This window comes from Periplaneta americana, chromosome 8 (genome assembly GCF_040183065.1).
Source record: "Periplaneta americana isolate PAMFEO1 chromosome 8, P.americana_PAMFEO1_priV1, whole genome shotgun sequence".
NCBI classification, from domain to species: Eukaryota; Metazoa; Arthropoda; class Insecta; order Blattodea; family Blattidae; genus Periplaneta; species Periplaneta americana.
Window position 1 is genome coordinate 19,776,676 of NC_091124.1, and position 72,089 is coordinate 19,848,764.

The 72,089-nt window shown below is 35.9% G+C and overlaps 3 protein-coding genes across 6 annotated transcripts in view; 1 reads left to right on the forward strand and 2 right to left on the reverse strand.

Moving 5' to 3' along the window:
* Window positions 1–16,195, reverse strand: part of LOC138704529 (carbonyl reductase [NADPH] 3-like) — a 19,663-nt gene extending 3,468 nt beyond the window's left edge. Inside the window, exons 1-6 of one of the 4 annotated variants that reach the window (XM_069832510.1) lie at window positions 15,963–16,193; window positions 14,175–14,303; window positions 9,020–9,151; window positions 7,925–8,163; window positions 3,657–3,871; window positions 67–1,277 (exon numbers count right to left, since the gene is read on the reverse strand). In XM_069832510.1, coding sequence (XP_069688611.1) covers window positions 1,270–1,277; window positions 3,657–3,871; window positions 7,925–8,163; window positions 9,020–9,151; window positions 14,175–14,303; window positions 15,963–15,995 — 756 coding nt within the window. In that variant the 5' untranslated portion in view covers window positions 15,996–16,193 and the 3' untranslated portion in view covers window positions 67–1,269. Of the gene's footprint in view, window positions 1–66; window positions 1,278–2,998; window positions 3,512–3,656; window positions 3,872–7,924; window positions 8,164–9,019; window positions 9,152–14,174; window positions 14,304–15,742 lie in introns of those variants that run through there. The other 3 variants (XM_069832509.1, XM_069832507.1, XM_069832508.1) reach the window with 3 other exon arrangements.
* A 6,627-nt stretch (window positions 16,196–22,822) lies between these two features.
* On the reverse strand, window positions 22,823–41,039 carry LOC138704530 (carbonyl reductase [NADPH] 3-like). Its single transcript, XM_069832511.1, has 6 exons — window positions 40,803–41,039; window positions 40,212–40,340; window positions 32,716–32,847; window positions 31,524–31,762; window positions 28,595–28,800; window positions 22,823–24,107 (listed from the first exon to the last, which is right to left on the reverse strand). The coding sequence occupies exons 1-6, from the start codon at window positions 40,815–40,817 to the stop codon at window positions 23,983–23,985; spliced, it is 846 nt and encodes a 281-aa protein (XP_069688612.1). The 5' UTR covers window positions 40,818–41,039; the 3' UTR covers window positions 22,823–23,982.
* A 116-nt stretch (window positions 41,040–41,155) lies between these two features.
* On the forward strand, window positions 41,156–49,811 carry LOC138704531 (splicing regulator SDE2). Its single transcript, XM_069832513.1, has 6 exons — window positions 41,156–41,410; window positions 41,909–42,023; window positions 42,488–42,599; window positions 43,845–44,014; window positions 45,950–46,052; window positions 49,478–49,811. The coding sequence occupies exons 1-6, from the start codon at window positions 41,315–41,317 to the stop codon at window positions 49,722–49,724; spliced, it is 843 nt and encodes a 280-aa protein (XP_069688614.1). The 5' UTR covers window positions 41,156–41,314; the 3' UTR covers window positions 49,725–49,811.
* Window positions 49,812–72,089: the final 22,278 nt, after the last annotated feature.

Genomic DNA, 72,089 nt, shown 5'->3' on the forward strand with positions numbered 1-72,089 from the left:
CATTTTCTTCTAGATCAGCATTAAATGTAAATGCTGAAATAGTACAGCAAAGTAATACTAATACTAAAATAATAATAATAATCACCACCACTATCGCCATCAGGCTGGGTCCAGTCTAGTGAAGCACATTTTGAAACTTTTCTAGTAATCTTTTTCTTGGAATTCATGAATTTCTGTTTCCCACAGGTTCGTAATTATCAATTTAGACATACATTTTTATTTTATCTGTTAATTTAAAGATTTCTTTATCTCTTCCTACTATCTTTGCTTTTCTTTCTGTCTTTCAACGTGTTGCTCACAACATGTAAAAATCTCATTCCTGTGACTGACTTCAATTCTTTGTAAGGTTTGTCAGAGTCCAGAATTCAAATACATATAATAATAGCAAGGGAGCTTCAACAACAGCCAAGACGAAAACCATGCTACTTCCAGAATTGATTTTCTTGCTGTGTGGAGAAATGATCTGTACATTTTGCCTCATCTCTTTTATTCTGGGACAGGATTCTCTGTGTATCACAGGCTTCTTAGTTTGCTTCTGTGGAAATTCATTCACACATGACAATGGGGTTTAGGACTAGAGACTAAAATCCTTTAAGAGAGATCCTTACTCACCTGTGTAGTTTCTCATGCCAAGAGTAACATAAATATCTCTCTCTCTCTGATGTGATTTGAACTAGAATGTCAATTGTATTCCATTTCAAACAGAGGGACTGGTTTCTGATACTCTGGTTCATAGATGCTGAATATTAATAAAATGTCCCCAACAGTTAAAACAAAACTGCTGTCGACATGTTTCATGTCTATATTTTATCTGTGTTCTGGTCAATTCAAATATAACTTGTTACAATAAAGTTTTCGTTCTTAAAAATAGGGGAACGCAGGAAAAATTCTATGAAGCATTATATACAGTATATAAAATCTCATTAATATCACATCATCTATAGCTAAAACTTATGAATGATCGTTTGCGTTTGTAAATTTACTAATCTGATTGGCTATGTATTGTATACTTTTAGTAGAGCCATCGATGTAGCTCAGCAGACTCGCTGGGCTGCTGATCCGGAGCTGCGTTCGGGCTTGGGTTGGATCCCCCTTTGGTCTTTGGTTTCTTCCGAGGTTTTCCCCAGCCGTGGGACTGAAGCCGGATGGTCTATGGCGAGTCCTTGGCATCAACCCCTTTGATTTGATTACCTGGTTGGGTTTTTCCGAGGTTTCCCCCACCAAAAGGCAAATGTCGGGTAATATTTTGGCGAATCCTCGGACCTCATCTCATCTCACTACATCTCGCCAAAATGTAAAAAAAAAAAGAAAAAAAATGTAAAAAATTGCACAAAATTGTAAAAATTGTAGAAAATTACTAAATTGTAAAACTATAAAAATTTGTAAAAATTGTAATTGTAATATTGTAAAATGTTGACTTGTTCCACATCTTAAAGCTTCATTGCTCATGTAAGATCTATGGAATAAAATAAATGAATGAATGAATGAATGAATGAATGAATCAAACTATATACAAGGTAGGGCATTTTCAGTGAACTATTTTTAAATTGTGACAAAACTTTATGAAACGAAAGAAATATATATTTAAATAATCTAATAGTTTATTTATGTAGCAGGATAATATTAAAATGGATTTGAGGGAGGTGGGATATGATGCTAGGGACTGGATTAATCTTGCCCAGGATAGGAACAGATGGCAGGCTTATGTGGGGGTGGCAATGAACTTCCGGGTTCTCTAAAAGCCATTTGTAAGTAAGTAATAGGGTATTTATACTTTTGAATTTTGTTCATTTACACGATTGAAGTTACTTTTTAGAAAAAACATCCTTCAAGTGACATTCTTCGCTTGTAATGCACTGTTTAAATCCTTCCTAGAAACTTTTCATGACATAAACAAGTATACTCCTGACCAATGTGTTCAATTTCAAGCCGAATCTTACGATGAAAGAGTAATAGAACGGAGAAAAATTCTCTCCGGCGCCGGGATTTGAACCCAGGTTTTTAGCTCTACGTGCTGATGCTTTATCCACTAAGCCACACCGGATACCCACCCCGGCATCGGACAGAATAGTCTCAGTTTAAGTTCCAACTCTTGGGTTCCCTCTAGTGGCAGCCCTCTGCACTACGTCATAGATGTCTATGAACGTAGGACTGAAGTCAACACATGTGCTGAGGTGCACTCGTTATGAGTGACTAGTTGACTCTTTCATCATACGATGACGCAGAATATCTGCATGGGAATATTATATGTACTTCGGTACATTAAAATAATATATATGATATGCTTAAATCACTACATGATTTAAGACAGCGCTTATTCCGTCGGATCCTGGCCAACTAGTCACTCATAACGAGTGCACCTCAGCACATGTGTGGACTTCGGTCCTACGTTCATAGACATCTATGACGTAGTGCAGAGGGCGGCCACTAGAGGGAACCCAAGAGTTGGAACTTAAACTGAGACGATTCTGTCCGACGCCGGGGTGGGTATCGGGTGTGGCTTAGTGGATAAAGCATCAGCACGTAGAACTGAAAACCCGGGTTCAAATCCCGGCACTGGAGAGAATTTTTCTCCATTCCATTACTCTTTCGTCGTATGATGACGCAGAATATCTGCATGGAAATATCATATGTACTTCGGTACATTAAAATAATATATATGATATGCTTAAATCACTACATGATTTAAGACAGCGCTTATTCCGTCGGATCCTGGCCAACTAGTCACTCATAACGAGTGCACCTCAGCACATGTGTGGACTTCAGTCCTACGTTCATAGACATCTATGACGTAGTGCAGAGGGCGGCCACTAGAGGGAACCCAAGAGTTGGAACTTAAACTGAGACGATTCTGTCCGACGCCGGGGTGGGTATCGGGTGTGGCTTAGTGGATAAAGCATCAGCACGTAGAACTGAAAACCCGGGTTCAAATCCCGGCACTGGAGAGAATTTTTCTCCATTCCATTACTCTTTCGTCGTATGATGACGCAGAATATCTGCATGGAAATATCATATGTACATTAAAATAATATAAGCTGAATCTTGTTCTTCAGTTCTTGATTATTGTATAACCTAAGGGAAAACACTCTCTGAAAGAAAAAATCTGGATTTGTCAAATTTGGTGACACTGAAGAGTGTGTCATCTTGCTGAACAGCAAGCACTATCAACCTTATCTTTTCCATATTTCCTGCGGTCCTCACTGTCTTGTATGAGGATGAGGTTTGTTTTAATTCTTCCATCTTTGCACCTGTAACTTGCCCACTCATTCACAGTTTTGCTTGAAGAAGCTGGACCTGGCCATCCTGGTCACCAAATTCTCTTCGAAAAGCACACCGAACTTGTATGATGGATTCTGTTTTTATAAACTGCCTCACACAGAAATGCTGATCAACGTTCCATTGAAAACTAAACAGTAGTGTGTTGTGAACCACTTTTGGGTAAGCAACTGCCTGTCCAGATGTTGTATGGATACAGAAGGTGCTTATCTAAACGTGATGTCACCACAGACCACTGAAAGTAAATCCAAAATTATGAACCAAATTGTTGCTACCTTCATTTTTTCTCCTTGGCCTTGGTTAATTAGTAATACCAAATTAAACCTAGTTCGCCAAACATGTCCCACCCTTACGATGAACATTATTTCAAAGAGTATTACCTTGTTCTATTGTCAATGGTCCCATATGACTTGTCATATCAGTGTCCACATAACCAGGATGAACAGCATTCACTACAATGTCTTCTCTAGAGTCAGCATCGAATGCTCGTTGCTGGATGAAGGTCAAGGCACTGACTCCAACCTTAGAGACAGCATATGCAGCATATGCAAAATTCGGCCAACCCTTCTGCTGGTGCTTATTTTCCATTGCGCTCCTACACACAGAAAATTCAGAATCATATCTGATGTCTAGTAAATTGTAATTATGAATGGATATAGGGAGAAGGAGGGACAGGAAAGCATCTTGTGAACAAAATTAGATATGTGACTACACATCCAGAATACAGTTCAATATTAGTTTTTAAGAAAGATAAAGACATCCCCTTTATATGCCATTAAGGTGTATGGGGAACATACATATAAGTGTTTAAATCAAATATGAACTTCTGACTATTGTGACAGAGCTGGGATACGATCTCACGACCGGCAGAAGGAGAGCAAGGTCGGCCGTAGTTCAACGCGGAAGTTGCGCACGCATCTGCTTCCTGGAACATGTGCTGTGGCATTGAGAGGAGAGAGAGCGACTGCGGCAGAGAGGGGAGAAATCCAGAAAATTCGAGAGTGCCTTCTCTGGACATCCGTGGAAATTTCTAGCATTGTACATTCTCGTAGCTATGGTTTGGTTATAAATTACGACACGAGAGTGAACTTGAGCAGTCGTTGTTGTAATCATTGGACAGCAAGCCAGCCAGTCTTGTGTAACAGTGAAGCCAGCTTTGAGACCGGAGTTCGACTTGAGTGTGTCTGCAGCTGTGCAAGCATCCGAAGTCCTGAGTTTGAGTGCAGTGGACCGCAGTTGGGGGACCTGAGTTCGAAGTTCAGTGGACTGTCTCTGAAGGTCTTGGGTTCGAGATACTATGAACTTGAGTGACCGAGCTAGAAGAACTAGCTAAGGCAACGAACTGTGAACTGAGAACTGACAGTTCTGTTTTGTAAATAGTGCTTTGTGAACATTAGTTAAGATTAACAGTTCATTGTTGTTCTCAATAATCCAAGTAAATTGTCATTGTCGTCTGTGGAGTGCAATAACGAATACTGTGTTACTGTGTGGGGTGGAAATCCCATTGTTGACGGAAGAGTTTAAACTAAATTATTGGAAGTGACTGTTGTTGAAACAATAAAATTACATTATTGTTTTGTATAAAAAGTTACACTATTTAAAAAATATATAAGTGTACAAGAATGAATCCTGAGGCCTTTTTCATGAAAGTTCTATTTTTATAGTCGTGACGCTGTTATTCCCGGCGTGACTCCTCCTCTTTACTTACGTCTTATGAAGTCAAGGCTCTATAAAGTCTAGGTAGGTAGTATTGTTCGCCATTTTTGTTATTCGTTGCCGAGCTACCAGACGACAGATCTATTTGCCACACCGTTAAACATTATCATGTCGTAGCTGCTATGGTAATAAATCAAACGCACTGTAATTCAGAAAATTATTGAGCGGCAAATAACGTCCTCGTGAGCTTTCTGCGAACGCCAACGAAAGAGCCAAAATGGCGGGCGATTATATATTAAGTATTTATCCAGCCTTAGGAAATGCTTAACATCTTCATCAGCGAATCACAAGACGCACACATTTAAATGCAGCTGACCTGCAACGTGATTGGCTGCCGGAAATTAGAGTGACAGGACTATAGCAGTTACTTATTAGGAGTGTAAAAATTAATAGTTAGCAGTGTGGAAAGTTCTGTTTCATGAAGAAAGCTCTACATTCCTAAATTTCCTACACTGATTTTAGCAGACAGTAGTGTGGCCTCATTCATAAAGTATGTGACATACATACAAATAATTATTCTTTCTATTGCATTTCACAGCCTGCTCTATGCACAGAATTTATAATTATTCATCTTAATTACACAAATTTTAAAGCTTTATCACTATATATGCAGAACACATCACAAACGTCAACAACACCTATAGCAACATAGCCAAAGATATGGAAATACTACATACCCAACCGAAAAACCAGAAACTAAACACATTAGAACAATACGAAATATACATATACACAAAAACACACCCACAACAAATCCTCAACATACAATTGAATTTCAGAACACACACACTATTTGACTCCACACTACACAACACAAACGCACCCTCACCGGGGGTGAAGACACGCAGTTCTAAAGATGGTTCCCAAGCCGAAACTAGTCAAATATAATATTCATTTTCCGGGCTGAGAGGCCGTGGTCTATTAGTTGGTTTTATACCAGACGTTTCGTCTGCAACTGCGGCAGACATCTTCAGTGGAGTGGTATCCGAGGTCGCAAGACTCTTCTCGGCGTACCTGAGGCAACTGATCCTGTGTCTGGTTGTGCGGGCGTATTTATAGTGCGGCTTGCGGGCCGAGGCCTGTTGTCGCTGCGGTCCGCGCCGCTTTGTTCGCTGCTCCCGTTCTGGGTTCCGTCCTTTTGTTGTAGTGGCTTCTTATCTGTTCTGTTTAGGACCGGGTACCAACACTTGTTTAGCTTTACGCCTTCTTCCTTGCGATTAAAGTTGTTGTTATGTTTATGTATTTCGATCGCTTCTCTATGTAGACGGGGGAAGAAGTGCGTCGTCGTGCTCAAGATGTCCGTGTCCTTGAATCTTATGTTGTGATCGCCCTCTTGATAGGCATGTGCTGCCACTGCCGATTTGTCGATCTGTCCTAGGCGGCAATTCCTATTATGTTCTGTCAGTCTCGTCCTGATGCTTCGCTGTGTAGTACCGATGTACCGAATTGCCGCCTAGGACAGATCGACAAATCGGCAGTGGCAGCACATGCCTATCAAGAGGGCGATCACAACATAAGATTCAAGGACACGGACATCTTGAGCACGACGACGCACTTCTTCCCCCGTCTACATAGAGAAGCGATCGAAATACATAAACATAACAACAACTTTAATCGCAAGGAAGAAGGCGTAAAGCTAAACAAGTGTTGGTACCCGGTCCTAAACAGAACAGATAAGAAGCCACTACAACAAAAGGACGGAACCCAGAACGGGAGCAGCGAACAAAGCGGCGCGGACCGCAGCGACAACAGGCCTCGGCCCGCGAGCCGCACTATAAATACGCCCGCACAACCAGACACAGGATCAGTTGCCTCAGGTACGCCGAGAAGAGTCTTGCGACCTCGGATACCACTCCACTGAAGATGTCTGCCGCAGTTGCAGACGAAACGTCTGGTATAAAACCAACTAATAGACCACGGCCTCTCAGCCCGGAAAATGAATCTACATCTATAGACTCCGGCCGTGAAAGCCTACACTGCAAAATATAATATTTTTAAACTTAGTTTAAATTAACACGTGAAAGTAATACATATACATTTTTTATAATAATTATTACAATATAGTAACTCAGTTGTAGTGTTTTTTAACATGTCAAAATAAAAGAACAGAAAGGACAGTTTCTGAGAATAAAGAATCTATTAATGGCAGTCCACCAAGTTCACTAATATTACTACCAACTTCAGCTACATCTTTCGGCCATCATAGAAGTTTCTTAATGAATACTTAATATTTTATATTGTTCACCACATTTTTTATTATTCTGCATAGTTGCTTTAGACACACCAGGAGCAATGTTGTGATATTGTGCTCCAATGCCTAACTAATATACAGCAATTGTAATTGTTGTTTTGACGTTATGGTCCTATTCCTTTAAGTATTACGCTTTAAAAATTGTTCAGTGGAAATGAACAGTTGATTGAATTTATTAGAGGTTAGGCGGGACATTTCATTATGTTCATAGGTCTCTGCCATAAAACCATAATCTATCCAAGATCTGAACATTCTTGGACGTTTCACAAAAATATTTTTTTTTCATTAGGGATGAGGAATGCATTTCTAAAAAGTTATTTTCAAAAACGAAATATACCTTATTACTCATAAATCTATTTTTCTATTTACTTTTATCATTCTCGATTAGCTAACTGATAAAATGAACTATTGATTATTAGAAGTGTAAATTAGCGGAACTCATATGTTATGAAACAGCATTGTTACGACACTGCTAAATGAGTCCTACAGTGCTGTTATTTTACACTGCTATTTATATGAAACAGCTACTAGTTTTAGTAGTCTAAATTATGAGTCTACACTGCTTATTAGTAGACTGTTAGTTTTATGAAATAGGCTCCTGGACACTGGAAGACGACAGTCGTTAAAGAACAGAATATATATAGAAAAAAAATAAAGTTACTAGTAGTATGTAATACTAACTGTATGAAGTCTTTCATAAGTTCAGATAGTTGTCCTATAGTCAGAGTTGGACTGGCCAATTTTTTCTTGAGTTCATCTCCAGGTATTCGGCTAAGGTGGCCAGCAGAACTTGACAGATTCACAACTCTTGCATGTGGACACAGAAGTGGAAACAATGTGTCACATGTTTTGAGCAACGAGAAGTAATTAACATACAAAGTTTTCTCCGCTTTTTCACCAAAAGGCTCAGTGGCATTGATCTGTAACAAATCCAAAGACACTCTGATTATTTATCATGTGCAATGTTTGTGACCAGTAAAATGATCTTTAGACTTACTTACAAATGCCGTTTGTGGAATCTGAAGGTTCATTGTTGCCCTCACATAAGCCTGCCATCGGTCCCTATCCTGAGCAAGATTAATCCAGTCCCTACCATCATATTTCACCTACCTCAAATCCATGTTAATATTATCCTTCCTTGTACATTTTCGTCTCCCCAAAGGTCTTTTCCCCTCAGGTCTTCCAACTAACACTCTATATGCATTTCTGGATTCACCCATACATGCTACATGCCCTGAATTCTGACTTGCATTACACGACAGAGAGTATGATTCAGTGTACTTGGGGAAAAATCGAGTTGTTGTGATGTGTCCCAGAGCTATGAAAGTGTTCACACTGAGAATTTAGTAGGCAGCAAACAAACCCTGGAAAGTTTCTACATATTTTAAAAGAAAATGTCATTTATTTTGCTTCTCAATTTACTAATTACTTGATCATGAAATTCCAGATATCTTAGTTGATGACGCAGTATGGTACTTTATAATTCCGAAATTTTATAAAACATTACTCCACTAAATATTATAATATAATCTACCCTTTGAAGAGCCACGTGATTTCATGATAGCATTATTTTTTATTGACCTAACTGCAAGGAAATATTGTATGATTTATTTGAAAAGCCGAGCTACTGCTGCAATATATTCTACATGTACCTATAAGCAATTAAGACATAAGCTAATCTGTACGTAAGGACGAACATTCTGTTGTACATACAAAAGTAGTATATGACTATATATTTATTCCCTATAAACTAAAATATGTTACTAGAATTCTCACCTTATATGCCATAGCAGCATTATTAACCAAAATATCTATTCCACCATGCTCCTTCTTTATGAAGTCACGAAATGAATCCAAACTTTCTTGATCAGTGATGTCTAATTGATGAAATTTCGGCTCCAAACCCAACTGGAAGAAAGAAAAATCAGTTTAACTCTCGATAAATAAACAATAAAGTAATATAGCATCCATATATCATTTTGAAATTGTTTAGAAGTTTTTAGTATTTGTCACAGACGAAGTGCAGATATTTTCTTGAAGGCACAGGTATTGTTTTAGAATTAATAACTCTATATAACAAAACATAACTGTCATACTTTCCTGATCATAGCGATGGCTCTATGATCAGATTACTATGGCCATCATAGTAGTTCATCTAAACATTCTAAAAGTCTTCAAGTCAATGTCATCAAAATAGAAAACAAATAACGAAAATAGATTCTTTTTATTTATTACATATTCCTTTACTAACTTAATTATATTTTTAAATCCCAAACCATTTTATAAATTATCATTTTATTTAACAATGGACGAACATCTGTGCCCTTGAAGATTTTCAAGTCCATGGCGGCATTTACCCTCTATTACGACATACAGAGAGAAAAGTTGTTCTCTATGTCCTAACAGAGGGTTGTAAATGACATAGAGGAGGAGAAGCAGCAAATAAAACACGTATAATTACCTAATTCGTTAAAAAATGGGGTCAATGTTGAAACAACACATCTTTTTGGAAAAGGAATATGCATATAAATACTATATTTCTTCATCAATTGAGCTAAAAATGGAGTCAATATTAAGACATAACATCTTCTGGAGAAGGAATATGCATAATTACTTTATTTCTTCATCAATTGGGAAAAAAAATGGAGTCAATATTACAAGAACAAAGCTAAGTTTATCTCTTTAAAAAATACGAATCCAATAACCCTTTTTCAGGACTGATAACGCACCATATTCCGATATTTTCAATATGTTCTGCAGGTTTTCTGTACTCCAATAACGGTTATTTTGGAGAATTAACGTGACTACTAAGATAAAAGCATGTTTCATCACTGAAAATATTACAGTGGAATTTACAGGACTGCTGAAACCAGCTACGAAAATTAATTCTTGTGACACTTTCTCCATAAAGACTGTTTAAAACTTTCTCACAATTATAATTTCGATGATCCATTGATTAAAGTTCTCGTTAACACTTTGTTAAAAACATAAAATTTACTCTGTCACACGTTAAAAGTGTTAAAATTGTTAAAAAGGTATTTACCTTCGACAGACGACCCGTTTCGACGCTATTTGTCGTCATCTTCAGTGTCTCTTGAACCACGGCTGATTTTGGCTCTGCGATGTGCAGTTGTCGATGGTAGGGGTGGGGGTTGGTTGTCTGTATGCTATGACGTACTATTACGTCAAACAACGTGTGCGTATTGAACTGTTAAACAGTTCACAGTTAAACATCCTAGAACAATACGAAATATATAAGAATACAATAGCACACCCACAATATATACTTAATACGCAACTACAGTTCAATACGCACACATTGTTTGACGTCATAGTACGTCATAGCATACAGACAACTAACCCCCACCATAGGAGCAACACACCCCCACCCCTACCATCGACAACTGCACATCGCAGAGCCAAAATCAGCAGTGGTTCAAGAGACACTGAAGACGACGACAAATAGCGTCGAAACGGGCCGTCTGTCGAAGGTAAATACCTTTTTAACAATTTTAATACTTTTAATGTGTGACAGAGTAAATTTTATGTTTATAATTTCGATGTCCAAGATTACACCTCGTTTTAACAATATGATTAATTGTAAGCAAGAACGCACTTGTTTATTCATTCTGGCAATCATCACTTCATAGCAATCACACACAGAGAAGCAGGTGATAAATGCAGACCAACAGATTAAGACCTCATCTGCCAGCTAACTTTCCAGTAGGATGTTCGAGGAAGAGGAGGAACAGCAGCAGCAGCAGCAGCAGCAGCAGCAGCAGCAGCGGTGGCAATTGTGGTGATGGTGGTGGTGGTGGTGGTGGCAATGACAGAAATGATAGTAGTAGTAGTAGCCACCAACATAGCTCAGGCAGCAGTACATTTGCCTGCTGATCTGGAGATGCAGTTGGGCATGGGTTATTTTTTTTAACTTGGTTATTTAACGATGCTGTATCAATTACTCGGTTATTTAGCGTCAATGGGATTGGTTATAGTGAGATGGTATTTGGCAATACGAGACCGAGGATTCGCCATAGATTACCTGACATTCGCCTTACAGTTGGGGAAAACCTCGGAAAAAACCCAACCAGGCAATCAGCCCAAGCAGGAATCGAACCCAAGCCCGAACGCAATTCCGGATTGGCAGACAAGCACCTCAGCCAACTGAGCTACGCTGGTGGCATGGGTTCTTTTCCCACTTGGGATGACTACCTAGTTTGGTCTTTTTCGAGGTTTTCCCCTACTGTAAATCATGACGAATCCTCGGCATCATCTCACTATTACCAATTTATTAAACACTAAATAACCTAGTAGTTGAGTGTCGTTAAATAATTGATTACATAGTAGTAGTAGTAGCTGCTGTAGAATATACACCCAATACAAGTGGTGCATATTGACCAAATCACATCAAAATTTTGTAACATGCACTTTGATCTCCTTACAAATCTAATACTTGAGATAAATGAGTACTGGTATCTAATTCTGATGTTCTTTTACGAGACCAGGCGATATCTTATCTGAAAAAAACTAGACTTCAAAGTAATCTCTTAAATGACATGTTTAAACTCTTGTATTTACTTTGCATTATGCACATGATACAGCATTGCCAACTCCCCTTATTTTGTCCTATTTATTTATATCTCCTGTCTCTAGTATTTCACTTGGCTTCACCATGTAGGATAATGATTACTCTAGCCTATATGAGGATTACATATACTCGTACATTAGAAGTCTGTATACTTTCGTTATAGTTTATAATTTTTGGGAATAATTTATCAGTCACATATCCTATAACGAAGAAAATATATGCAGCATAAAATAATTAGATTCAACAACATAATCGACCTGGTTGGCGCAGTTGGTATAGTGCTGGCCTTCTATGCCCGGGGTTGCGGGTTCGATTCCGGGCCAGGTCGATAGCATTTAAGGGGAGGTGGTACACAATATCTCCGCAATGTTAAATTTGCTATCTTTATTTTGGATTTTCTCTAAAACTACCAATCCTAGGGCGATGAAATTTGGTACACTTATATATTGATGGTTTCTGTATTGATTGACATTTTTGTAAATGGATCAGTACACATACACATTATATTTTAACCTGCCATGGTGTACCATCTCCCCTTAAGTGTGCTTAAATTCGACAGGCTCATGTCTGTAGATTTACTGGCATGTAAAAGAACTCCTATGGAACAAAATTCCGGCACACCAGCGACGCTGATATAACCTCGGCAGTTGCGAACGTCATCAAATAAAACATAATATTTTTTTTTTCAACAACATATACAGTACTATTAGCAAAATACTTTGTAATAAAAGTAGGAAAGACATTATAGATTACGGTGAGTAAATTAATGGGAGTACTAGCAGGCCTATAATGGAAGTGAGATATGGACTATGATGATGAAAGACAGAAACAGATTGCAAGAAGAAGAAATGCGATTTCTTTGAAGTATAGTCAGAATGTCATTACTAGTTCATATGAGTTACGTAATTAGAAATTGTCTAAGAGTCGAGTGTTCCTGACACTAATAATTTGTGAAAGAGTAGGCCTATATTTTCCTCCTGAACCTCTCTGTTGGTAATTAGTAGATTAATATAATCTGCTATTAAAATGTATTTTGTCTGACAACATGAAATTCATTGCTTTGAGAGTTACAACGTGATTTCTTATGCAGTAGCTAGATGGCAGCATAGTGAAATTGATCGAAGTTGTTGCTGACAAAGCCTATGAGGCTGACCAATCTGTTATAATATGTGATCTGAGCTGGTACACAGTTAGGTGCATGAGACACTATTACAAACTTCGACTTTCATTTAATTATTCTACAACGAATTTTATTACAAATGTAGTATATTACAAGCTTTTCGATTTAATGGAAATTACAAGATTAAATGATTTTTAAATATGGTTTATTTAACGATGCTCGCAACTGCCGAGGTTATATCAGTGTCGCCGGTGTGCCAGAATTTTGTCCTGCAGGAATTCTTTTACATGCCAGTAAATCTACTGACATGAGCTTGTCGCATTTAAACACACTTAAATGTCGTCGACCTGGCTGGGATCGAACCCGCAACCTCGAGCACAGAAGGCCAGCACTATACCGACTACACTACTCAGGCCGACAAGATTCCATTATAATTAGATGTTTGACAGATATTCATCTACTACTATTACTGAATTACATTGTATCCATTGTTTACCTCCACTTCAGTGTGCACATGCAAATGTGGAAAGGGTGCTTATCTTATGAATGCCCACAGATCAGAAGAAAAAGAAAGAAATGAAGAAAGGAAGAAAAAAACAAACAAAGGAAGAAAGAAAAGAAACTATTCACAGATACAATGTGTTTGCTTTAGATACCATGATGTCCACACCTGTGGAGTAATGGTCAGTGCATCTGGCCGCGAAACCAGTTGGCCCGGGTTCGAATCTCGGTAGGGGCAAGTTACCTGGTTGAGGGTTTTTCCGGGTTTTCCCTCAACCCAATATGGGCAAATGCTGGGTAACTTTTGGTGTTGGACCCCGGACTCATTTCACCGGCATTAACACCTTCATTTCATTCAGACGCTAAATAACCTAGATGTTTATACAGAGTCGTAAAATAACCCAATAAAAAAAAAAAAGATACCATGATGATACAGTGTGGGACTCACCTCACCAGCCCTGGCTGAAAAGGAACATCATAGGGGAAGCTGGGAGTGGAGATGTGAGATGAAATGCTGAAAAATCGCGGCATGGTGAAATCACGAGGACCAGAGCAACAAGCAGCAGCCAATGCATCATCATCATAAACTGGTAAAGCGTTTTGACACTATTGCTCTTGCTCACAAATCAATGGAAAGAAGGTAAAGAGAAAAACAAAGTAACAATAAGAGAAGTTTACGATAAATGATCTATCATTATATACAGTACATGACTCAATTTTACCTTTTTCAGTTCTGCTACTGCTGCTTCACCCCTTCCAACATCTCTAGCCGTCAAATAAACAAGTCCTTCATACTTCTCACAAAGTCCCTTGACAATTGCATAACCAATTCCTTTGTTTCCACCAGTAACCTACAAAAACAAATTGAATTAGTAAAGACATCTCCCTTTGGCATTTATTTAAGTTTGGAAAGTACCCACGTATCTCAAAATCTTTATCCATCTGGTTTTGTGTCATAGCTTACCAATACATTTACAATTTTCATACAAGTGTCCACCACTTTCACAAAGCAGGCCTACCATTCATTCAAATCATTGTTCCATTATAATAACAATGTTACATGCTTGAAACTCGAAGGCAATAATTCTCCAGGAGAGCTAGGCTTCCTAAAGCAGTAATTATCTGTAAGTACTGGTTTTTTGTTTTATAAAATTAATATTTTAAAACTTTCTGATTATTATTCCTAATGTGGAAACACTTAGAAAAACTGAGCGGAAAACAATCGTAGTTTAGATTTATTAGACTATTTACGTACTTACGGAAATGGGCTGATTGGATGAGGTAATCAGCCATTTTGTGTTTGATGTTTATAATAGGATAGGAACTGTTTGGCTCTGGCGCATGCGCTGACCTTTCATGCAGTGCCGACGTGATCCTTACGTGAATTTATTTTCGCGTGTACATTCCAGATCAAATCAAGCAGTTCCCTTCCTGCTCTGGTTACACAGCTTGCATATATACGATGGTTAGGTTTGGTATGTTTAGGTTTTCATTAACCAAGTCCGCGCAAGATCCTGTCGCGAGCCGCACGTGTATAAATCGATGTTTGATGACGTCACATTAATTCGATAGGGGCGCGCTTCCATTCAGGGGCAGTGGCATTTCCTCTAAGGTTAGAGCCCTGTTTAGGTGTGTGTTTAAATCGAAAAAAAAGTCATATAAACATGCGTCCTATTCTCAATATTTTCTAGCCTCTAATTTTCGATTAATCGGTGACAGGATTTTTTCTCGTTGCCAAACTTTCAGAACAGCCCCGAGGTTCACTCAGCCTTCTATAAAATTGAGTACCGGGTCTTTCCCGGGGGTAAAAGGCGGTCAGAGCGTGGTGCCGACCACACCACCTCATTCTAGTGCCGAGGTCATGGAAAGCATGGGGCTACCTCCATGCCCTCCGAGTGCCTTCATGGCATGTTACGGGGATACCTTTACCTTTTACACACACACCTAAACTGAGCTCTAACCTTAGAGGAAATGCCACTGCCCCTGTACGGAAGCGCGCCCGGAATGTATTTTTCTGGAAAGGGCAGAACCAATACTTATAAATATTTATCACCTTAACTATCCCAAGCAAAACTAAGCTAACCTAACCTAAGGTAAACTAGCCTAGTAATGTTATGTTAGCTTATGTTAGTTTAGTGTAGCCCTCTTGTGATAGTTAACGGGGTTATTTAAGTGATGGGATGCCAAGGAATTGTCTAGTGTGGGGGGGGGGGGGGAGAGATACCGAAGTTACACCAAAGTTTCCCCACACACTCAACTACTACAGTACCGGTATATACACTTTACTTACCACAGCAACCTTCATTGTATAATAAATGATGAAGGAAAATCTTATTCGTAGTACTAACGTACTAGGTGCACTCGGCTATATAGAAATAAGCATCACCCACTCACAACTTTATCACATAGTAGAATATTACAAGGCCACAGTCCACATCTGCAATTTCACTTCACTTATTTCAAAGCGTTTGAAAACATTTTACTTTTTCAGGATAGTCAACAATACTAACATATTTCCCAGCGCCGTATGTCAGACGTGTCATCTGTTTCTTGTTAAAGACAACTCGTTGATAACCATAGACAAATAACAGATAGCACTCTTTCACGTTTTGATTACCGAGCCGTGCCAAACAAAATACAATCGAAATGGTGGTAGTAAAATTCGCGACTATATTACATAATTCACTCCATTAGTCAAGTGCAAGGTTTATGCAGTACAACGGCGGTGTTTTAAAATTAGATCATACACAGTATACTATGATCGGATCTAGGTTTGAATGCACAAAAAAAAAAAAAAAAAAAAAAAAAAAAAAAAAGCAGATGTAGTACGGTCTGAAAATAGGTTATCACAACGAAATAAAGGGGGGGGGGGAAGGTGTGTTTCAGGGAATATCATTCAAATGAAGGAAAGTAAATTTCCAGTTAATGTTCATTCCATGAAGACATGATCATCTTGGCTGTCTGCGCATGCTTAATGAAAACCTAAACTAACCAATCCTAACCTTCATATAATATGTGAGATGTGTAACCAGAGCAAGAAGCGATCTTCTTGATTTGATCTGGAATGTATACACGAAAATAAATTCAACTCAGTATCACGCTCCATCTACATGAAAGGTCCGCGCATGCGACACAGCAAAACTGTTCCTGTCGTGAGTCCCTCATCTAAGCCACATAATCTACTCGCAATATTTACAAATACATCGGGTATTCTTTGGAGAATTTGCTACAATAGCTTTGAACCGTGACGGTACGGTTACGACCAAATTGAACTACATACACAATGTCGCCAACATAAGGACATGACGTTGGTCTGTGGCGTCGTTGGAATGAGAAATTTGTTTCTTTCTCTACCTCCTTCGTTCTGAACATTACCACTATTAGAGACAAGATGTATTGGATTTGGAGAAACTTTAGACCATTTCCCACTGACATCCGCCATGTTGCCTTCCCTTGCGTTATTTATTCTTTTAAGGAAAACCAACACAGCACACTAAACACAATGGTATATCAACAAAAACAAACTTTTCCCTCGTGTGCAATTGACACTTGACAGCCTTCAACTGTTTTTCAAGTTAGCCAACACAAAAGATTATCCCTCTATATCTCGAAGTTTGCGAAATTCAAACCAGTAAATTACAGAAAAAAAAAGTTACATCATGAAATGAAAGCCCTGAGCGACCTGGGCTTTAAATAGGGAACTCCCACTCACGCACGGCTCTTTTAAATGGCCTCGTTACGCCGTAAATATGCGACAAATTCGAAAAGGAAAGCGTCTAATTAAAATAGAAACTTAATTCATAATAAAATACTGAAAAACTAAAAAACGTTTTTTGTTTTTCATTTTTGACCGAAATTTCGCCGATGCATTACTTTAAGACGTCATGTCTGGACTCATGTTACGGAATTAGTGCTGGTTGGAGTCCTCATGGGAAAAGAATTTTTTCATGAAATTCCAGCCAGTATATGGAACTGGTTTCCACCCAACATCGTGATGAATTTGGGGAACTAGGCTATGATAGGTAATGAAAGTCACTTTCGAAAACCAGCTATAATAGTTGGGGGGGGGGGATCATCATGCTGACCATATGATACCTCCGTACTGGTTGAATGATCGTTCACCTCTGTTGAGACATATGGCCGTGAGATAGGATTGCCAACCCTCCCGTATTTCCCGGGTTCTCTCGTATTTGTCCCTAACTTTTAAAGACTCCCAGCTCTCGTATTTTTCATCTCTTTGAGCATTTTTCTTCCTTACTTTTGCATAATGTAAAAATTGTAATTCTAAACATCTGATTTTGTCGTGAATGATGATTTATACGATTAATTTTGTTGTTCAAGAGATATATTAAAATGTGCAGCCTTTCTAGAACAGCATGAAAAAGTAGCGGGCAGCAGGTTCAGCAGCGCTACTTTTCAGGTTGCACTATTGTTCACACGTCACACTGCGAAAGTAGCGATGTGTGACCATGCCTTAATGCTTGCTGGAAATGAGTTTCAGTGCTCACTCGTTTAATATTATAAATTTGGAAAAACAGACTGATTTTGTTCTAAGCACACCAAATAGTAATGCTCATACAAAGAGGGTGTTTCTCATGAATAATAATTCAACAGATATAGGAGCACAACACATCTAATCAACCAGAAATGCAAACTGCAGTCGACTTCAATTATTACACGAGACAAAATCTGTTTCAAAATACAGTAGAACCCCGATTGTCCGTTTCTCTATTAAGCAATTGACGGATTATCTGACTGTCTTTCTCTCGCGTTTTTTTTTTTTTTTTGCTAGGCCTACAGTAATATATGAAGTACTGTACATCATATTAGCACGTTATTTTTTTAGAGAGGGTTATTACAAGACTGTATTCTTACATAGTATGGTCTACTGTTTTACTTGTCGTACTGTATAACATCTATATAAAATTCTTTCACGGATATCAAAAGAAATCGTGTTATTCTAGGTATAAAAAGTGCAAATAGCTGAGTGGTTTGAGGAACGAGAAACTGTGGCTCTTCTCAGAATACGAGATTGGGGTCACAACTGTGTGCAATTTAATAAAAATCAAGGATAACATGTATAAAGTATGTAAATCTATAACATGAGACGTCCACTGTTCCTATCTTTCCACAGACAGCCATTACAAGGAGTTTCCTTGCCCCTTAAAAACCTGTTGTTAACAACCAGCGAATTTCTGATCCACTACCTAGCGTGTTGAGCACAGGACCATACAGGAAATTACGAAAGTGTAAGTATTATTAATTAAATTTACGAAGTCTTTTATAGTACGGATTATCCAATTTTTTCGATTAACCATTCAGTCATTAACACGGATAATAGAAGTTCCACTGTACTCTTAAGCCTAGCTGCTGAAGTGTAGAATAAAGTTGTTTTTCAGTAACTGGACCGAATAATCTGTCTATTTTATATGTGAAACCCTATATATATATATATATATATATATATATATATATATATATATATATATATATATATATATATATATATATGATCTAGGGTGAAACTTTGTCGATTTCTTAGTCTCCCATATTTTCTTCAAAAAAAGTTGGTAATCCTAACGTGAGACCAGTAGTCATCTGGTCGGCCTTGACCCTTCATGGGTTGTTGCGCTGTGGATTATTTCTTTCTTTGTTTATGTCTTCTTTTCGTTTTTTCCCTTCTTTCCTCTTGTCTCCTTTTTCACATTATATCCTTTTTTCTGTCTCCTTCTTTCTGCATTTCTTTTCAAATATCGTTATATCTAAAATCTCGTTAAGTCCAGTTTTGCAGAATGTTGGAATTATGGAAAATCTGTGTTACAAATGCTGTTATATTTTATAAATAACAAATACATAACAGTTGTTAGCTGGGTTATGAAATGAATAAGAAGTTATATTGCTCTCCTGTACAATTTCTTCAAACTGATTTACGAGATTTTAGAAGTAGGCCAGCTATATGTTATAGTTTTAATTTATTTGAATTGAAGGGCTCAGAGCCAAAGGCGACCAACCCACAATTTTGTAGTATTGTTCATTATTAAGCCTTTTTTTCAAAACTATACATTGTTGTTATAGATTCATGATATTTTTTGTATTTATTCAATGTATACCCATTAAAATAAATTGTGAAACCAATCATTTTTGTCAGGATCCTCTTAATATCAACTCATATTTACTCATTTTGTAATTGTGGGTTAGTCGCCTTTGGCTCTGAGCCCTTCAATTCAATCTTCTTTGTGCATTGACGTAAGATACATAATTCATCATCATCAGTGGCGTAACAACTCATTGCTGAGTTCTGGCCTCATCAAGGAATTTCTTCCGTCTGTTGCAACACATTGCCACCCCCCTTCAATTTATTTGTCCAAAAGTTCCAGCATCACCATTCACCTCATCCATGCAGTACAGTCTTGGTCTTCCTTCTTCCATCAGGTTGTATTATTGATATCTTTTTGGAGATTTCAACATCATCCTTTCTCATTAGATGTCCCACCCATCTTAGTCTGGTCAACGGTAGAGGGCAGCAGTTCTACCAATACTGGGTCAATGCTGAGAAGATACATTGGAAAGACATGATGCAGGATACCTCATGAGCTATGTCGGATCAATGGAATAGTCGGGATGCTGTGATGTGAAAGACCACAGTAAACTATTGATTTATTTTCCCTTGTATAATCAACACAGCTGAGGACAATAAGACGGCCCTCAGCCCCTGGTAAGGCCTTAAATGGCCAGAGGATGCTAAGAATCTCCATGTTAGCCATTAAGATTGCAATATCTAATGCAAGAAGTTTGATATTCTGGCTTAAGAGGACATTGTGCTGAAATTAAGAAAATCTACAATTTTTTGTTTTATTATCATAAATATTTGAGACTTTTCAAAATCATCTAACCATATAATCAGTTAATCTTTTAGTACTTTGATTTTTATTGTATTTGTAAATTTAACATTAATTGTAATTATAATTGTAATTGTATTCTTAATATTGTAGTTGTAATCCCCTGGTAGAGGGGAAGAGAAGGCCTGATGGCCTTATCTCTACCAGGTTAAATAAATAAATAAATAAATAATCAAAAGTGACCAAACATACGTTGCATGAGATATTTGAGAGAAATGTCTTTTTGTTTTTTTAATGCTGGTTTCTCGACTTTAAAATTTTAAACAGTAATAAACTGCTCCTTGCACAACAGTTATTGTCAGATTGGTCTGAAACTTCTCACAGAGGCGCAAATCAAGATTTCTGATGAGAGGCGGGATAGAATCCTAGATAAAGAATACCGCACATAAAATTATTACCTCATTCAATACGGCTCAACACTTGGTCGCACTGAGTTATCTTGCATCTTGATCATGATAATAATTATATTCAGCTTGCTGGTAATGATAATACATCAATATTATTTTCTTTACTTACTTTATACTATATTGTATAAAGTATACTCGTATTAAAAAATTATATTTCGTGAGGGGGATAGAAGTTATCCCTGGCAGGGATGTTAATATGAATTTATGAGAGGGATAATTTTTCAACAGAGGAGAAAATTCCTCCCATCCCCCAGTTAATTCGTACCCTGATTAAATGTTGATAAATAAGATTTAATAAGCATTTGTATGAAATATTAAGTTCATTCGGGGCATATTCATATTGCACTTAGATAAATATCCTATAATGGTAAATACATGAAGCTTAAAAATTTATTTATTGTGACTCTCTACTTAGACTGAACTCAAAAACCTAATTAAATTATATTCCCATGACTATTTTTAAGATTTTGAGCAAATATGAACTAAAAATTTTGAAAACTGATGCAAGGAGCCTTTTTAGTGACAACATAAAATATAATTTCAACACTATTAGCCTAATGACACCAAATTTTGTACAGATGATAGTATCTATGCCTGTTTATGCAGTTTAAATTTAACAAATTTTGGATGAAAATTAGGAAAGTTTTAAAACTCATATGTGTCCAAAACTTGAGACACTGATACAGGATGTGTACAAGGTTGGTGTTTCCTCTCTTATCCTACTTGAGCTCACGAAGCTGAACTTGGTCTCTCAAAACCTGGAATACAGAATTAAGAGCAACAAGCAACTTTTGCCTATTTGAGACTTAGGATCAGGACACATCCCCAGCTCGTCTTATTCTAGGACCACTCAAGTCGTATCTCATGATGAGCTACAATTCGGGCTATTTTATACACACCAAGGATCACATCCTTCATCCCTACACATTCTCAAATTCCGGGATTGGTTGGCAGGGATGGACTCTGTTTCCTGTTTAGTCCAGCATCCAGCACAATGGATGTTTCTGTCAGCTCCACTTTCAACCTATCTCTAAGCCAGGGGCGCATATTCCTTCTCCCCCCCCCTTTTTTTAAAATACCCATCTTTCCCCATATATGCCCTGAGGGTTGATTGGGAAATAATTTATTAGTGTCATCTCAGCCAATTGGCTAGTCTCCTAAATTAGGACAACTCATTCGGGCTATGGTTTTCTTAATTTGCTAATACAGTTATGGCTTTTAAGGAACCTGGAGGTTCACTGCCACCCTCACATAAGCCCACCATCAGTCCCTATCTTGAGCAAGATTAATCCAGTCTCTACAATCATATCCCACCTCCCTCTAATCCATTTTAATATTATCCTCCCATCTACGGTGTGTCAAAAGGCGCTTTATTTTGTGGCAGTGTACTTTATGGTTGGATCTTCAAAGCAAGCAATGGCTGGCAACAATATTTTAAAGACGGGTATGAGATTGCTTTCGTTAAAGTGGTAGGTGGAGAAGAAAAGTCAAATAGCCGGTCGAGTGGTAGTAAATGTTATTTCATAGTAATGTTTAATACTTGAGCCATTGACAGCAGTAGTGGTAATGGGTAATGAGGGTTAAAGTAAACATTCTGTAAAATACAGCGCAAAGTAGCAATTAATATTCAATTTATTTAAACTATTAGTAGTCAGTGGATAGCACAAAGGACATATTAATTGCTACTTTGCGCTGTATTTTACAGAATTTGAACGGCTCACTTATGTCTACTATATTCCATTTCAGAACATAAATTTGGACAAAATTTTATTACACCTCAATACAATAACCCTGATATAACAATACAATTTTTCTAGTCTCCAAAAAATTGTTGTATCGAGGTTCGACTGTATTAACACTCTTTTTAAGTTATTAATAATTTTGGCATAATCTGATAATGTTTCCCTTCTGCTAAGAGAATAAAAGAAGCTACAATTTCTGTTAAGCCAGAAGGCTGAACTTTGTAAAAGCTAGATTTAGCAAGGAAAAAAAGCTAAACTGGAAACATTTCTCACTACGTTGAAAAATGAGACGAGACTGTAAAAAGAAAATAATAAAATCAAAAAGTTTAGAAGTTACTTTAATCAGTTACAGACAATATCCAATACAAGCACAGCATGTACACAACAGTGAACTCTGTTGATTATATGTGGTGTATATTAATACTGATTACAATACTGCAATATGCACCACTATGTGATCAAGTATCATTTTTATTTTTAATACAGATTTCACAATAATTAAAATTCTGAAATAATAAAATGTGAGAAATGACAAAAATGCACAACCTTAAATAAATTCTACAACAGAATTATTTCACATTACATTATCTTTGCAGTAGGCTATCTATAGTTGCTGCCTACAGATATAAGCTGAAGCAAGAAACAAAATACGGGAACCACTACAAAAATCGAGGTTCCAACTTATATTCAAAGATTAACTCCCAGTATGTTGGTTCCCCTCCATATTATTCAACTGTAGAGCTTAAGAAAGTTAAATTTTAGTGCTTATGTATTATGGCACCACTGACATCTACAATGTCAGAAAAATAAACTTTAATACAGATAATACTGACTAAATGATCTGTTTCTTGATAATACTGACTAAATTATCTTTTTTCTTGCAAAATAAAGAACAGGATTTAAATATAAACAGCTCAATACAGTTCAGTGTCTCTGCATTCTACTGCAGAAGCTGTGGACTTCCAAAACAGAGACACAGACATTATGTCTCTTCACTCAGTTGCAAATATATGTCAACATTTATAACCAATCATATTTTGCATTTAACCCCACAATTCAGTATTTAAGAGGTCTGATGCTAGGTGCTGAAACGGTATTTAAATCCCCTAGTAGAATTAAATTTACATGACGTCACTCTTTTGTTCTATTTTCGAAATGGTTAATCATAATGCAATCATATGGCAGTAAAAAATCAAGACTCGAAAAAACTGCATGAAAATATCTCCACTAGATTACGAATTGTGACCAATTTTTCGTAATCCTGCATGATACATACACATGTACGTAAAACCACTACAGAGCTGCATACACGCATACAGAAAACTGGCCTGAGGGGTTAATCACTTAAGGGTAGTAAACAAAAACTATGAAAATACTGATGCTGTAATGATATATAAAAGTACAAACTGGAATTTATAAAACTCTTTCAGCAGACGATGAAAATAATGACTTTAGTATAGGAGAGTAACTGGCAGTCCACTTCTAATATGGACCAGGCATTGGACCGTTAATCCAATCTACGATCTCTCTGTTGCACCAGATGTAGTTTCCACGGGGAGACTTGACGTTGTCTGGGAGAAGTGCCAGATAGAGAGGTGCATCTGCTCCTGGAGATTGAAAAACACGTGTACATGTGAGCATTTCATAACATCAAGATAACTGAATGACATATTGCATAACAGGTAAGTATACTTATTTGAACTTAAACTAAATAGCTATAATGATGATGATGGTGATATTAATAAAGATAGTACATAATGATAATGATAATGATAATAACAATAATAGCAATAATTACCACCTCCATCACCATCAGGCTGGGTTCAGTCTAGCACATCGTATTTTGAAACTTTTACCTGGCATTCATGGATTTGTTTCCCAAAGGCTTATAATTATCAGTTCAGATATACATTTTTATTTTTTCTGTTAATTTAAAGATATCTTTAACCCTTCCTACTAGCTTTGTTTTTCTTTCAGTTTTGCAACGTATAGACCACAACATGTAAAAATCTCATTTCTGTGACTGACTATAATTCTGTGGTGTTCGGGTAAAGGGGTATAAGTCATTTTTTTGTCCAGGTGGAATTTTGTTCCCCAGATGATCACACAAGTTAAATTATATAAGTGGGTGTGCAAAAATCAAAGAATACAAACAGTTGATGTGCTTTATTTGTGTAGAAAATTATTTGTTATAAGGGTTCCAAGTTTAATTTTTGGAATATGTATGATAAGAACTTCAAGGTACGTTAATATTTAACACAAGAGAGTTCTTATCCGAAGTGATACAGAGTTAAAAGTTGTGTAATCAAGATGTATATATGTTTAATTTTCATTTATCTCCGAACTCATTTTTATGACTTATCTCCCTTTACCCAAACATCACAGAATTATTCTTTTTCATTTTTTTCAGAGTTCTGAATTCAGAGGTATACATTAGTAGCAAGGAAGCTTCAAGAACAATGATGTCGACGACAGGAACAACAATATTTCCAGAATTGATTTTTTTTTTTGCTGTGTGAGAAATGATCTGTACATTTTGTCTCATCTCTTTTGATCTAAATGAGGGGTTGGAAAGCAATGGTGGATCGTTAATGTTTAGATGAGGGGTTTGGACTTTTTCCATTGCTGGTTGTCACAATCAAAAATTAAGACACAACGTTTCGAAGGGTGGTTCTCCCTCTGTCTTCAGGTGGAATAATAATAATAATAATAATAATAATAATAATAATAATAATAATAATAATAATAATGATTTATTTTAGCTGGCAGAGTTAAGGCCGTAAGGCCTTCTCTTCCACTCAACCAGCAAAAAGTGTATATACATATGCATGAACTTACAAAGAATTTAACAATTTGATTTAGATGAGAGTTACATGTATACAAGAATTATTTACGAATTAAACAACAAAATACTATGAGCTATTAATTAAACACTGAAATAAACTGTGTAGCAGAATTAAACTAAAATACATAGAATGTTAATATATTTCAAATAATATTAGATAATAGAAAGAGATTATTATGAGACAATAAAAATACAGCAGAATCAGGATGATATCTAAAGAAAAAAGTAACAATGTAGTCAGTGATATTTTAAATCAGTATGATTGGAGTGAAATGCTAATAAGGTTATCTTTTAAGCTGTTCTTAAAGGTGTTTGTTGTCTTGCAGCCCCTAATACTTTGTGACAAGGAATTCCATTGACGCGAGGTGGATATTGTAAAAGATGATGAATAACAAGATGTTCTATGAAGAGGTATACTTAGCGTGCCACAGATAAGTGATCTGGTATTTACGTCGTGGTTAGAGTATAGATAAGAGAAACGAGAAGAAAGGTAATTTGGTGTTGAAGTGTGCAGAATTCGAAAGAGTAAAGACAAAGTGTGTAAAGTTCTACGTTCTTTAAGTCAGAGCCACGAGAGACTTGCGAAGGACGGTGATATGTGATCATATCGTCGGATGTTACACACGTATCTGACGCACATATTCTGAGCTCGCTGTAACTTGACTGACAATTCAGAACTTAGGTCACTTAACAAAACGTCACAATAATCGAAGTGCGGCATTACTAGGGTTTGTACTAGGGTAAGTTTTAGTTGCTGGGGCAAGAAGTTTCTCAAGCAACTCAAACAGTGAATGGAGGAACAGATTTTTTTTTATCGTTTCTTTAACTTGAAAATTCCAACTTAGATTATTATCAAAAAAGAAGCCAAGATTTTTTACGACAGATGAATAAGAGATTAGCGTGTTGTTAAGGGTAACAACTGAAAGACTACTGTTATTAAGGGAGTTAACTAAACGCTTATGTCCAATAATTATGGCTTGAGTCTTACTTGGATTAAGTGCGAGTCCGAAGGAAGGAGAGAAGAGAAAAAACCTACTGTTGGGATCATTATAGCTGTACGTAACGATCCCAACAGTAGGTTTTTTTCTCTTCTCTCCTTCCTTCCACCTGAAGACGAAGGGAGAACGACCCTTCGAAACGTTGTGTCTTAATTTTTGATTGTGACAACCAGCAATGGAAAAAGTCCAAACCCCTCACCTAAACTCATCTCTTTTATTTTGAGACAGAATTCTCTGTGTGTCACAGGCATCTCTCAGCTTGCTTCTGTGAAAATTCATCCACACATAACAAAGGTGTTTAAGACTAGTGACTAAAATCTTTTAAGAGAGATCCTTACCAACCTGTGTAGTTTTCTGTGCCAGGAGTGACATAACAAAAGTATAAATAATTCTGTATATGACAATTTCTCTTAGGAAATTATTTTTCACTCGATACCAAATGCACTGGTTCATTTGTCAGCTTGTATGTAATAAAAAAAACCCGTTAGAATGTCAATTGTGTTCCATTTCAAACAGAGGGACTCGTTTCTGATACTCTGATTCATAGATGCTGAATATTAATAAAATCTCCCCAACAGTTAAAATGAAACTGTTGTTGACATGTTTCATGTCTATATTTTATCCCTGTTCTGGTCAATTACAATATAACTTGTTACAATGAAGTTTTCGTTCTTAAAAATGAGGGGATGGGAGAAAGAAAACTTCTATGATCTACAATCTCAATAATATCACAACGTCAAATTATATACAAGATGGGGCATTTTCAGTGTAACTATTTTTGAAATGTGACGAAACTTTATGAAATGAAAGAAATACGTATTTAAACAATCTAATAGCTTATTTACATGGGAAGATAATACTAAAATAGATTTGAGGGAGGTGGGATATGATGCTAGGGACTGGATTAATCTTGCTCAGGATAGGGACCACTGGTGGGCTTATGTGAGGATAGCAATGAACCTTCAAATTTTCTAAAAGTCATTTGTAAATAAGTGAGTAATAGCTTATTTATGCTTTTAGATTTTGTTCATTTACACAATTGAGGTTATCTTTTAGAAATCACATCCTTCAAGTGACCGCCTTCACTTGTAATGCAATGTTTAAATTCCTTCTAGAAACTTTTCAAGATATGAAAAAGTAATTCCTGATCAATGTGTTCAATTTCATGCCGAATCTTGTTATTCAGTTCTTGATTAACGCATAATCTACGGGAAAACACCCTCTGTTTCAAAGAAAAAATCTGGAGCTGTCAAATTTGGTGACATTGTAGAATGTGTCACCTTACTGAACAGCTAGGGTTATGCTACATTGTCACCCTTATCCTTTCGATATTTCCTGCGGTCTTCACTGTCTTGTATGAGAATGAGGTTTGTTTTAATTCTTCCATCTTTGCACCTGTAACTTGCCCACTCATTCACAGTTTTGCTTCAAGCTGGAACCTGGCCATCCTGGTCACCAAATTCTCTTCGAAAAGAACACTAAACTTGAATTATTGATTCTGTTTTTATAAACTGCCCCCCACAGAAATGCTGACCAACATTTCATTCCAAACTAAACAGTAGCGTGTTGTGAACCGCTTTTGGGTCAGCAACGGCCTGTATATAGGCAGTAAGAGATGAATTACTGTCCAGACATTGCATGGATACAGGTGCTTATCTAAATGTAACATCACCACATGCCACTTAAACTAAATTCAAAATTATGAACCAAATTGTTGCTATAGATTGACAAATCGAACTGAAACCCTGACCGAGTTACTACGCGAGCGCTGGCTGTCTTGGGGAGGAGCAAGTGAGAAAGCACGGGGTGAAGGGAGAGAGCACTATGCACTATGTACTTGCAGGTCCACTTACAGTTTGTCAAACCTGCTAACAAAAGCATTAAAAGGTTGACTAGTTGCCTGCAATGCTAGCATAATGGAACCTTCCTAGCCGACAGTCGAGGCAAAAATGAAGAATCCGTTATTGTGGTAATACTGGAGAGTGGTTCTTCTATTGGTCGCGATGCCCACACACACCCTCTCAGATATTTACATGGTGATTGGTGACTGAATGACGAGGAGCGAGGGAGAGAGAAGAAAGAAAGAGAGAGATTCCAGAAGTTGGCGTGTTTTACGGGGTTTCACTTGAAGTTGTCAAACTATACCTTTATTTTTTTCTTCATGGCCTTGGTTAATTAGTAATACCAAATTAAATCTACTTCGCCAAAAATATCCCACCTTTACGATGAACATTATTTCAAAGAGTATTACCTTGTTCTATTGTCAATGGTCCCTTATGACTTGTCATATCAGTGTCCACATAGCCAGGATGAACAGCATTCACTACAATGTCTTCTCTAGAGTCAGCATCGAATGCTCGTTGCTGGATAAAGCTCAAGGCACTGACTCCAACCTTAGACACAGCGTATGCAGAGTTTGGCCAACCCTCCTGCTGGTGCTTCTCCTCCTTTGCGCACCTATACACAGAAGATTCAGAATCATATCTGATGTCTAGTAAATTGTAATTATGAATAGATATAGGGAGAAGGAGGGACAGGAAAGCATCTTGTGAACAAAATTAGATGCGTGTCACTACACATCCAGCACGCAGATCAATATTAGTTTTTAAGAAAGATAAAGATTTTGAATCTTGCGGACACTACTTTTAACACTTGAATATAATTAATTGATTAACTAGTGGACTTACTCGTGTTAATTATGTAAGATTTGTGCGGCTTACAGCTGTTTCAGTGCTTCACGCACCATCCTCAGAGCCTACTAGATCACGGCGTCATCTCGAACTTCTCTGCCTGTTATGTGGGTGTGTTTGATTGTTGAAAGGTGTTAAAGAGTGTGTGTGTACTGAAATTGATCTGTGTGTTGAGAATTTGAGATCAATTTCAGTACACACACACTATTTGACTCCACTCTTTAACACCTTTCAACAATCAAACACACCCACATAACAGGCAGAGAAGTTCGAGATGACGCCGTGATCTAGTAGGCTCTGAGGATGGTGCGTGAAGCACTGAAACAGCTGTAAGCCGCACAAATCTTCCTTAATTAACACGAGTTAAGTCCACTAGTTAATCAATTAATTAAAGATAAAGACATTCCCTTTATATGGCATTAAAGAGTATGGGAGACATGCCTAAAAGTGTTTAAATCAAACTTCTGGCTTTATAAATAAGTGTACAAAAATTAAATCTGGGGCCTGTTTCATAAAAGTACCATTTTTTAGCAGTTACTTATTAAGAGTGTAAAAATTAGTAGTTAGCAGTGTGGAAAATACTGTTTCATGAACAAGGCTCTGCATTCCTAAATTTTCGACACTACTTTTAGCAGACAGTAGTGTGGTCTCATTCAAAGGGTATATGACAAAGATACAAATAATTATTCTCTCTATTGCATTTCTTAGCCTGCTCTATGCACCAAATTTATAATTATTATTACAATATAGTAACCCAGTTGTAGTGTTTTTTAATATGTCAAAATAAAAGAACAGAAAGGACAGTTTCAGAGAATAAAGAATCTATTAATGGCAGTCCACCAAGTTCACTAATCTTAGTACTAACTTCAGCTACAACTTTTGGCCATCATAAAGTTTCTTAATATTTTATACTCTTCATCACACTTTAATTATTGTGCATAGTTGCTTTTGAAACACCAGAAGCAATGCTGTGATATTGTGCTCCAGTGTCTAACCAATATAAAGCAACTTGTAGTTGCTGTTTTGATGTTAAAGCCCTATTTCTTTAAGTATTAAAGGTAAAAGGTAAAAGGTAAAGGTATCCCCGTAACATACCATGAAGGCACTTGGGGGGCATGGAGGTAGAGCCCCATGCTTTCCATGACCTCGGCACTAGAATGAGGTGGTGTGGTCGGCACCACGCTCTGACCGCCTTTTACCCCCGGGAAAGACCCGGTACTCAATTTTATAGAAGGCTGAGTGAACCTTGGGGCCGTTCTGAAAGTTTGGCAACGAGAAAAAATCCTGTCACCATCTGGGATCGAACCCCGGACCTATTTCTTTAAATATTACTGTTTGAAAATTGTTCAGTGGCAATGACTGCATTTATTAGAGGTTGTGTGGGACATTTCATTATGTTCATAGGTCTCTGCCATAAAACCATAATCTATCCAAGGTCTGAACATTCTTGGACGTTTCACAAAAATAATGTTTTTCATTAGGGCTGGGGAATGCATTTCTACAAAATTATTTTCAAACGAAATATACCTTATTACTCATAAATCTATTCTTCTATTTACTTTTATCATTCTCGATTAGACTAGACAGCAGTTCGGAAGGCAGTCGGCTGCTATATGCGCCGTAGAATTTCTGGTATGGGACGTCACAATCTTGTACAGTAGAACCACTTGGAATCAGTCTATAACAAGTACTTCCCAAGTTCGTTTGTTCACGTGTGAGTGTTTCAATACATTGAATAAGTAAAATCAACATTTACTGTGTGTGTTTAAGATAAATAAATGGAAGAAGAGTCTGTGAAAAGAAAAGTATTGCACAGGTAGGCGCGGAAAATAGTGTTTAAGGTGTATTATTATTTCAAAAACGTTGACAAGCAGAACGCTGCCGGCCATCTTGATGCTGGTTGCAACGTTGCCAACGTGCAAGAAACAACTGTAGAAGTGTATGGTGTGGGATTAAGAACAGTGCAAAGAATATTGTTAGCGAAGGAAAGAGGGTTGTATGGTGTCATGCTTACAGTAATCAACGGCTAAGGTCATTATTGTCTTTCGATAATTTAAATTCTCTCCTGCGTCATTTGTGTTGCACATGCGCATGAAGTACGATGTGGCAATGTTGTACACTGCCTTGCCCTCTCTATCTGTCTCTCTTGAAGCAAACTCTAGCAGACTACCGCCTTCCAAATTGCTGTCGACTCTAGCTAACTGATAAAATTGACTATTTATTAGAAGTGTAAATTAGCGGAACTCATATGTTATGAAACAGCATTGTTACTACACTGCTAAATGAGTCCTACAGTGCTGTTATTTTACACTGCTATTTATATGAAACAGCTACTAGTTTTAGTAGTCTAAATTATGAGTCTACACTGCTTATAAGCAGACTGCTAGTTTTATGAAATAGGCTCCTGGATACTGGAAGAAGACAGTCATTAAGGAACAGAATATATATAGAAAAAAATACATAAAGCTACTAGTAGTATGTAATACTAACTGTATGAACTCTTTCATAAGTTCAGATAGTTGTCCTATAGTCAGAGTTGGACTGGCCAATTTTTTCTTGAGTTTATCTCCAGGTATTCGGCTAAGGTGGCCAGCAGAACTTGACAGATTCACAACTCTTGCATGTGGACGCAGAAGTGGAAACAATGTGTCACATGTTTTGAGCAAGGAGAAGTAATTAACGTACAAAGTGTTCTCTGCTTGTTCACCAAAAGGCTCAGTGGCATTATGCTGTAACAAATCAAAAGACACTCTGATTATTTATCACGTGCAATGTTTGTGGCCAGTAAGATGATCTTTAGACTTACTTTCAAATGGTTTTTAAGGAACCCAGAGGTTCATTGTCGCCCTCACATAAGCCTGCCATCAGTCCCTATCCTGAGAAAGATTAATCCAGTCCCTACCATCATATTTCACCTACTTCAAATCCATGTTAATATTGTATGACTTGAGGCTTTCCCGACGTTTGATGTAGAATAACTCTTCTCGGGTTCTCAGCCAGGTGAGTTGGAGATTAGCTGGCTGAGAACCCGAGAAGAGTTATTCTACATTTTAATATTATTCTCCCGCTATGTCTTGGTCTCCCCAAAGGTTTTTTTCCCCCCTCAGGTCTTCCAACTAACGTTCTATATGCATTTCTGGATTCACCCATACATGCTACATGCCCTGAATTCTGACTTGCATTACATGACAGAGAGAATGATTCAGTGTACTTGGGGAAAAATCGAGTTGCTGTGATGTGTCCCAGAGCTATGAAAGTGTTCACACTGAGAATTTAGTAAGTAGCAGACAAACCCTGGAAGGTTTATATATATTGTAAAAGGAAATGTAATTTACTTGAACATGAAATTCCAAACATCCCAGTTGATGATGCAGTATGGTATTTTATAATTCCGCAACTTAAAAAAAATTACTCCACTAAATATTTTAATATAATCTACCCTTTGAAGAGCACGTGATTTCATGATAGCATAATTTTTTTATTGACCTAACTGCAAGGAAATATTGTATGATTTATTTGATAAGCTGATCCACTGCTGCAATATATTCAACATGTACCTATAAGAAATTAAGACATAAGCTAATCTATACGTAAGGACGAACATTTTGTTGTACAAACAAAAGTAGTATATAACTAGGATATTTATTCCCTATAAACTAAAACATGTTACTAGAATTCTCACCTTATATGCCATAGCAGCATTATTAACCAAAATATCAATTCCACCATGCTCCTTCTTTATGAAGTCACGAAATGAATCCAAACTTTCTTGTTTAGAGACATCTAATTGATGAAATTTCGGCTTCAAACCCAACTGGAAGAAAGAAAAATCAGTTTAACTCTCGATAAATAAACGATAAAGTAATATACTATAACCATATATCATTTCTAAATTGTTTAAAAGTTTTTAGTATTTGTCACAAAGTGCAAATATTTCCTTGGAGGCACAGGTATTGTTTTAGAATTAATAACTCTCTATGCCAAAACATAACTGTCATACTTTCCTGATCATAGCGATGGCTCTATGATCAGATTACTATGGCCATCATAGTAGTTCATCTAAAAGTTTTAAACTCTTCAAGTCTATGTCATCAAAATAGAAAACAAGTAACGAAAATAGATTCTTTTTATTTATTACATATTCCTTTACTAATTTAATCATATTTTTAAATCCCAAACAATTTTATAAACTGACATTTTATTTAACAATGGATAAACATCTGTGCCCTTGAAGATTATCAGGTCCATGATTCGTATTTACTCTCTATTTCAACATACAGAGAGAAAAGTTGTTCTCTATGTCCTAACAGAGGGTTGTAAATTACACAGAGAAGTGGAAGGAACAAATAAAACATGTATAATTACCTGATTCGGTAAAAAAAATGGGGTCAATGTTGAGACAACACATCTTTTTGGAGAAGGAATATAAGACAACACATTTTTCTGGAGAAGGGATATGCATAATTACTTTATTTCTTTATCAATTGAGCAAAAATGGGATCAATGTTAAGACAACACATCTTTCTGGGGAAGGAATATGCATAATTACTTAATTAGGCAAAAAATGGAGTGAATATCGAGGCAACAAATTTAAGTTTGTCTCTTTCAAAAATACAAATTCAATAATCGTTTCTGAGCAATGATAATGCACCATACTCTGATATTTTCAATATGTTCCGCAGGTTTTCTGTACTCCAATAATGGTTATTTTGGAGAATTATCGTGACTACTAAGACAAAAGCATGTTTCATCACTGAAAATATTACAGTGGGATTCGCTAAACTGATGCAGATGGACTGCTGAAACAGCTATGAAAATTAATTCTTGTAATACTTTCTCCATAAAGACTGTTTAATGACTTTGTCACCATTACAATTTCGGTGCCCAAGATTATACCTCGTTTTAATAATATGTTTCACTGTAAGCGAGTATGCACTTGTTTATTCATTCTGGTAATCAACTACTACTACTACGATGGCATCACAGCCCAAAGTCGAGCCTTAGCCTCCTCAATTTTCTTCCTCCAACTGTCCCTGTCCTGTGCTAAACTCCTCCAGGCAGTTGTTCCGAGATAGTCCTGAGAATCGATCGTTACCGCATCTATCCATCCATTTTTGGGTCTTCCAATTGGTCTTTTACCATGTATTTTCCCTTCCATCCGATAGACATGTCCGGCCCATTCAAGCCTCATTAATTTGATGAAAGTAACAATATCAAAACTTCTATATAATTTATATAGCTCGTTATTATAACGTATTCTCCATTGCATACTTTCTTGCACCGGTCCAAAAATTCTTCTGAGTATCTTGCGTTCAAATATACCTAGTTTAGCTTCTGTCTCCTTAGATAATGTCCAAGTTTCACTTGAATAAAAGAAAGTACTTCTAATAATTGTTTTGTATATTTTAAGTTTTGTTTCCTTGTGCACACAGATTTCAATATTGCACTTAATGCAAAATAGGCCTTATTGGCTGCAGTGATTCGACTCTGTACTTCAATTATTTCGTTATTGTTACTTGTCATTACTGTTCCAAGATATTTAAACTTCTCAGTTTCTTCAAACATGTTTATCGTCAGATTAGGAGGGTTGTATATATTCTGTTTATTTCTTATTTGTGTCATCCGTTTGGTTTTACTTGCATTAATCTGCAACCTGATTTTAGCGGCTCCTTGTTCCAGGTCTTTATACACTTCTTCTATTGCTGTCAACGACCGTCCCATAACAGTCAAGTCATCTGCGTATCCTACTATTTGAACGCTTTTGTAAACTAACGTGCTGTTAGGATCTATACCTGTGTGTGTTATCACCCAATGTAAAGCAAGATTGAAGAGCATTGGTGATAGAGCATCCCCTTGTTTCAGCCCATTATCAATATTAAATTGTTCTGTTGAACCACCATATATCTTCACTTGAGCCATGGTTTCTGCCATGGTCATCTTGACGAGTCTGATTATCTTTGGATGTATCCCTTGATGAATCATAATTTTGTATAATCCTTGTCTATTAATGCTGTCTCTGGTAATCAACACTTCATAGCAATCACACACAGAGAAGCAGGTGATAAATGCAGACCAACGGATTAAGGGCTCATCTGCCAGCTAACTTTCCAGTAGGAAGTTCAAAGATTTATTTTGTAGTACTGGCGTTATTATTATTATTATTATTATTATTAGTATAGTAGTAGCCACAGCAGGTGTAGAGCATACAGCCAATCCAAGTGGTGTACACATTGACCAAATTATATCAGTTTTCTAACTTGCACTTTGATCCTGTTACAAATCTAGTATCGGTACCTAATTCTGATGGTTCTTTCATGAGACCAGGCAGATAACTTACCGTACCTGAAAAAAACTAGGCTTCGCAGTTATCTCTTAAATGACGTGTTTAAACTCTTGTATTTACTTTGCATTATGTACATGATACAGGATTGCCAACTCTCCCTATTTTGTCTTGTTTATTTATATTTCCTGCTTCTTGCATTTCTCTGGGTTTCACCAAGTAGAATAATATTATTATGATGTACCGAAATACATATGATATTTCTGTGAAGGAATTCTGTGTTATCATATGATGAAGGATGGAGAGAACAGAGGAATATTCTCTCCAGCACCGGTACTCGAACCCGGGTTTTCAGCTCTACATGCTGATGCTTTATCCACTTAGTTTAAATTCTGCCTCTCAGTTTTCCCTTTGGTGGCCTACCCTCATGTACTGTGTCACAGAATATGTGACAAATGTATAGAGGTGCACTCATTACAAGTGACTAAGTGACTGGAATCCGACGGGATGAGAGCCGTCTTCATGTAGAATAATGATTACTAGATATGAGGATTACATCTGTACATTAAAAGTTTGTATACCTTCGCTACAGTTTATAATAATTGTTAGTTCATATAAGGAATTAGGCCTATATAATTAGAAATAATAATCTACGAGTTCAGAGTGTCCATGAGAATGGCTATTCAACTAGCTCTTCAAGTACTCATAGTCTTTTTTCTTAATGTGACAAAGTTTTACGCCATTACAGTTAATATGTATAGCTAAATTTTTATACTTGGCTATTTGCTGGGAGATCCATTTGGAGTTTTAGGGAAGATTTCGATATGAACTCATTAATAGTTCGTTTGTGAGAATTATTTCGAATTAATGACGAACATACATATGCTCTACTTCTTTATGTTCTCTCAAATATTGTATGCACAGTGAAAATAGTAGCCAATGACTACATCTCTACTGTAAACACATTACATAATATTTACTAATCTATGCTATAAAATGCAAAGTCACGTAAATGCTTAATTGGAAGTATCCATATGGAGTGGGCCAAAGTTATGCGCTCTGACTCACTAAAGATAAGAATAAACAAACAAGGCTGGTACACAGTTAGGTGCATGTGCAGTTACATAAGACAATATTACAAACTTCACAACATGACTTTCATTTAATTATCCTACAGCGAATTTTATTATGAATGTAAAGAGATAGGTTTGGAAGTAAATCCCGAAAAGACAAAGTATATGATTATGTCTCGTGACCGGAATATTGTACGAAATGGAAATATAAAAATTGGAAATTTATCCTTTGAAGAGGTGGAAAATTTCAAATACCTGGGAGCAACAGTAACAAATATAAATTATACTCGGGAGGAAATTAAACACAGAATAAATATAGGAAATGCGTGTTATTATTCAGTTGAGAAGCTTTTATCATCCAGTCTGCTGTCCAAAAATCTGAAAGTTAGAATTAATAAAACAGTTATATTACCAGTTTTTCTTTATGGTTGTGAAACTTGGATTCTCACTTTGAGAGAGGAATATAGGTTAAGGGTGTTTGAGAATAAGGTGCTTAGGAAAATATTTGAGGCTAAGAGAGATGAAGTTACAGGAGAATGGAGAAAGTTACACAACACAGAACTGCACACATTGTATTCTTCACCTGACATAATTAGGAACATTAAATCCAGACATCTGAGATGGGCAGGGCATGTAGCACGTATGGGCGACTCCAGAAATGCATATAGACTGTTAGTTGGGGGGCCGGAGGGAAAAAGACCTTTAGGGAGGCCGAGACGTAGATGGGAAGATAATATTAAAATGGATCTGAGGGAGGTGGGGTATGATGATAGAGACTGGATTAATCTTGCTCAGGATAGGGACCAATGGCGGACTTATGTGAGGGCGGCAATGAACCTCCGGGTTCCTTAAAAGGTACTAAGTAAGTATATTGTACATATTACAAACTTTACGATTTAATGGAAATTACAAGGCTGCATGTTTTTTATAAGGTTATTTAATGACGCTGTATCAATTGGTGATAGATGATATTTGGCGAGATGAGGTCGAGGATTCGCCACAAATTACCTCACATTTGCCTTATAGTTGGGGAAAACCTCGGAAAAAACCCAACCAGGTAATCAGGCCAAGCGGGAATCGAACCCATGCCCGAGCGCAACTACTCCGGATCGGTAGGCAGATTCTGTGGTAACTTAGATGTTTGACATATATCCATCTATTATTGTTAGCGAATTGCATTGTATCGATTGTTTCTTTGATATTTCCGTTTTACATTACCTCCAATTCAGTGTGCATAATGCAAACATGGAAAGGGTGCTTATCTTATAAATTCCCACAGATCAGAAAAAAAGGAGGAGGAAGAAAGAAAGAAAGAAAGAAAACGTGTCTGGTTTAGATACCATAATGGTACAGTGTGGGACTCACCTCACCAGCCATGGCCGAGGGGGAAATCACAGGGGAAGCTGAGAGTGGGTATGTAGTGGAACTAATAAGAGGTGTTTACAGGCTAAAGATCTGGCCATTCAGCTACCACATGGGTTAATGCAGGTATAATGATTATTCTCCGCAGCAAATCTCCTGCATAAGAGGAGAACCACTCAGAGATTGCTGCAGTGTTGTAATATAGATGGCTTATGCGAGAGAGTGACAGCGATATTGGAGCCAGACGGAGGGAGAAATCAGTTTCCCACTGCGTTAAGAATATCGAACTTCGCCATACTCGACAAACTTGAACCGAACATAGCACCTGTAATGCATTATGCTAATCAGCACTAAGCTTCAACTTATCCCGGGAAAAGAATAGGAATTCAATTTGATGGACAACTAAGTGAACCCCGGGACTGTTCTGGAAGACTGGTAATGAAGAAAAAAAGTTCCTCCACTGTCCAGGATTGCATCCAGGATCCAGAAAATGATAAAAAAAAACAAATAAGTTTCTGAACTGTGTCCAGGAATGAGAAACGTACAACTGACTTTAAAAGAAGAAAAAATAAGAATTATAAAAGAAGCAGTAACTAAATATTTTCAATGCACAATTTCTTTATGATGTAATTATCCTTGATTGAATATAATGGTATGCTAGGGATGGTCACGTGTTCCTAGTATGCATTACAACTAAAATCATTCTGTGTCTTAGTTTTCTTCATTAATAGTACGAGAAATTCTCACCTCATTCTCTGAGAAGTTCTTCACATACGCCACTGGCTTCACTTCATGTATAGCCATTCTTTCGTATATAGCTACATATATATGTTGATAAATGTAACCTTTTGCAAAAAAATATAATAATAATAATAATAATAATAATAATAATAATAATAATAATAATAAGATTATGAGCATTTGTTATTAATTTTGTAAATAATTATGACTGTCTTCCTGTACACGTTATGTTATGGTTATCAACATGTGTTGGAGTTTTCTATCAGAAATTTTAAGCAATTCTCTCCTGATATTTCAGAAATAGAATATTACATTTAGTTGGCAGATATAATAAAACAGGTTCTTTGAAAGACCGAAAACAGGCAAAAACGTTGTGCTATAACTGATGAAAAAATTGATGAAACAGAAGTAACCTCGGAACATAGCTAGTCCTTAAAAGCCCCTGAGATGTGTAGCACAGGAGTTAGAAATTTCTAAGGCATGTGCAAATTGGGAGACAGAATTGTTAAAATTAAAACCCTATAGAACTCCAGAAATTACAACCCAAAGACTGTACAATCAAAGGCACAATTTTTAAAGGCTAATTCGGTGTTAGAAAAAGCAGAAAATGAAGATACTGATCCCAGATCCATTTACTATTCTGATGATGCTTGGTTTCATTTGAACAGTCTTGTAGCATCATATAATAACATACACTAGTCAACAGAGAAGCCAACAACTGTGAAAAAGACTGCACTATATCATGAAAAAAATGGGGTGTGATGTGCCATCAGTGCTCACAGAACTACTTAACTGTTCTTTCATTAAGAAACAATGAAGTGTGCGAGGCACAAGAGACGTTTTGGAAGCATTTTTCTTTTTTACGAATTAACATATTATGTGTACATTTCACGGCACATTTTCAGCAGGATAATGTCACACCTCATACTGCTAATGTATCCATCACCGAATTACACTGCACAGGTTGCAGAATTATTAGCAGGAATTTGTGGTCTCCTCGTTCTCCACACGTCATAGCTTGTAATTTTTATCTCCAGGAAATGCTAAAAAAACAAACTGTATAAAACAAATCCTGATATAGGCTTACTAGAGGAACTTAAAAATAGGGCTATATCGTTGCTGCACCTCCAAAATCCGCTATGTGTTTTTAAAATACTTTGCAGGAGAAAGAAAAAAGTACTGTCACTTTTAATTTTCTTGATTTTCAAAGTCACTTCCCGTAAAATTTCATCGTTTTTCTTGTGATTATTGAAATTATTCCGAAACTGATTAGCTTTGAAAATCAAGGAAATTAAAAGTGACAATGGTTTTTTTTCTCCTGTAAAATCTTTTAAAAAACACGGATTTTGGAGATATTAGTGCAGAGAAATAGTTCCATGTGAATGACAATTTCTGGAAAAGACGTGAAATAAGAGTCAGAGAAAATGCGCATCTCTTCCAGCAGCTATTACACGGAGGAAGAGTTGGGTTACATTTACACAATTTTTAATCTGAGGTGAAATGCCAGAAGATCGAGGCAGGATGCAATCACGAGGACTCTGGTCCTGCAACAAGCAGCAACTGATGTAAGGCCCATCATAAACTGCCAAAACACAATGTATTTTGACACTTTTGCTCTTGCTCTCATATCAACGGAAAGAAGGTAAAGAGAAAAAACAAAGCAACGATAAAAGAAGTTTACGATAAATAGCTTAAATCGTCATATACATGACTCAATTTTACCTTTTTCAGTTCTGCTACTGCTGCTTCACCCCTTCCAACATCTCTAGCCGTCAAATAAACAAGTCCTTCATACTTCTCACAAAGTCCCTTGACAATTGCATAACCAATTCCTTTGTTTCCACCAGTAACCTACAAAAACAAATTGAATTAGTAAAGACATCTCCCTTTGGCATTTATTTAAGTTTGGAAAGTACCCACGTATCTCAAAATCTTTATCCATCTGGTTTTGTGTCTTAACTTACCAGTACGTTCACAATTTCGGATAAATTTCAGAACACGGATTCCTTCCTTTTCCTCTTAATTCAAAATTCCAACCTTGTGCACACAGAATAAATTATTGGCATTGAAAAGTGACTTTTCGTAAGCATGTTGATGCACATGCGACAAACGCAGACAAATCTGCTCTTTTTAGTATTTTAAGATATAATTGTCAGTGAGGAATACATAGGCTGGATAAATTTCAGAACACGGATTCCTTTCTTTTCCTCTTACTTCAAAATTCCAGAGTAGATTATTCTACTCCTCTTGATACGTATTACAGTACGTACCATAGATAAATAAATAGAGGTATATACTGTACACTTTACTTACCACAGCAACCTTCATTGTATAATAAATAATCGAGGAAAATCTTATTCGTAGTATTAACGCACTAGGTGCACTCGGCGGCTACGCTATACAGAAATAACCTACACAACTGTGGTACTGTGCAACGGCTTTCTTGTTCTACAACGTTACAGCACACAGTCTAGCGGTTACACCTCCCCGGAAGAATTTCAGTTCTCAGAACGCCCAATCTGACAGTCACTCACAGCTTTATCGCATCGTAGAATATTACAAGGTCACATTCCATATATACCTGCAATTTCGTTTATTTCAAACAGATTGAAAGCATCTTAATTTCACAGGGTAGCCAACAAAAGTAACATATTTCCCAGCGCTGTGTGTCAGATGTGTCACTTGTTTCTTGTTTAGAGTTTGTTTCTGTGTGCAAAGGGTCAAAGATTGATGTTTATTTTTCAGTGATTATTGTTATAAGTTCATTCTGTTTATTTATTAACTTTACTAAGTGATATTCACATTCTTTTCATCAGTTTCTTGAAATGTTATTCATATCGTGTCAGTTTTTAAGAGATGCAAAAATCGAGAAATCGCCAATCCTAGCTTCAGATGTAAAACGCATAGTACGGTCTGGTGAGGTAAGTTAAATATTATGTTCCTTTTTGTTTTGATTACATCCTTTATTGGGTTAATTAACAATATTTTAAATCGTATTGTCGATACAGTCTCCCAGTCAAATTTATGAGAATTCAGGAGAAATCTTTGACATTTCTAACCTAATAAAATTCATCTCTGCTTTCTTTTCTGTGAACTTGTTATGTAGTCTTCCATTTTTTCCCTAAGTCCGGTGTTGTTTCCTTCATTTGTATGTGTTGTGTGTAGTTTAGACTAAAATGTAATGAAATTATAGTTTCAGCACTTCATACTGTATTCGGTTATGGTTATTTCAACAGTAGACCTACCATGGAATGTTAAGTTCGGGTACATCATTCTACATAATTAACCACTTTCCATCACCATTATTTAGACCTGTCATCTACCAAATCCCCTCTGAGAATAAAACCTAAAACAGCTGAAATAGTCTGAAAACTTCAACTTAAATACTGTAATTGAAGTCGCTCTATTTTTAATTTCAGGTATTTGGAGAAAATGACATATATCTGCTGTACAATGGCAAAAAGTTGTCTGATGATGCCATTCTTACAAGTGGCATTGTCCATATTGTTCCAAGACTTCCTGGTGGAAAAGGAGGTAGGCCTAATGTTATAAAGATATTGTAATCTATCTCAGTGTTGGTTGGGAAGATGTAAGAAAAGGCATAACATTAGCTGCACAGCTTGCAAAATAATTACATAGCCTATTTATGGCTCAAAATCTTGAACTGTAAGGATGCTGTTATTCTTAACGATTCACTTCTCTTCTTTCATTTAATATAATAATGCTTCTAAAAGACAATTTAAGTGAATAAATGTTATTAAACTTTGTATTCAAAAGTCACGAAAGATAAGAAAGTCGTCTAACTTTGTTAAGAAGTAAGCTTACAAAAAATAATATAAGCCTAGGCCTAGTTTTATTTATAAAAGAGTGGGGTTTATTCAGATATAAATCAATTTATGAGAGTATGTCTCTGCATGCCAGCATCTTATAGAGACGTTAATGATAATGAGTAATAAAAGTTTTTATATGTTATGAAATTAATTGATTTTATATTTCAGGTTTTGGCTCCATGTTACGGGCTATTGGTGCCCAAATTGAGAAGACAACGAACAGAGAGGCATGTCGGGATCTGAGTGGTAGACGCCTGAGAGATATAAATGAAGAAAAGAGGTGAGATGGTAACATTTGTAATCTATTTACATGTGTAGAAAGATAAATACCAATATGTTATTAACATACTTAAAAGTATAGCTTTTTTTTTTTTACTAATAGCGGGTACTTGAATCTTTGTCACACTCCCATAAGAAGCCAGTTGTGTAGACCAAATTTACCGACAAAGTCATTGCCCAGGCTGCGCCATAGAAGGCTATGCATGAGATGAGATGATGACGGAGATTTGTTGGGATGCCACAGGGGAACTGGAGCTCCCGGAGAAAACCCCTGTGTTACCTGGACTACGGGATTTGCCTAACAGAAGTTATAAATTGGAAGTATGCCAGGGATGGAACTCTGGTCCACAGGATTATAAGTCCAGCGCAGTAGCCATTAGACCATTGTGGCAACAATAGTATAGCTAATATTGGTTTATGCTCGACCATGCCGAAATGTAGTAATTATACACCTGGTAGCAGTCCTTTAATGCTTGTCATAAAAGTACACCTATTCATAAAGTTCAGGTTTTCGATTATTCTCGAATATGCAATCGAAAGACAACTAGGGAAACGTCACGGAGGCTGGAAATCCAATACTGTCGCAGAAGGTTATGTTCTGTTACTATAATAATTAGTGTTAATTGTAAATAATATTCAAATAAATTCAATTTGTCATCTCGTTTTTCAATTCTAAATCAATTTCCAGGTTATATCAAAATTAGTTCATGTTATTCTCTAGATTATACCAACGTCAATGACATTATTGTTCCTCGGAAAAAATCAATATTTTCGCGTCTGCGCACATCTCACAATTTACGAGCTATGCACAAGGTCACTTCCGTTCTTCAGTCAGATGCGATTAAAATGAATACTTCTGAATAATTTCAAGTTAGAAATATGGTCGAGCATAAAAAGTCGTATGAAACTTGCCTATAATGGTAATTAAGACGCTCGTATGAAAATTATGAAACTCGCTTGTGCTCGATTCATAAACAAACATACTCGCGTCTTAATTACTATCATTATAGGCTCGTTGCATAATGTACTATTTGTTAGTATAGTATAATAAATTTAATTCAGATTCTCTTTTGAAAGTTCCTCATGTCTCAGGAAGACATGGGGCTAATTTAAGAGTTAACAAATGTGAGTGGTACTTTGAGTCTGAGCTTGCATGTGGGTTCGCATAGGAGATACATAATTATTTATTTGAATACTTTTCTTTAAATTGATTGATAATTGGTAAATTTACTGATGTTAAATGCAGGTTGAAGAATTGGATAGCACAGCAGGCTGAAAGAGAGCGGGAAGCAGCAGAACGCAAGAGAAGGAAGTTGGAGCGACTCAAGCAAGAGCCAAGACACAACTTTCAAGATCATACATATGAAGAAGAACGCTCACAGTTGACGGAGAAAGTCTCGGATGCTGTGGAACAAGGTAGCTACTGAGAAAAAAAAACTCACATCTGTTTCTATGAAATAGTCATAAATAATATTTACAGGGTGGTCATAAATTGAATAGCATTGTTCTCAAAACCCATTAAATCATTTAAAATCAATTTCCTTATTTTCCTTCACTTCTACTCTTCCTCTCTCTCCCACTTGCTAACAGTGAATGTTATATGAAAAGTGTATTACATAAAATACATAACTCTGTTTTATGTACAATGATTTGAGATATTTTTAGAACGAATGTTTGTTTACTTAAGTAAAATAGTTTATCTTAAAATTGCTAATTTTATTGTTAATTTGCTTTAAACAATGGATATGGATAATTTAACAGTTTAACGATGCTTAAACATGTTCCTGTGCCCAAAATTTTCTTCTCCATTCTGCTCTATCCCGCCAGTATTCTTCTGCCAATTCTTTACATTATGGATAAATTAAACTTCTAAAAGTGTTACCTAAAAAATTCTTGATTTGAGAAGTGCTATAGCAGAAGTAATTATTATATACTACAAAATTTAGAACAGTAAGGATTTTATATTATCTTTCAGGTGTTTTAAAGAATCTGTAAAAGTCTATGGGATTCATTCTTTCATATTGTTCTGCCCAAGGGAGATCTTTTACTGCAAACCCAGCATTCTCCAATTTTTCCTATTTTCCGTCTTCATCTTAGTCTCCGCATATGATCCATGTATCTTAATGTTGTCTAACATCTGATATCTTCTTCTGCCCCGAACTTTTCTTCTGTTCACTATTTCTTCCAGTGCATCCTTTAGTAGGCAGTGACCCAACCAATTCCTTTTTTTCTTCCTGATCAGTTTCAGCATTATTCTTTCTTCACTCACTCTTTCTAGCACAGCTTCACTTCTTATTCTGTCTGTCGATTTCACATGCTCCATTCTTCTCCATATCCACATTTCAAATGCTTCTAGACGTTTCCCATCACTTTATCATAATGTTCATGTTTCTGCTCCATACCGTGCCATACTTCACACAAAGCAATTCACTAAGTCTATGGATTCACTTCTACGGAATATACAACACAATATTAGTACCTAGATTTAGTCATTAGCTTGTAAACCCTGAAAATTATTAGCAGGCGGTTGTATGTGTGTGGAACGTTTGTGTCCATTTGCATTTTTTTTTTCACATTGTTCATTTTCAAACACGATTTGAAGAATTACATGCTCTTTTTATGGTGAAAATATTTGAACTTATATCTTTGTGAGGCGTTGACTTTATTTTTCTCTAAAACTGCTCATTTTAATAAAAGTATGCTTTATTTATTAATGAATAAATTGCCAAAATTTATCTGATCATGTACTTTCCATTCATCTTAAATTTAAATATATTATTTCAATGTACCGAAGTACATATGATATTTCCATGCAGATTTCTCCGTTCCATTACTCTTTCATCATATGATGACGCAGAATATCTGCATGGAAATATCATATGTACTTCGGTACATTGAAATAATATATATGATATGCGTAAATCACTTCGTGATTTAAGACGGCGCTTATTCCGTCGGATCCCGGCCAACTAGTCACTCATAACGAGTGCACCTCAGCACATGTGTGGACTTCGGTCCTATGTTCATAGACATCTATGATGTAGTGCAGAGGGCGGCCACTAGAGGGAACCCACGAGTTGGAAATCAATCAGAGACAATTCTGTCCGATGCCGGGGTGGTATCCGGTGTGGCTTAGTGGATAAAGCATCAGCACATAGAGCTGAAAACCCGGGTTCAAATCCCGGCGCCGAAGAGAATTTTTCTCTGTTCCATTACTCTTTCATCGTTAAATTTAAATATTGAACTACTCTCTGAGAATTTCGAAAATCTGATCAAACTGGACTTAGCTGTACAAAATGAAATGTGCCTAATGCTCGAATTACGTATTTTAACAATACTTTCTTCTAAAAGGTTTCAGAATTGCATCAAGTAGCAATGGAGCACCGGGATGCAGTCAGAAACGGAAAGCAACAAGTACTGCTACAACCTCTGCAAAAAAGAAAACATGTCTTTGGTAAGTTAGATAAATGTTGTCTACTGGGTCTAGTTTCATGTCTGTAACATATTTGTTCCTTATAGTGCTGAGGTAACTGCTGCAGTTGCTACTATATGCACACTACAGTCTCAGGGGAACATATTTGACAAGACTTTATGCTCCAGTCATAATATTAAGAAAATTCCTTTTACACCCATATTTAGTTGGTTAGTATTTAGGGTTTCATTTTCACACTTTTTAAAGTCTTGTAAAGCTGCTAAAAATCGATTTTTCACAGAAATACGTCGTTTTCAACATCCCTGATTTTTTCAGAAAAAAAATGTAGTTTTGAACATGCCGTCTGTGTGTATGTGTTCCTAAATTATTATGGATAGAGTTTACTATATTTTGTTCTTATTCATTGTCTCTCAGTCAGTTTATCTGGGAATGATGTACACGAAATGTGTTACTTTTAGTAAGAATTTTATGGCTCTTTACCTGTTGGTAGAAGAGGGTTGACGAAGTTGGTAAATGAAATGGAAAATACATGGTGGGGATCCACCTCAAGATTCGGAAGACGATTTTCTTAATGATTTTCAGTGTTTAAAGTAGAATAAATTCACAAATAAGACAGTGGAGTTAGTATCAAAGGAAAAGGTTTTGGTAAGCAAAGCTTTATTATTTTATTCAGAATTATTTTTACGTTTTGTTGCGAATTTGCCAAAGTTTCAATCTTCTCTGGCCAGAAGCAAGTAGTGGAGACCTTGGCTGGAGAGAACTTTATTGTCACAGGATTACTGGTCCCTGACATTTGTAGAGATGTTTAAACATCCTGCACAATTGCAATGTTCTGTCACATGAAAAAAATGCACTTCATGTGGACGTCCAATCTTCTACTTGCTTTAGATAACATTTTACAACAGTAAATAACCATATTGTGACAGCCGGGTGTTGATTGTGTGGGAGACGGGCGACGCGGCGGGGAGGTTGCACGTGCATCTGGTGCATGCCGAGAGGGGAAGAAAGCAAACTGCGGCACGAGGTGAAGGCGGAGAAGAAGCAGCGTGACAGATTATTCTCGAAAACGAGTTGTTTTAACGAGAATGATCGCGAAATCGTAGTTTCTGGAAAGTATGGCTTAACTTATAAAAAGCGAGCAGCCCTCGAAGTTATAGTCCCGTCACTCTAATTTCCGGCAGCCAATCGCATTGCAATTCGGCTACATTTAAACGTGTGTGTCTTGTGATTCGCTGATTCATTTCTTAAGGCTCGTTAAATACTTAATATAATCGCCCGCTATTTTAGCTCTTTCGTTGGCGTTTGCAGAAAGCACACAAAGACGTTATTTGCCGCTCAATTATTTGCTCAATTACAGTGCGTTTGATTTATTATCATAGGAGCTATGACATGATAATGTTTAACGGTGTGGCAAATAGATTCCTCGTATGGTAGCTCTGCAACATAAGAACAAAAATGGCGAACGATACTACCTACCTAGACTTTATAGAGCCTTCACTTTCTAAGACGTAAGCAAAGAGGCGGAGTCACGCCGGAAATAACAGCGTCGGGACTATAGTTAGTTGCAATCGTTGCTAGTCAGCAGTCTTGTGTAGCAGTGAAGCCAGCTTCGAGACCGGAGTTCGACTTGAGTGTGTCCGCAGCTGTGTGAGCGTCCAGTGGACTGTCGCCGAAGTCCTGAGTTCGAGTGCAGTGGACCGCAGTTGGGGGACTTGAGTTCGAAGTTCAGTGGACTGTCTCTGAAGGTCTTGGGTTCGAGATACTGTGAACTTTGACTGAGCTGAAGAACTAGCCAAGGCAAACGAACTGTGAACTGAGAACTGACAGTTCTGTTTTGTAAATAGTGCTTTGTAAACATTGGTTAAGATTAGCAGTACATTGTTGTTCGTAATAATCCAAGTGAATTGCCATTGTCGTCTGTGGAGTGCAGTAACGAATACTGTGTTGCTGTATGGAGTGGAAATCCCATTGTTGACGGGAGTGTCTAAATTAAATTGTGAAAGTGATTATTGTTGTTTTGAAATAAAAGTTATATTCTTGTTTGAAGTAAAAGTTACAATATCAACAGATTTTTTCTTCAGAATTACTGTAGTTAACTAGTGTCATTATAATTATTCTTTATTCATGTAGAAGCTTAGTCTACGAGTTCAACTTAATGACTGGACCAAAATCTTCTACCTGGTAGGAAAAACTAAAGAATCAGTTCAATGACAGGGACAACGAAAATTACATTTTTATTTATACTTATTAAAAAACATAAGAATACTAGTATTTATCAGTTTGAGTGCTGATTTGAGTCCCTTTCCTTTCGTAGTTTAAAATGAAATAATGGATGGAGGGGAACTAGATGAAATTAAAAGTCACAGAAATTTTTTATGTGGTGATTATTATTATTATTATTATTATTATTATTATTATTATTATTATTATTATTTGTATCAAGCATGCGTGCTTGATGGACACATGATTCTTTGCTAGAGACAGACCACTTCATGAGTAAGCATGTATAGTTAGTAGAGAAAGCTACTATTGTTTAGACTTATCTGTATATGACTGAAAGCAGGGGATTCGTTATTAATTTTTTTAGTTAAACGTGTCATAAATAGCAGTTGCATCTGAAATTTCTGATTGAGCAAATCCCTCTTTGCCCTTCTTCTACTGTCATTCTCAGGATTCATTACAGTGTAAATGGTAACAATTTGTAGAAATAGCTCAAATTCGTGTTAAAAATACGTCCATAAAGTACCTTTAATTTACGTGAAATATGCACATATTGCCTCATTTATAAATAAATTGTTTCATTTATTGGTAAAAAAAACTCTAATAGGCATCGTCATGGATTAGGTTTCTCTGAATTGTTCATGTCGTCATCCTACCCTGCAAGGAATTGGTAGTACCTTTAGGGACCTGATGAAATATTCATGGGCTCCAAATAGGAAATTCCACTAGATCAGGTCCACACCTGTGGAGTAACGGTCAGCACATCTGGCCGCGAAATCAGGTGGCCTGGGTTCGAATCCCGGTCGGGGCAAGTTACCTGGTTGAGGTTTTTTCCGGGGTTTTCCCTCAACCCAATATGAGCAAATGCTGGGTAACTTTCGGTGCTGGACCCCGGACTCATTTCACCAGCATTATCACCTTCATATCATTCAGACGCTAAATAACCTAGGTGTTGATACAGCGTCGTAAAATAACCCACTAGATCAGTGGTCGTCAGCACTCACTGAAATGTGCAAAGGGTGCGGTGCTGTCCCATGTGCACCGTCGTGCAACAGGGAGAGATAGAGAGCATACCCGCTAGCAGCTACGGAGTGCACCTGCGTTTTCCGTGGGTAAGAGAGACTAGCTCCAGTGTGCTCTGTGCTGACTACCCCTGAACTGGATGAAAGATTTTATTGTTGCTCATGTTTTTTATTTTTTTATTTAAATACGTTCTTGTTTTACAGGTTGGGTGTTGATGAAGATCTGGATTCTGAAAACGACAGTGACAGCTCTGAAGATGGAGATGGAACTTCCATGGAGAAATCGAGTAAAGAAAAGAAGACAATTACAACTGAAGTCTCTGAAGATTCCTCTGTCTCTAGTAGTTGCACTTCAAATGGTAACAAAAACAACATAGATGAAAAACCAGACAAAGTCACACTGAAGACACCTGAATCAACTAACTCATCTACTGTAGCAACAAACATCTGATTATCGTGTTTAAATTTGTAATTTAATAATTTGTAAGTTGAATCTATTTTCATTACTAAATAAAATTGGGAAGGCTAATGAATAATGCATTTGTGTATGTGATTTATTTCAGCAGAGATTTCTATGACACGTCATATTTCTGTCCTGATATCTTATCACAAACTTACGGTATTCATCGACTCTAGAAATGTCAGATTTCTTCAAAATCTGGTAAATAACATTTTAGCCTCATCTGGAAGTTCATTTCTTCTAGTTTTCAAAAATATATAACTTGTATCCATTATCTCAATAATTTCATAATTATTTGAGGATTTATAATATAAATGCAATATACTTTCTATACTTTACGCCATCTTCAGTGCCTGTTTACTATTTCACATTTTCCGACATTTATTATTCTTCCGACAAGAGGGCAAAAGATGTCATTTTACCAAATTAAAGCTTAAACATGTGGCTATGTTGTAAACCAAAATTATTATTCTCAATCGATTATAATTATTTTATCCCATAAATATACAAATATATGAATAAATATTTTTTTTATACTGTATAATGTGGCATATCTGGCATATTTCTTGAATGGTTCAAGATAAATAAATAATTTTGTATGTAATATTCTCCATATGTAGGAGATCATTTTTGCGAAAGAAGTTTTACGCTGGGTCAATTTCTAATGGAGTTAGGTGGGTCCAAAATGTTATTAATTTTTCCCAAAAAAAAATGTTTTCTTTGGGTTCCCAAATTGATTTTCAACTTTGAATTATATAAATGGCTTAGTTTACACCCACGAATCATGTCACCAAAGTTTGAAAGGCGTGAAGTGGAAAATGTGGATTTTTGTCCTAAGAGTCAATGAATATCTTAAATTAAACACACTTCAAACTTTTCTAAACATGATGATATTATGGTTTTTATTGGTCATATGAATGCATATTTTAGAATTAAGTTATATGTGATAAAAAAGAAGATAAAAAACTTATTTTTGGTCATAATTGTTTTAAAAGTTCTCAAAGTATTATTAAAATGTTTTGTGTCAATAATGGCAAGAAGTTTTGTTTGCGTTTGGTTACTTATTTTGAATTTCCTTTTCTAAGAAGTGAAGGGGTGAGAAGGATATAGTCCTAAGCCACACAGACAAAATTTTACAGGACAGTGTGTTAAAGGTTTAGAGTCCAATGCTATTAAGTGCGGTATCATAATTTCTTCAACATATACTTACGTCATTTGTTCAGTAATTTTTATAATATTTTACTAGTAGCTTCCTCATATGTATAAGAAATGAACTCTCACAAAAAATAATTTTTGTTAAAAGTGTGGCTTTGAAATATCTCGTTCTCACCCCTTCAAATATTTTGTGGTTAAATAAAGTTTGAAGGTAACTGGATTCGCCAGCAGTATATTGTCAAAACACAAAGGAGAAAAGAATGTTAGGAATATGGCTAGATTGTTGCTCTATACCCTTTTCACCCCTCCCAAACATGTGATACTTAAGAAGTTGCAATCCTGCTGTTGCCAGGTAGTAATTCATGAAGAGTCATTGACCCTATTAACATAGCTGTAAAAGAATTAGTCACGCAGAGGGCAGACATTGCACATTTTTCAGTCTTCCTTTCCCCCATTTCATTTCTACAGGCTGAATACTTTGCTATGGCCAATACAAGAAGTTAATATTCACAAAAAACGTAAACACAAACATGCTTGGTACCATAAGAACTCTTGTAAAACTTCTCTATCAACACATAAAACCTTAAAGGACAAAATAAATGAATTGCTTTTTGATACAGCAGGCTGCAAAATTTTACCCAATGCTCCTCCCACAAATCCATTAGACTACACTGATATAAAATCTGAATTATCATTGATATAAGATATACACAAATCAACTGACTTCTCACCTAAAATGGTACAGCTATCCTTATAAACAATAAATATCACTTCGGAATAGAAAGCAAATATATACCATACTTTATTTTCGGAAGTGATATAGTGTTAAAAGTTGTGTAATCACAATGTATAATAAATATCAGATATTCATCAGATGAATAAATACGAATATATTCTGGTGGCTCCTTACGTAACATAGAAAAAGGAGCAAGAGCTGGAATCTACATCGAAATCTTCTCTCAGTATATACCACTTAGACCAGGAACAACAAATTTCGAAGCAGAACTGAAAGCAATAGCAACCACATAGCAGAATATTCTGTATAGATCTCAGATAAGAAGAAAAATAGCAACACTCGTGGATTCAATTTCGACAATACATAAATACATAGAATAACTAGATATGACTAAACTACCTCAAAAATCATCCAGGAAATCAGAAGCATGTACAAAATTTTGATGACACAAGTTAAACATATCATACTGCAATGGGTGACTACTGTATTTGGTAACGGACAAGCAGACCTGTTAGCTAAACAAGGTTCTAAAGTTCTACAGACAACAGCAAGAGAGATTTCGCTACAAAGAATGCTACAAAAAGTAAAACAAGATATACCATAATAGAGACGAACAGAATAAGAGGAATGTTTTAAATAAGATATATGAATCCTCTAGATTCAAAATCCCCCTAAAGACCATTTGTTCAGAACTGAGTTATGCCCACTTGCTAAGAATGAATTCTAATGATTTATATAGTTTGAATTAAAAAAGTGACTAAATTTAAATCAAAAGGTTTGTTAAAAGTCACAGGTTGAAAATTCCCTCTATTATTGTCAAACTCCTTTAATTTGTGAAAGTGGATATAGGGGATTTTGAATCTATAGGATTCATATGAAGCCATTGCTAAATATGTTTTTTTTTTTACTTGGTTATTTAACAACGCTGTATCAATTACGAGGTTATTTAGCGCTGATAGAATTTTTTTTATTCATTTATTTATTGGTGATAGCGAGATGATATTTGGCGAGATGAGCCGAGGATTCGCCATAGATTACCTGACATTTGCCTTATGGTTGGGGAAAACCTCGGAAAAAAACCCAACCAGGTAATGAACCCAAGTGGTAATTGAACCTGCATCCGAATGCAACTCCGGATCGGCAGGCAAGCGCCTTAGCCGACTGAGCTATGCCGGTGGCTTGCTAAATATGTTGATAAGATTAAACACATTCCATGAAGAACTGTGGCAACACTTTTATGATTGGAAACAAGTCATGACTGCTTAGATCAGGAGTTGTCATCTCAGTGCACTATGGTGCAGGCACCGTTTGCTCGCTAGCTCAGTTCTATCCCTTAGACATCAACTGTGCAGCAGGAGGTGGGGGAAAGGAATCAGCTGATGGCAGTGGCGTCCGTTCACTTGTTCAACCCTTTTAATCAGTCTCTAATAGTTATAATAAAAATGAACATGGAAGAAGCATGTACTTAATTTATTTTAAGAGAAACTGTGTAATAAGTAAATCACTCTTCAGTTTAAAACAAGAAAAAAGTTTTATTTTTTTCGTTATGTATTGTAACAGTTTTGAAAGTAAATAGTTTTTTTTTTTTCATGTTAAAGTAATTGAGAACATACATACCTATAATGCATTTTCACTGTTACAAAATATTAAACAAATCGAATCCATTAGTAATATTTAAATCATGTCATCCTGTTTCTTTGTTCAAGTATTGTCAATAAAATAAAATTAATTATCCATTTTTTATCTGACACTATATATCACAAAACCAATTATTTGTTATTTTGTATAACATATGGAACATATTATCGTTTCTGTTACAATAATGAAGTAAGCCTAAATTATTTTATTACAATGTAAATAACAAATTTTAAAAATTATTTTATAGCTGATCATTAGCATTGATTTTCCTGGATTTTTAAATCACTTTTCAGTTTAAGACAACAAACAAGTTGTACTTTCTCGTTATAAATTGTAACGGTTTTGAAAGTAAATAGTTTTCTTTCATATTAAAGTAATTGAGAACATACAGACCTATAATGCATTTTTACTGTTACAAAATATTAAACAAATCGTATCCATTACTAATATTTGAATCTTGTCATCCTATTCCTTTGTTAAAGTGTCGTCTATAAAATAAAATTAACTATATATCACAAAACCAATTATTTCTCATTATGTATAACTTATGAAACATATTATTTTTTCTGTTACAAGACTGAAGTAAATTATTTTATTACATTGTAAATAACAAATGATAAAAATTATTTTCGCTGATCATTAGCATTGGTTTTCCTGGATTTTTTAATTCGTTTTTCCCTCACTAACTGGTTTATGTTAGGTGTCAATGCTCGTGTGGAACACAATCGAAGAAGACATTGTAAATTATGGTAAGAAAGTTGACTTCTGTGATGGATTGCGTTGGCTTGGCTCGACACACTGCACACTACTACCTCCTCAGCCAGCGTCTCGGCACTCCGAATTAGTATGCAGGCCAGTTGACGATGGCTAGCTTAGATGAACATCTTCAAAGAATGAGAATACTGGGCCCAGGCTCACCCAAAAAATATGCGAAGTTTTGCGCTTTTTTAATGGAAAATACTCAACATTAAAACTAAACCATGGATCCAGAGCAATAGTTACAGTTGATAGCATTAAGGTAAGAAGTCAAAAATGCGTTTATTTCTTTAAGAGCCAATTTAACTGTGTTGGATTGGGCCTAAAAAATTGTCTGGCAGCAGTAAAAAGGAGAAAGTTGTGGAGGCTACTGAATTGTTACATCAGCTAGAAAAATTTGACACCTTATTTTATTTGGTATGTTTAGATCATATTCTTGTTCTTGCAAATTCTTTATAGGAAGCACCTCAGTCTCTAAAAATGGATATTAGTAAATGTTCGTCCTTCATTAAGGTAATGATATAAAACTTTTCAAAGCTCTGAAACGAAAAAAAATTCGACACAAGCACAAAGGTTTGTAATGTAGCAATTCTACCCATCAAGAGAGAGAAAAGTTTGGATTTGTTGAAGGATCCATCATCAGCGATCGACAGATTCGTTGCTAGGAAATCTTGATGGCTCCAGTTCACCTTATGAAGCGTCTGTATAGGTATGCCTTGCATGATTGTGTATCATAATTTTGCATGTTATTAAATAAGAGTTTCGAGAATGAGTTTCAAGAGAGTTGACGGCAGCGGCATTGTCAAGAGATGGGTCAGGTACTTTCTAAACCCTGCATACCTGGCACACCCAAAATAATTAGCCTGGCTACACAAGTGGATTATGAAGTCCGACCACAAGTAGAAGTCGTGTACTAGATTAGCATAGCCCAGGAACTAATACAAAGTTACAGTTTCTGAAGTCACTGGAAACTAATAATGTTTTGGATAGAATGCATACCATTTCAATATTCATTTCTTTCTTTCTGGACATTTTTCCACAGAAATTTATCACCTAAAATTATTATTTGACCATCAAGGCTCATTTGGGAATTTCCATTTTAACCCTTTTACAGACACTGCATGTGGTAGTGGCATTGCACCGCAAACTGGAAAGTCTCAGGTTCAATTCCCAATGATCGATTAGATCAGCTTCACTATGGCCAAGGTTGTTACTCAGTCTCTAACAGAAGTGAGTATTGTACCAGGATATTTCCTTGAAGGCCACGAAGTGGAACTGCTGCTCAGGATTGACTGTATTGTGATGTGGGAATCCTAACATCCTGCTACCCTAAAGCTTTCTGGGCCTCTAACGGAATGACTTCGTATTTTTGGAGTAATAAATTTTACTTAAAGATGCTTTCAACTGAAGAGGTCGTTCAGCTTCAAAAGTCAATATGGCGAGAAATGAGTGATAGACAATCACAGACAATTCTTTTTTGAAACCTGATTAGATTTTTAAAATTTGATTTAATACGCCAAGTATTTGTGGACATTTAACCCTTTGTTGCCGGACATAAGAAAAAATTAAAATAAATCCGTTTTCTTTAGTGAATGTTGTTAGAATATGAATTCAAAACATACAGTAATTTTTTCAGAAATTTTTTATTTTTTATTTTAAAAAAGGTCGTATTTCTATATACAGTACTGTCAGTATCCTTGATGGATTTTATTTATCAGGTTGCACGTAATTTCTGGCGGTTTATTATTCTGCCAGGTCTTCCAGTATGCAAAATAAATCACGGTACTTCTAAGTACCATCAGGCAACTAAGGGTTAATGAGGTTTATTTGGAAATCTTTACCTTCGTCCTAAATAGTTCAATCCGTTTACTTACCATTAATTCGTACTAAACTTTTTAATATAATTATTTTTCTTTACTCATTAACATACTATGAATAAACACCATCATGACAGATAAATATGCCTATTAAATTTATTTCAAAGGATTGTGAGGTAATGATTAAATTTATATAGTAGGCATATATATGCGAAAATCTGTGATGCTAAAGTATTATTAAACCCTGGACTGCTCCCCCTCTTTTGGACATCGTTACTGCTCACCTGGGGTATGTTGTCACTCCACGACTTTCCTCTCCTCCCTCCCTCCACTACAGATAACTGAAGCATTTATTATCGTTGAATAGCCCAAACTACTGTATTATTAGATTATTAGACCAAACTACAGAAGAAAATGGAGTCATCTGGGGTGACGCGTCACCCCTGGGGGTATTACAGGTAGGGCAATGGTGGGCATTCCTCCGGCATTGCCGCAGTGACGTCAGACCTCAGCGAAGCATCAAACTTACACCCTACTTTCCCCTTCCCCCACTCCATGAAAATACTGCGCGTGTACGTGGCGGATTTTATTGGATTGCTGTACTTCGGAGCTTCATTAGTGATACAATGTCTTTTGCAGAATCATACGAATCGAGAGGATATCACACTTACAAGAAAGGCGGTTCTTTCACTTCTCATGTTTAGAATTAGTTACAATTATTCAGGACGCGAACTTAAATTGTATATTCTTAAAATAGATCACCTGTTATACGAGTTCAAAAAACACAGATTCAGTGATTTTCAAAGGATGGAGAAATATTTCAATATCTTTGCCACTCCTTTTCATGTTTAAATTGAAAATGTTATCCCAGAATTGCAGTTAGCGGTAGGCCTACTGGATTTGCAGAATGATGGCTTCTTGAAAGCAGAATGTGAAGGTCTACTGGGGGCTAAAATTTTTTAAAAGATTTCCAGTACTATATATCCACTGCTTAGACAGTTTGCTTCAAAAATAATGAGTACCGTCATTTCCCATAACTATGGTCCTGGAACATAACTACTGTCCACGATACAACTATTCAAATTTTGTACTCCATAATGTAGTACCTCGTTTATCTATATTCTTACTGTACTGTAGTTTGAATTCAAGTCACTGCAGCTATCTACGAACGGTCTATGTTACTTCTGCAATGATATTTTATGTTGTATCGTGGACCATAGTTGTGTTCCAGGACCATAGTTATGGGAAATGACGGTATGTATTCATCAACCTACCAGTGCGAACAGCTGTTTTCTAAAATGAAATTTATAAAGTCCAGCCACAGATCCCGCTTAAGCGATGCTCATCTCCTTGCGCAACTGAAAATAGCATGTACAGATATAAATCCCAATTTCGAAGAAATTGCTTTGAAAAATGATTCATTAAATATCACGTGAATGGACTATTCTAATTACATATGGTAGGCAGGAATGTAGTGGCACAACTGTTTGTAAATCCGTCACTGCACTGTAGAGTGCAACCTCTCCCACAGTATGTAGTTGCCATTTAAATCCTGTCTTGTGGGTTGCGTTCATTTTGCCCAGCACTGAGGTAGGGTGACCAGAAGTCCTTTTTAGGCCTTTGTCCGGTATCCGGGCGGATTTTTTAAAAATCAAGAAATGTCTTCCTTTTCGTAGCTTGTATGCCGGATATTTTGAAATTATCAGATTTGACGCCTTTTTCAAGTAATTTGCCTGTATGTGGCACAAAGACGTTTTATAGTTTAACCCTGGTTTAACCGATGTGGCAGCAGCATCGACGGAATATACTCTTTGCCAACTCTCTTTGCTTACAAAGTACCGGTAATATTACATTCATATTTTGTGCTGTCTTTTTTTTATGTATTTTGATAGTTCCCTTGGCTTTCATATATTATAATTTATATTATTAAGTTTTATTATAAGTATGCTCTAATAAAATAGATATTGACATAATTTTAAATATAATATAGGCCTAAGCCTAAATGTAAATATATATTTTCTGTCCTCTTTAATAATTATTATAGTTCCCTCGACTTTATATATAGCTAACTGTAAAATCATTATCAAGTTTTATCATAATTAGGCCTATTTTCTAATAATAACATACTTTTAAGAATTATATAAGCCTAAATCTGTACTTAAATATTTTGTAATAAAATAGATATTGACGTAATTTGTAGTATATTATAGGCCTAAGCCTGATCTAAGTACATATTTTCTGTCCTCTTTTTTTCGAACAATGTCCTCCTTCTTGAAGCTTTGTGTCCTCTTTTCTATCGCTTTGGATCTGATCACCCTAATTTACAGGGTTGAAGTCAAAAAGAAGATGTAACTTACAATGGAGGCAAGATTGTTCGCACGATAATAAAATTCATAAAACTCGCCTAGAATCTACAGCACGAAGACGACGGTCCGCCTGAAATAATGACAATATAGCATAACAAAAATTGTTAGACGTTGCTAGCAAGTGGACACCTTATTTGTGATTTTACATTTCGCATGTCTGCTTGACTAAAAGTGAAAAGGTTACATTCGCAAGTTATTTGAAGTTAGCTTCTTATTCCAATTCTTCTTCTCTATGTAAATCAACCTACAAGATCTTCTTTGGTGAGTAATATCAAAATTATAACATACAAACAATATAGTCTATGTTTCACATTAAAACAATGGTGCGTTATAGTCTACATACGGTACTAAAACGCAATGCACTAATAACAAATTACCTAATCTAGCGAATATACAGTATTGCACTTATTTTCCAAAATAGTATTAGGTAGTTATTAATATTCACAAGATAAAAATATTTCAAATATTATTATACTCTCAAATATCGTATTAGTCATTTCTAGAAATAAGACCTGATAATGATTTGGAAATATGGATGTAACGTGTATCCATTTAGTAGGTAGTAAATTTAATCTATTGTACAAACTGGAGGTCGTTTCTGAAAACTACATTTTAAGAACTGAACTACAGTATTGATATATAATTAATAATTATTATTTATTTACTACCGGAAAAAGAGAAGCCAGGTAACACCAAACTGCGCAACAAAACATAGAAAAATCTGCATTATCAGAAATACGTCAGCACATAAAATACATCACCTGGTTTCGGGAACGAAACTACGGTTGTGTTAGTTTGAAAGTTTTATTTTTGTTTCGGTTTACAAATGTAGAGCATTATGTTAAGAGAAGTACTTAATGAAAGAAATGCAATATATTTTCTCATAATATGAAGTGACATTTTGAAATGAGTTCCAGCTCACAACAAATTTTTCACTCAAAGTGTAGCTGTCATACATGTCTATTGTCACATTAATATTGCTGAACTCGCTATTACAAATCAATCGCGTGGTCGTACAAGTCTGTAGTTGCTCTCGATGCCGAGATATTACTAGAAGAGGCAGAGTGGCACAGCTAATTTTATAAGCAACTTCGGCGCCCTCATGCCCGTAGCGAGGGGAGGTGGCGCCGTTGGGCTTGGACACACAAGTTACATTGGTTCATGGTCTAACTACTTACAATATTAGCAGTCGGCTGTGGTTCATAGTGTTGTTACAGGAAGCATTTGAAATTCCGCCATTTTTTGTTTCACCATAGATCCCAGGACTCGTGTCCATACTCGGTGTGGACAAAGACCTACGAATCTTATGGAGTATGGTGTTATGAAGGTGCGCAACTGTCAATCTGCGCAAAGTTATTAAAGCCGCGCAACTATCCATCCCGATCAGTCCAGTCCCGATGAGCATCGTACAATATAATAATATAATTAAAAGTAGCAGGGCCACTAAGTACGAGAATGCCTACATTACAAACGTATAGGTATCCTGTTAGCCGTAACAATATTATGTGGCCTCCGGTTGTTCAAATGATAGTGCAAAGACTGCTCTCGGGCTTAGGTTCAAACTCGATTAAATTATTTACGTATTTGTAAAGCGAATGTTAGGTAATATGCGGAAATCTTGAATTTTCGACCAAAATACTTACCTCTCTATCGCCCATTCAAAAGATACTACGTAATCACTAGGGAACGGAATTTGGAGCAGTAAAAACTAGTATTGGCATCTACACAGCCATTTGTTTACAACCCTTTATACCAAGTCCTCCCCTCCATGACACACTCGCAGATCTCTGCACGTCAACAACAGGTGAATGGTACAGTTGTCGCATAAGAACTCCAACATGCTGGTTTGCAGTTCAGAGTAGTGAAGTGCAGGTACAATGCCGAAAGTGAAACCAACTAACAATACAAAAGTGAAAGACTAGATTTGTAAAAGCTCCAGATCGAGTATCAAAATTCAGGAAACAATTCCCTACATTATCGCTTCCCCATGTCCAGTTCTTAAGAGCTGGGGGTCATGGTTAGAAGCTTGCAATTATTACGCACATCACCTCCAATCTGTGAGGAAAGTGGTCCAGTCTTTCGATCCCGATGACGCGGCTGCGATTCAAATACGCCAGGAACTGCTAAATGCTAGAACAATCGAGAAAGAAGTGACGGCCATTATTCAATTAGAAAAGTCAGGAGTAGAACTAGTTAAGCAAATAAATATTATGAGGACTATTGTAAATAAACTGAGTGCAGTAGAAGGTGAAGTAGGAAAACGTGTTGGTGAAAAAATGAACAGGGTTTTGATTGAAAATAATGGGTACAGTATTCTTAGTCGGATTTCATATATACTAACAAAGACGTGTCCCAATGAAGTCATTCAACATGTGAATTTAATTGACGTATCTTGTTTCAAGTACTTATTCTCCAATTGTCTCTGCAGATGTAGAGAGGAGTTTTTCCATGTTAAAAAATTTCCTTCCTTGCAACAGAAAATTTGAAAATGATATTTACAATTTATTATAACAATGCACAGCAGGAATAATTGTTTCATCAACAAAACATAGCATTAATTGAAAATGCCATTTCGTTTGGTTCTACATATTCAAAGGCGAGTTCCACACAGAAGACAATTGTCTATCAGCCATCAATATATCTAAGCGAGATGCAGAGATTGATATTTCATTATATATATTTGTAATGTTGTTTATTGGTGTCTTGTGGTTGCCAAGAAAAACACACGTAGTTCAAAGTGAAATGCAGATTATGTGTGTAGGCCACTATATGTCATTAAACTAATTATAACATTTGCTTATTCTGAAATACGTTTACAGCACGTTGCGTGTAAGTTTGTATGAAGTGGACTGTACTCGTCCATGCTCTGTGACGCAGCTCGCTTGTCAGTCACTGAGCTACAAATATCTATACTACGTTTCACCATTCGTTATAATACTCCAAATCCCTTTCCCTGGTAATCACGCATTTCAATGTCGCTAAAGAACCGAACAAACAGAATGTATGTAAATGAATACATCAAGAAATGGCGGTAAAATATAAGGTACGCTGATACGTGCATGATGATATGAAGAAAAATACTGCCAATGTAATGTGGAACCAATCAATGCAGACAGATATGCAGAAGTAAATAAACTATATCCTACTCGGTGATGTAGTAGTGGCTATCATACTTGCCACTGTCCTCGAATTCAACGAGTAAATAAATAAATAAATAAATAAATAAATAAATAAATAAATAAATAAATAAATAAATAAATAAATAAATAAATAAATAAATAAATAAATAAATACATAAATAAATAAATAAATAAATAAATAAATAAATAAATAAATAAATAAGTAAATAAATAAATAAATAAATAAATAAATAAGTAAATAAATAAGTAAATAAATAAGTAAATAAATAAATAAATCCTTTTTTATAATTATGACATTGAAGAAAACTTTACTGGAAATTTATTGCCATTGCCCAGGGATGTATTGGCAATAATATTTAACTAAAAACTTTTTAACAAGCGCTTATTATTTTTTCCATGACAAAAGGGAAAATCGTTTTTTTTCTGACTTAACTTTTCTCATGTCAACGCCTCAATCGAAATCAGTAGGGAATCGAACTCCTCTTCACACAATGATAATCTCGCGCCATGCCGTGGGGGGCATATGGAGAAAATACCAATAAACAATCTGCTTTGTGGAAGGACAAAAAAATCCTGCAATTCATTATTGTCGAATAAAGTTAATTGTGATAATGTATGCTAATATGGCTTGCGGATGACAATATGAGTTTGACATATATGACTAGTAGCAAAAGCTTGCAATATGTAAATAATTGTCATACATGGGTTTCCCCTTCTAATGTGCAGGCAGTTATGAGAAGGTAATTTCATCTGTAACAGATACAGAAGGCCGTACCTTTAGACACGCGAGAACTTGACTAGGATCTACACTTCAATAGTTTGCTCACGTTTTCTTTATCATTGCGTTACCAGTGACGCAAACGATTAGTACTTTAGCTATGACGTAGGACGAAATATATTGCCAAGACGTGGGGCTTCATAGTCTGAAACTCTTTACTTCAATATAATGATTACAACGATAGAATATTATGCATTCGGAATGAACGATTCTTATTATAGTACCGGTTCGAATTAAAGTTAATGATATAAACGAAGTATACCAACGCCAACTTATACATCTGTCATTAATTATTGAAGAATGCAGAGTAAGCGACAACGAAATGTGCTGTCTATCGCCATTTTATATGATTAATTTAGTTTCTTACATTTCAAACGTGTTTATCGGAAGGTTAGAGTTTATACGTGACGTTGGTATACTTTAAGTTTAGTGTTCGAAATGTGTTTAGTGTATCCAAAGTGTTTTATTTATTATTTATTTATTTATCTATCGATTTATTTACTTATTATGAAGCCATATTCGACAATACAAAACAAACGATAACAGAAGTCATAACGAATCAAAGTAAACAGCATAATTTTTGCTAGAAGAAGAATAGACAATGTAAATTGAATCGATGATTGCAAAAAGCACGAATCGTCAATTCTTAAATTTACAGGAGAAGCAATAAACTAATTTTTATTCATATTGTTGCTTCGAGAACAACCTGCTCACTCTATGTAATTATAAATAACCATTCTTATTAGATGAGCTCATTGTAGTTAATGTATTTCACTAATGTAGAGAGGAATTTGAATTAATAAGTTTGTGACTCATGTGGTTTTTGCACTGATCAGCTGAATTGAATATATGTTTTTAACTAAACATAGTCTTTTTAATGCATAGCATACTAAATTATTTTACATAGCAAAACTAAAGTTATATACGGTACTTAATGTAATTTGTTAATGTAATGATAATCTCAATATTATATAAATCTCAAACATTAAGAAATCTGTGGTTTTTCTAGTCCTTATTATCAGAAATCTGTGTTCAATCTTGATCGTTCCTTCTCAGAATATTTCGTCACCCTCCTCCTCCTCCTCCTCCTGCTCTTCTTCTTCTTCTTCTTCTTCTTCTTCTTCTTCTTCTTCTTCTTCTTCTTCACCGTCTTCCGACGGCCATTGTTTTAGATCGTCATACCATGGGCTGGAACTCATGAGGGATGTATGAGATAAGTTTTTCAATGTCTTGAAGTTTGGACTTCTTGATGGGTACCTTTCCTAACGGATTTGATTTCCGGATAGGCATAGCAAAAATGGTATTGGGCTTATTCAACTTGAAAGTATGTGAAGATATACCATCGATGTAGCTTTGTACAACAACAGTGCCCTTGTTCTCTGCTTTATATTTGAAGGTCATAAACTCAGATGGTACAAATGAAATCTTCGAATGTCTTGGAATTTCTTTTCCATATTATTCATTGGAAAGACATCTCCGCTTATAATGAGCTGGCCACCAGGCTTTGAAGTCGAATATATCTTCAGCTGCCAGATGGTCAACTGAAAATTTTCTGCATGTTCCTTCAATGATTGTTTTGTATTCCCCACGAACGTAGATCCTATCGTGCTTCTTCAGCTTCTTCTTTATGACACCGAAATCTTTGTCATTAGGCAAGAATGAATGTCCACATTGTGGAAAGTAGTGATAATTTCATCAAATCTTTCAGTATGAGTTAGAGAGAGGAAGAATCTGATGACAGTATGATTCTTGTTCTGCCCTTGGCAATCGTCTGAAAAAAAATGCAGAATTCGTACTGTTTCAGGCACACAAGTTCCTATGTATTTCAGAACCATTGAACACACCTCATTTACACTCTTCTTGGCTTCTACTTCATGTTTTGTTTCGGTTTACTATTGCTAATGATTGTAGGTCTGGAGTAACTTGTAATGTATCTTAAATGTAATGTAATGTACTTTATTTCTACAAATAATTAAACATTATTAAATAAAAATAATTTATTATTATTATTATTATTATGTTCACAGCCCTCCATTAACTGCTCTTGGGCTCCTCGGTTGGGAATCACTGGCTTAGTTAATTATTATTTATTTAATATCTTTACCTACTACAACTTATTTAAAATATGCTGCAACTTTTTAAGACTCACTTTGGAAAAAATGTTTGAAACAAAAGTTGTCGATTTGTTGAGGAGAATCAGAATACCCTAAAAATGTAAATTAGTCCACAAAAAATATCAGAGCTGTCCCTCCAAGAGGAGCTCACGACAGGAAGAAACTTAGCTGTGAGATCAAACTGCGCATGAGCAGGCTTCTAATGCAGTGCCAGCATGATTCTTAGCTGAATTTATTTTCGCTTGCACATTCCAGATTAAATCAAGAAGTTCTCTTCGTACTCAGGTTGTCCATCTTTCATATACGAAGGTTAGGTTTAGTTAGTTTAGGTTTTTATTAACCAAGTCCGCGCATGCGCTGTTTGATCTACAGCTAAGTTCTTCCTGTCATGAGCCGCACGTGTCCCTCCCCCGTACCCCATGAGTAGGTCTCAACACAATACCATCCATGATGCAAACTGAAAGGCCCTCTCCTCTGACGAGATGTAAAAAAAAATAAATAAACAAACATTTAGGTTCATTTATGCATTTGAGAGAAAGTAACTTGTAACAATTTATGTGGGCCACCTTTATTTTTCTCAACATAAGCCTACCAACTAATACTCATATGACTATTGGCTATGTCAGAAAATTAAAACTTGAATAATGATATTTCATTTCCTGTGTTGAAAACGCCACAAATCTTTAATCACAATTAAACTGGAAATTCACACAACAGGTTAACTTCCTGTACAAAGTTTTCCATTCAATGACTGAACATTCTGCAGGATCATGCTCTGTCTACGTAATAAGCCAGTAAATGAGGTAATTCACTATGTACTCACTTCGTTTGTATGTCAAGGACACAATTTAAAGGGGAGTACAACATAGTGATCGTCACAGTTGAAAACTGGTATAAAAATACTATTACGTAAGTTAAATCGCTCTTGTAAGAGAAATGAACATGCAAAATCTCTAGGCCTATCTGTTAAAAGACAATACTTTTAATTTTCAAATTGCTTTGATTTCATTTAAAAAAACTGACGAAATTGTAAATGAAAGAACCGAGAAGTTTTTAAGTAGTAATATCAGGCACTGTAATAAAAAAAAGACGCGCAACTAAGATTTTATTCAACAACAAACAACACTATTTCTCTATAGGAGCTGAATGTACAAAACTACACAAAGTTAACAGAATACAAGAGGATAAACTATCTATCTTTCAAAATCTGTATTTCAGCAGCTTTCATTTGTTTTATTTTCATTTTCGGTCAATGTCCAAACTTTACGCTGACTATTATACTTTTACTACGTCATACTACTTTTGACCAATAAAACGGTATGAAAGGACGTCTTTCAACCAATTATGGCTGCTTATCGCACAATTTTATCGCGTCCCTAGCATTTGTTTAATTGTATCGCTTCCCTAGCATTTGTTTATTTTTATCACTACCCTAGCATTTGTTTCTTTTGATTGCCAACATTTCAAACTGCACTGGTCTGGACGTCAAAAAAAAAAAAAAAAATTACAAATCACTCCAGTCGATGCACAGTAGTTTCAAATATGACTCGCATTGGCATTCAACAACAAGAATTCATAAAGATCACTGGTCATAGCTATGCATCTTCCCTCAAACCCTGTTTACAAATAAATGAAGAGCACCATTCGGAAATCCTGAATAAGTTTAGGAATACACCATGTACATCAACGAGTGCCACTTCTTTTACGCACACGTCCAATATAACATCAACTGAACAACCAATCACTAAAACATTCAAATTTGAAAATTGTACATTCAATAATTATTCCTTTTAAAATTATTCATGATTATTTTTTATTTCATCATCGTTAATTAAAACTTTTCTTGTTTATTTCATCATCCCTAATTAAAACTTTTCTAACACTTATTTATATTATTTAGGTTATGTTATAGCTTCTGCCATATGATATTATGGATAGTCACGTATCAGAGATTGTTTAATATACAAAGTTAATATTTGAGATGGTATAATAATACATTTGAAGACAGTTGTAATTTCGTAAGTCAATTAATATTTTATTATATTGGAGTACTTCGTTACTTCTAATCTTTATATACTTTCTTCTAATCGTGTAATAGTCAATTAAATCCCACTCGAGTTTTGATTTTCTCTAGATAAATCAAAACCTCTAGTGAGATTACTGTTGATAAAAGAATAAAGCTTGTTAAGAATTATTATATCGATGGTATTTGGGTAAAGGGAGATAAGTCATAAAAATGAGTTTACGAAAATTAAACATCGGAACCTTATTGGAAATAATTTTCTGCAGAAATAAAGCACATCAAATGCTACGATTCTTTCGTCTTTTGCACACAAAATGACTTAACTCCCGCTACCCGAACACCATCGACGTAATTTGAAAAGAGTTTCAGTTCTCACTCTATCTTATAGTGTTTATTCTATTGTGTCATAGAGAAGTTGGAATTTAATTATATTTTTTAACGTAGGATAACATTATTATTCAGGGCCACTAGGATGAAAGGGGCAGATTTTCACGTAACACTGACGCAACTCCGTCTTTGGATGCTAATTATTCAATACCTATGGCGTATTTATAGGAATGTGTTACAAAGTATAGATATGTAGGCCTAAATGTAAATGAAGAAATGAAGACTGATCTATGCATAAATGATATTAATTTTATTTCCAAAACAAAATTGTGCATTGTTTAAACAATAGCCTGAAAACATGTAGTATTTTTCCTAATTTTACAGACTGCAACTGTTTGCTATAGCTACACCGTAATAGTAATATGCGTTATAAGAGCGGTATGTTGAAGTTTTCATGTTCGAGGAAAAGTTTGAAAAAGCGAAACGTAGTTGAGCTTTTTTAATTTCCGAGAATTGAAAGAAAGCATACCGCTCGTGTATCGTACATTGTTTTGTGCGAAGATCGTTTATTACATACCTGAAAGACGAATTTCTAATTAGTTACAATGAAATCTCCATCTTGGTTTCTGTTCAATGACGGCAAATTTGTAAAACAAAAATATCTATCTTCAACATTGTTGCTTTAAAATGTTTTCTGTGTTTACTATACTCCAGCTGGCCGTGATATACGTCTGTCTTTTTTTCCCCCAGTCTATAAATGCGAACTTAAAACAAACGGTAAGGTTATGTAATGATTTATTTTTCATTTTAATATTTTAACAATATTATTTATATAACATATTGCAGTAATAACATCGGCAAGTTGATTTGTTGATTTTTTCACGGCTTCCTTAATGTTACTTGCATCACGAATCCAGTAACTTTAGTGGAGTTGTAGAGTTTACTTAATTTTTGCAAATATTTAAAAACAATAATTAACAGTGCAATTTAGGTGAAATTGCAGTGGCAAGTTTCCAATTTATAATTATTACTATATTGAACGTCTCTAAAAATAATATGTTAGAATCCTAAAGTAGTAAAATCAATATGTCACTTAAGCGGTAAGAAGAGGGAAATTGTTATGTGTGTTAGGTTGGGAATACTGAATGTGGAATTTTAGACTTACCGCGGATTGGTTTTGTGCGGAAACCAAGCAAATACGCACGATCTCGCACAAACGTAAAGGATGAATCTGGATATATTGCGATCTTTTAAAACAATACGGTTTAAAAGTTAGGATCACTTTTGTTTGACTTACGAAACTGCTATGCTGAGAGCATGACGCAATAAGCTTGACAACTGCAAGCGTGTCACTTTATGCACAGATAGACATGTCTACAGGAAGCATTCGCGTAGAATATATGAGACTTTATAGGAAAAGAAGACGTGAAGACTGAGTTGTTTTACGACGCTGTATCAACATTTCAAGTTATTTAGCGTTTGAATGGAATGGTGATAATACCGGTTAAATGAGTTCGGGATCAGCACCGATAGTTACCCATCATTTGCTCATATTGGGTTGAAGGAAAACCCCGGAAAAAACCTCAACCATGTAACTTGTCCCGACCAGGATTCGAACCCGGGCCACTTGGTTTCGCGGTCAGACGCGCTAAGCGTTACTCCACAGGTGCGGACTGAAAACGTGAAGAAAAACATAATTCCCAATATAGTAATAATGAACCAAAATGAAGAAAGACTAATGCCAAATACGCACCGGTACATGAGTATAATGATTAATTTAAATGTCAAATTAAAGTTAGTTTAATACAAACCCTAATATTTACCGTTAGTCAACGTTAATCCTAGAACCAAGGTTCCCTAAAAATTTTTATCAAAGTTTGTATCAATATTGGTTTAGTTTAATTCAACCTCTAGGTCATTAAAACACTTATCTGTTGTATTACTTTATCATCTAGAGAGACCTATTAATTTTCATTCTTACTGGTTCATTGCTTTCAGATGCTAAAACTTTCGCCATAGCAACGTGATCATAAACATAGTACATTGTGAAATTATTCGTATATTCAATTTTGTAAATAGTGTCTGTTTTCATACACAAAGTCTGACCAATGAAAGTACCAGTAGTTAAAATACCACTTCTGATATCTTGTGTCGGTAAAAAGCAAGATGTGAAGAAGGTCCATGGATAGTATGTAAATATGGAACGGAATTTACGAGAGGGGGGCACTATGGCCCAGTACTGCGACCTGTTACGAACTATTGCGCTAATCCTCAAGCTAGTTGCATTCCCAAACCCACACCGGCTGACTACACTAAGGTTCGCTGCGTACCCAGGTTTCGAACAGGAAACCTCCCTCGTCTCTAGGCCAGCCTCCTCCGTGCATCATTCTCTGTATTATGTTTGGGTCATCTACAAACAAGACAGTTTTTCCTTCAGCTTTATTTAACGGGAGGTCATTTATGTATATAAGGAATAAGATTGGACTAAGAATTGAACCTTGAGAGACACAATGGTGCATAGCAACGGATTTTGATTTTATTGAGCCAATTTGTACAACCTGTTGCTTAAATATGATACGAACCAGTTCTCTGCTAATCCCCTTACGCCGGTTTGATGTAATTTCCAGATTATAATTTCGTGATTAATCATGTCAAATGCTTTGCTATTGTCCAGAAAAGGTCCAACTGTTTGTTCTTTATTTTCTTTAACATTGAGGATTGATCCTATAAACGATATTATAGCATTATTGATTCCTTTACCTCTTTTAAAACTAAACTGATAATTTGAGAATTTAACATTAGGCCTAATTATTATATTCCAGCAATGAGACTAATCCAGTAGTGGCAAAAAAAAAAAAAAAAAAACCGGACCAACCCTTGTAGCTGATTTCAGAGCCTTGTTCACAGTGACAGCACGATAGACTGGTAACTAATACTTTCGTGGTTCGAATCCTGCATGGGAAGGAAACTTTTTTTGTTTCTTATTCAAATTTATTCCCAATATTTTTCGATTGCAGCGACATTTTACTACTTAATTAAATTATTATTCCCAGAACATGAATTTTACCAGTCTAATGGCTTTCGAAATGGGCTACATCAGCAGTCGAAACTGCAACAATTTCAATAGATTGCTCGCTATCTTGTGAATGCGGGCGTGGCATGCGCAGTGGTTTATTTTGGGGACTTTGATTATTCCGTTGGTCCGGTTTTTTTGCCACTACTGTACATGACCTATTCAAGTACTGTACTTTCGAGAACCTAGATAATAGGGATATAGGTCTATAGTTCTCAATGTTTTGTTTATCCCCTTTCTTGAAAACTGGATAAACTTTTGATACCGGTACTTTAAATATCTCAGGAAATTTACCAGTAACTAAGGATATATTACAGATGTCTGCCATTGGCAGTGCTAGAAGATAAGTACAAGCTTTTATTGGCCTTCTGCATCTGGGATTTCGTACCGGCACCTGGAATCGAACCCAGGACCTCTCACCTCTGCGCGCTGAGCGCTCTTTCCAACTGAGCTATGCCGGGACACGATGCACGGCGCCGGCCGAACCCCTCCCGGTGCCGGTACGCATTTTTCTCGTATTAAATAGTAATAATACATATTGGCTATTTCATAATAGTCGTGTAGTATTCAATGAGGTGGGCGAGACCTCATACAAAATGAATATGTGATGTATAAACTACTTCTGTTTAATAATTCAATATTGACTTTTGCTGTGCCTGACTTTCTCCCGGTTACTTTTTTTACCACATCCCAAATTGCTTTATTTTTATTATCTGCTTCCAAAATAAAAACCTGATTGTATTTTAATTTTGCTAATATTGGAATATGTTTTGGGATTGAACCCACGTCGTCTGTTCGTTATTTGACTGAAGTAATATGGCTTCATTTGCTAGGACAGTCACAGAAAATAGTTGAAAATGGGACTCCAAATTTAATTTTTTATCCGACAATATTTCGAAAAATTGTTTTATTTCTTAATTTCCTTCAAACAAGGAGAAAATTGACATAGTGTGTCTCAAGTTAGAGAACTTTATCTACAGTGTTTGTACACCCATAAATCATCACATGGTAATTAGTAGGACAGACCTTAACGTGCTCATAGATTTCTTACATTATCTTCCGTTCAGGAAGGCAAGTTTCATACACTGCCTTTCTCGGAAATTGAATGAAATTCACAGCAACAACTGCGATATGTTACGCTATGCTGTGACCAAACATGGAAATAACTATGAGTTTGTGATATTATGGTGAAATACAGAAAATAGGTGAATAAATGAATAAAAAATATTACTACTTTGCAAAATAACATGATGTTAGCATAAAAAGGAAGGTCTGTTTATTTAATCTTTAATGTTTTTGTACAGTTTCATAGGCTCATCATTTGTGGTTTGGAATATTTTCGAATTAAAAGGAATGGCGTAAAGTCTAACCTCTATCTCCTGTCGCTTCAACGAATGGTTGAGGAACAGTTAATCAAGGATTGTAACGGCGGCAAGAAGAAAGAGCTCAGCGTCAAGGATATGCGATTAAAAGGCGGAGATGTGTTTCTTTATTTGTTACTTCTGTCACTCCCATGTTCGTACTGTAATTATTTTAGCTTTGACATCCGGAATTTGAATGTGTCAGAAATTTCTAGAACGACGGTGGACATAATCATAAGGGCTTGTCGCTGGTTATACCTAGCAGTCAGCAATTTCGCGGTAATATCTTGAGTAATAGAACGATATTATTTCAGATGTTGTGACTTTATTAAGCGTTTTTTTTTTCGGTCGGAAGATAACATTTAAAATAATTTTATGTGTGTAATGAAAATGTAATCTTTCGCCTTCTAATACGTTCCTCAGAGTCCTTAACAATTCATACTACACTTTGTGTGTGTGTTCTTTTTTGTTTATGATTGTATTTCATGCCGTATTGATCATTATAATACTATTTCTTAATTTCTTATTCTCAAAACATCCAAAACTGGATTTTGAATGATTGATTTCAAAAACAACCTATATCACAAAAAGTAAACTTAGGAAGAAAAAAAAAAAAAAAAAAAAAAAAAAAAAAAAAAAAAAAAAAAAAAAAAAAAAAAAATTACTTTCCAATTATGATAATTTTTGTTTAAAAAAATTGTGTGTTCACAAAATATTACGTTGTTTACACTTATTATGAAGCACATGCGCCACTTACATTATGTTTATAGCATGTGAAGGCTCAGATTTCTTCCAGTTATTCCTACATTGTTGTAGATTTCCTATTCCTTCTGATATCTTCATTTCTCATCTTGTCTAACACAGTAATAGTTATTTATGGTACTTGTAAGGTAAGTGCATCTTTATTGCACGAGTGGAAAGATTTAAGCACGAGGCGTCAGCCGAGTGCTTAAATTACACGAGCGCAATAAAGATCACGCTCACAAGTACCATACGTAATTTTATCCATGACCATAACGAAAAATTATGTTTTATGAAAGAAAATATGTTGAAAATAAGTCCTCATGTAATC

Excerpts from the sequence above, each read along its gene's own strand:
- LOC138704530 (XM_069832511.1), bottom strand. Across the intron at positions 31,763-32,715 it reads ATGCTGCTATGGCATATAAG|CATAATGCCACTGAGCCTTT; the intron begins GTGAGAATTCTA and ends GATTTGTTACAG. Across the intron at positions 28,801-31,523 it reads CTTATGAAAGAGTTCATACA|GTGCGCAAAGGAGGAGAAGC; the intron begins GTTAGTATTACA and ends TTCTGTGTATAG.
- LOC138704531 (XM_069832513.1), top strand. The coding sequence starts at position 41,315 with ATGTTATTCATATCGTGTCAGTTTTTAAGAGATGCAAAAATCGAGAAA. Across the intron at positions 42,024-42,487 it reads ACTTCCTGGTGGAAAAGGAG|GTTTTGGCTCCATGTTACGG; the intron begins GTAGGCCTAATG and ends TTTATATTTCAG. Across the intron at positions 44,015-45,949 it reads CTCGGATGCTGTGGAACAAG|GTTTCAGAATTGCATCAAGT; the intron begins GTAGCTACTGAG and ends TTCTTCTAAAAG.